At 45.2% G+C, this 70,578-nt stretch overlaps 2 protein-coding genes across 4 annotated transcripts; both read left to right on the plus strand.

Annotated features, from left to right (window-relative positions):
• The first annotated feature begins 24,074 nt into the window (after positions 1-24,074).
• ACBD4 (acyl-CoA binding domain containing 4) lies at positions 24,075-49,549 on the plus strand. Of its 2 annotated transcripts, XM_083407952.1 has the most exons (11): positions 24,075-24,197; positions 27,279-27,419; positions 29,451-29,571; positions 32,001-32,085; positions 32,697-32,817; positions 36,437-36,532; positions 39,133-39,218; positions 40,288-40,372; positions 45,761-45,903; positions 48,022-48,075; positions 48,519-49,549. In XM_083407952.1, the coding sequence occupies exons 2-11, from the start codon at positions 27,338-27,340 to the stop codon at positions 48,627-48,629; spliced, it is 984 nt and encodes a 327-aa protein (XP_083264078.1). In that variant the 5' UTR covers positions 24,075-24,197; positions 27,279-27,337; the 3' UTR covers positions 48,630-49,549. The 2 variants fall into 2 exon arrangements, with proteins under 2 accessions (XP_083264078.1, XP_083264079.1); XM_083407953.1 differs by lacking the exon at positions 36,437-36,532.
• A 6,467-nt stretch (positions 49,550-56,016) lies between these two features.
• Positions 56,017-58,594, plus strand: HEXIM1 (HEXIM P-TEFb complex subunit 1). 2 transcript variants are annotated; one of them, XM_083407926.1, is made up of 2 exons: positions 56,017-56,354; positions 56,561-58,594. In XM_083407926.1, exon 2 carries the CDS (start codon positions 56,963-56,965, stop codon positions 58,037-58,039), a length of 1,077 nt encoding a protein of 358 aa, XP_083264052.1. In that variant the 5' UTR covers positions 56,017-56,354; positions 56,561-56,962; the 3' UTR covers positions 58,040-58,594. The 2 variants fall into 2 exon arrangements, with proteins under 2 accessions (XP_083264052.1, XP_083264053.1); XM_083407927.1 differs by having other exon boundaries at positions 57,040-58,594.
• The last annotated feature ends 11,984 nt before the right edge of the window (positions 58,595-70,578 follow it).

Raw genomic sequence — 70,578 nt, forward strand, 5'->3', positions numbered from 1 at the left:
TGTTTCGACTGCCAAACCTTTCAGCGGAACATTTGCAAGCATTCGGCACCATTCTTGAGTGAATTGCCAAAACTCAGATTTTTGTTGAAATTGTGACCCCGGGGCTGAGGGATTTTTTCAAAAAAATATTTTCCGCCCGTTAAGTTGTCGAGGGCTGATTTCTTGTCCTGTGATAAAAAGCCTTCTGTTTCGATTGCCAAACCTTTCAGGGGAGCATTTGCAACCCTTCGGCACCATTTTTGAGTGAATTGCCAAAAGTCAGATTTTTGCTGAAATTGTGACCCCGGGGTTTAGGGATTTTTTCAAAAAAATATTTTCCACCCATTTAGTTGTCAAGGTTTGATTTCTTGTCCTGTGATAAAAAGCCTTCTCTTTCGACTTCCAAGGCTTTCAGGTGAGCATTTGCAAGCGTTTCGCACCATTTTTGAGTGAATTGCCAATAGTCAGATTTTTGCTGAAACTGTGATCGCGGGGCTTAGGGATTTTTTCAAAAAAATATTTTCCGCCGCTTAAGTTGTCGAGGGCTGATTTCTTGTCCTGTGATAAAAAGCCTTCTGTTTCGACTGCCAAACGTTTCAGGGGAGCATTTGCAACCCATCGGCACCATTTTTGAGTGAATTGCCAAAAGTCAGATTTTTGCTGAAATTGTGACCCCGGGGCTTAGGGATTTTTTCAAAAAAATATTTTCCGCCCGTTAAGTTGTCGAGGGTTGATTTCTTGTCCTGTGATAAAACGCCTTCTGTTTCGACTGCCAAACCTTTCAGCGGAACATTTGCAACCCTTTGGCACCATTTTTGAGTGAATTGCCAAAAGTCAGATTTTTGCTGAAATTGTGACCCCGGGGCTTAGGGATTTTTTCAAAAAAATATTTTCCGCGGGTTAAGTTGTCGAGGGTTGATTTCTTGTCCTGTGATAAAAAGACTTCTGTTTCGACTGCCAAACCTTTCAGGGGAGCATTTGCAACCCGTCGGCACCATTTTTGAGTGAATTGCCAAATGTCAGATTTTTGCTGAAATTTTGACCCCGGGGCTTAGGGATTTTATCAAAAAAATATTTTCCGCCCGTCAAGTTGTCGAGGGCTGATTTCTTGTCCTGTGATGAAAAGCCTTCTGTTTCGACTGCCAAACCTTTCAGGTGAGCATTTGCAAGCATTTGGCACCATTTTTGAGTGAATTGCCAATAGTCAAATTTTTGCTGAAACTGTGATCCCGGGGCTTAGGGATTTTTTCAAAAAAATATTTTCCGCCCGTTAAGTTGTTGAGGGTTGATTTCTTGTCCTGTGATAAAAAGCCTTCTGTTTCGACTCCGAAACCTTTCAGGGGAGCATTTGCAACCCGTCGGCACCATTTTTGAGTGAATTGCCAAAAGTCAGATCTTTGCTGACATTGTGACCCCGGGGCTTAGGGATTTTTTCAAAAAAATATTTTCTGCCCGTTAAGTTGTCGAGGGTTGATTTCTTGTCCTGTGATAAAAAGCCTTCTCTTTCGACTGCCAAACCTTTCAGCGGAACATTTGCAAGCGTTGGGCACCATTTTTGAGTGAATTGCCAAAAGTCAGATTTTTGCTGTAATTGTGACCCCGGGGCTGAGGGATTTTTTCAAAAAAATATTTTCCGCCCGTTAAGTTGTCGAGGGCTGATTTCTTGTCCTGTGATAAAAAGCCTTCTGTTTCGATTGCAAACCTTTCAGGGGAGCATTTGCAACCCTTTGGCACCATTTTTGAGTGAATTGCCAAAAGTCAGATTTTTGCTGAAATTGTGACCCCGGGGCTTAGGGATTTTTTCAAAAAAATATTTTCCGCCCATTCAGTTGTCAAGGGTTGATTTCTTGTACTGTGATAAAAAGCCTTCTCTTTCGACTGCCAAGCCTTTCAGGTGAGCATTTGCAACCCATCGGCACCATTTTTGAGTGAATTGCCAATAGTCAGATTTTTGCTGAAACTGTGATCCCGGGGCTTAGGGATTTTTTCAAAAAAATATTTTCCGCCGCTTAAGTTGTCGAGGGCTGATTTCTTGTCCTGTGATAAAAAGCCTTCTCTTTCGACTGCCAAACGTTTCAGTGGAGCATTTGCAACCCATCGGCACCATTTTTGAGTGAATTGCCAAAAGTCAGATTTTTGCTGAAATTGTGACCCCGGGGCTTAGGGATTTTTTCAAAAAAATATTTTCCGCCCGTTAAGTTGTCGAGGGTTGATTTGTTGTCCTGTGATAAAAAGCCTTCTGTTTCGACTGCCAAACATTTCAGCGGAACATTTGCAACCCTTTGGCACCATTTTTGAGTGAATTGCCAAAAGTCAGATTTTTGCTGAAATTGTGACCCCGGGGCTTAGGGATTTTTTCAAAAAAATATTTTCCGCGGGTTAAGTTGTCGAGGGTTGATTTCTTGTCCTGTGATAAAAAGCCTTCTGTTTCGACTGCCAAACCTTTCAGAGGAGCATTTGCAACCCGTCGGCACCATTTTTGAGTGAATTGCCAAATGTCAGATTTTTGCTGAAATTTTGACCCCGGGGCTTAGGGATTTTATCAAAAAAATATTTTCCGCCCGTCAAGTTGTCGAGGGCTGATTTCTTGTCCTGTGATGAAAAGCCTTCTGTTTCAACTGCCAAACCTTTCAGGTGAGCATTTGCAAGCATTTGGCACCATTTTTGAGTGAATTGCCAATAGTCAGATTTTTGCTGAAACTGTGATCCCGGGGCTTAGGGATTTTTTCAAAAAAATATTTTCCGCCCGTTAAGTTGTTGAGGGTTGATTTCTTGTCCTGTGATAAAAAGCCTTCTGTTTCGACTCCGAAACCTTTCAGGGGAGCATTTGCAACCCGTCGGCACCATTTTTGAGTGAATTGCCAAAAGTCAGATCTTTGCTGACATTGTGACCCCGGGGCTTAGGGATTTTTTCAAAAAAATATTTTCTGCCCATTAAGTTGTCGAGGGTTGATTTCTTGTCCTGTGATAAAAAGCCTTCTGTTTCGACTGCCAAACCTTTCAGCGGAACATTTGCAAGCGTTGGGCACCATTTTTGAGTGAATTGCCAAAAGTCAGATTTTTGCTGAAATTGTGACCCCGGGGCTTAGGGATTTTTTCAAAAAAATATTTTCCGGCGCTTAAGTTGTCGAGGGTTGATTTCTTGTCCTGTGATAAAAAGCCTTCTGTTTCGACTGCCAAACCTTTCAGGGGAGCATTTGCAACCCGTCGGCACCATTTTTGAGTGAATTGCCAAAAGTCAGATTTTTGCTGAAATTGTGACCCCGGGGCTTAGGGATTTTTTCAAAAAAATATTTTCCGCCGCTTAAGTTGTCGAGGGTTGATTTCGTGTCCTGTGATAAAAAGCGTTCTGTTTTGACTGCCAAACCTTTCAGGGGAGCATTTGCAACCCGTCGGCACCATTTTTGAGTGAATTGCCAAAAGTCAGATTTTTGCTGAAATTGTGACCCCGGGGCTAAGGGATTTTTTCAAAAAAATATTTTCTGCCGCTTAAGTTGTCGAGGGTTGATTTCTTGTCCTGTGATAAAAAGCCTTCTGTTTCGACTGCCAAACCTTTCAGGGGAGCATTTGCAACCCGTCGGCACCATTTTTGAGTGAATTGCCAAAAGTCAGATTTTTGCTGAAATTGTGACCCCGGGGCTTAGGGATTTTTTCAAAAAAATATTTTCCGCCGCTTAAGTTGTCGAGGGCTGATATCTTGTCCTGTGATAAAAAGCCTTCTGTTTCGACTGCCAAACCTTTCAGCGGAACATTTGCAAGCGTTTCGTACCATTTTTGATTGAATTGCCAAAAGTCAGATTTTTGCTGAAATTGTGGCTTAGGGATTTTTTCAAAAAAATATTTTCCGCCTGTTAAGTTGTCGAGGGCTGATTTCTTGTCCTGTGATAAAAAGCCTTTTGTTTTGACTGCCAATACTTTCCGGGGACATTTTCCAAGCGTTTGGCAGCATTTTTGAGTGAATTGCCAAAAGTCAGATTTTTGCTGAAATTGTGGCTTAGGGATTTTTTCAAAAAAATATTTTCCTCCCATTAAGTTGTTGAGGGCTGATTTCTTGTCCTGTGATAAGAAGCCTTCTGTTTCGACTGCCAAACATTTCAGCGAAACATTTGCAAGCGTTTGACACCATTTTTGAGTGAATTGCCAAAAGTCAGATTTTTGCTGTAATTGTGACCCCGGGGCTTAGGGATTTTTTCAAAAAAATATTTTCCGCCCGTTAAGTTGTCGAGGGCGGATTTCTTGTCCTGTGATATAAAGCCTTCTGTTTCAACTGCCAAACCTTTCAGGGGAGCATTTGAATTGCCAAAAGTCAGATTTTTGCTGAAATTGTGACCCCGGGGCTTAGGGATTTTTTCAAAAAAATATTTTCCGCCAATTAAGTTGTCGAGGGCAGATTTCTTGTCCTGTGATAAAAAGCCTTCTGTTTCGACTGCCAAATCTTTCAGGTGAGCATTTGCAAGCGTTTGGCACCTTCTTTGAGTGAATTGCCAAAAGTCAGATTTTTGCTGTAATTGTGACCCCGGGGCTGAGGGATTTTTTCAAAAAAATATTTTCCGCGGGTTAAGTTGTCGAAGGTTGATTTCTTGTCCTGTGATAAAAAGCCTTCTGTTTCGACTGCCAAACCTTTCAGCGGAACATTTGCAAGCATTCGGCACCATTCTTGAGTGAATTGCCAAAACTCAGATTTTTGTTGAAATTGTGACCCCGGGGCTGAGGGATTTTTTCAAAAAAATATTTTCCGCCCGTTAAGTTGTCGAGGGCTGATTTCTTGTCCTGTGATAAAAAGCCTTCTGTTTCGATTGCCAAACCTTTCAGGGGAGCATTTGCAACCCTTCGGCACCATTTTTGAGTGAATTGCCAAAAGTCAGATTTTTGCTGAAATTGTGACCCCGGGGTTTAGGGATTTTTTCAAAAAAATATTTTCCACCCATTTAGTTGTCAAGGTTTGATTTCTTGTCCTGTGATAAAAAGCCTTCTCTTTCGACTTCCAAGGCTTTCAGGTGAGCATTTGCAAGCGTTTCGCACCATTTTTGAGTGAATTGCCAATAGTCAGATTTTTGCTGAAACTGTGATCGCGGGGCTTAGGGATTTTTTCAAAAAAATATTTTCCGCCGCTTAAGTTGTCGAGGGCTGATTTCTTGTCCTGTGATAAAAAGCCTTCTGTTTCGACTGCCAAACGTTTCAGGGGAGCATTTGCAACCCATCGGCACCATTTTTGAGTGAATTGCCAAAAGTCAGATTTTTGCTGAAATTGTGACCCCGGGGCTTAGGGATTTTTTCAAAAAAATATTTTCCGCCCGTTAAGTTGTCGAGGGTTGATTTCTTGTCCTGTGATAAAACGCCTTCTGTTTCGACTGCCAAACCTTTCAGCGGAACATTTGCAACCCTTTGGCACCATTTTTGAGTGAATTGCCAAAAGTCAGATTTTTGCTGAAATTGTGACCCCGGGGCTTAGGGATTTTTTCAAAAAAATATTTTCCGCGGGTTAAGTTGTCGAGGGTTGATTTCTTGTCCTGTGATAAAAAGACTTCTGTTTCGACTGCCAAACCTTTCAGGGGAGCATTTGCAACCCGTCGGCACCATTTTTGAGTGAATTGCCAAATGTCAGATTTTTGCTGAAATTTTGACCCCGGGGCTTAGGGATTTTATCAAAAAAATATTTTCCGCCCGTCAAGTTGTCGAGGGCTGATTTCTTGTCCTGTGATGAAAAGCCTTCTGTTTCGACTGCCAAACCTTTCAGGTGAGCATTTGCAAGCATTTGGCACCATTTTTGAGTGAATTGCCAATAGTCAAATTTTTGCTGAAACTGTGATCCCGGGGCTTAGGGATTTTTTCAAAAAAATATTTTCCGCCCGTTAAGTTGTTGAGGGTTGATTTCTTGTCCTGTGATAAAAAGCCTTCTGTTTCGACTCCGAAACCTTTCAGGGGAGCATTTGCAACCCGTCGGCACCATTTTTGAGTGAATTGCCAAAAGTCAGATCTTTGCTGACATTGTGACCCCGGGGCTTAGGGATTTTTTCAAAAAAATATTTTCTGCCCGTTAAGTTGTCGAGGGTTGATTTCTTGTCCTGTGATAAAAAGCCTTCTCTTTCGACTGCCAAACCTTTCAGCGGAACATTTGCAAGCGTTGGGCACCATTTTTGAGTGAATTGCCAAAAGTCAGATTTTTGCTGTAATTGTGACCCCGGGGCTGAGGGATTTTTTCAAAAAAATATTTTCCGCCCGTTAAGTTGTCGAGGGCTGATTTCTTGTCCTGTGATAAAAAGCCTTCTCTTTCGACTGCCAAACGTTTCAGTGGAGCATTTGCAACCCATCGGCACCATTTTTGAGTGAATTGCCAAAAGTCAGATTTTTGCTGAAATTGTGACCCCGGGGCTTAGGGATTTTTTCAAAAAAATATTTTCCGCGGGTTAAGTTGTCGAGGGTTGATTTGTTGTCCTGTGATAAAAAGCCTTCTGTTTCGACTGCCAAACATTTCAGCGGAACATTTGCAACCCTTTGGCACCATTTTTGAGTGAATTGCCAAAAGTCAGATTTTTGCTGAAATTGTGACCCCGGGGCTTAGGGATTTTTTCAAAAAAATATTTTCCGCGGGTTAAGTTGTCGAGGGTTGATTTCTTGTCCTGTGATAAAAAGCCTTCTGTTTCGACTGCCAAACCTTTCAGAGGAGCATTTGCAACCCGTCGGCACCATTTTTGAGTGAATTGCCAAATGTCAGATTTTTGCTGAAATTTTGACCCCGGGGCTTAGGGATTTTATCAAAAAAATATTTTCCGCCCGTCAAGTTGTCGAGGGCTGATTTCTTGTCCTGTGATGAATAGCCTTCTGTTTCAACTGCCAAACCTTTCAGGTGAGCATTTGCAAGCATTTGGCACCATTTTTGAGTGAATTGCCAATAGTCAGATTTTTGCTGAAACTGTGATCCCGGGGCTTAGGGATTTTTTCAAAAAAATATTTTCCGCCCGTTAAGTTGTTGAGGGTTGATTTCTTGTCCTGTGATAAAAAGCCTTCTGTTTTGACTCCGAAACCTTTCAGGGGAGCATTTGCAACCCGTCGGCACCATTTTTGAGTGAATTGCCAAAAGTCAGATCTTTGCTGACATTGTGACCCCGGGGCTTAGGGATTTTTTCAAAAAAATATTTTCTGCCCATTAAGTTGTCGAGGGTTGATTTCTTGTCCTGTGATAAAAAGCCTTCTGTTTCGACTGCCAAACCTTTCAGCGGAACATTTGCAAGCGTTGGGCACCATTTTTGAGTGAATTGCCAAAAGTCAGATTTTTGCTGAAATTGTGACCCCGGGGCTTAGGGATTTTTTCAAAAAAATATTTTCCGGCGCTTAAGTTGTCGAGGGTTGATTTCTTGTCCTGTGATAAAAAGCCTTCTGTTTCGACTGCCAAACCTTTCAGGGGAGCATTTGCAACCCGTCGGCACCATTTTTGAGTGAATTGCCAAAAGTCAGATTTTTGCTGAAATTGTGACCCCGGGGCTTAGGGATTTTTTCAAAAAAATATTTTCCGCCGCTTAAGTTGTCGAGGGTTGATTTCGTGTCCTGTGATAAAAAGCGTTCTGTTTTGACTGCCAAACCTTTCAGGGGAGCATTTGCAACCCTTCGGCACCATTTTTGAGTGAATTGCCAAAAGTCAGATTTTTGCTGAAATTGTGACCCCGGGGCTTAGGGATTTTTTCAAAAAAATATTTTCTGCCGCTTAAGTTGTCGAGGGTTGATTTCTTGTCCTGTGATAAAAAGCCTTCTGTTTCGACTGCCAAACCTTTCAGGGGAGCATTTGCAACCCGTCGCCACCATTTTTGAGTGAATTGCCAAAAGTCAGATTTTTGCTGAAATTGTGACCCCGGCGCTTAGGGATTTTTTCAAAAAAATATTTTCCGCCGCTTAAGTTGTCGAGGGTTGATTTCGTGTCCTGTGATAAAAAGCGTTCTGTTTTGACTGCCAAACCTTTCAGGGGAGCATTTGCAACCCGTCGGCACCATTTTTGAGTGAATTGCCAAAAGTCAGATTTTTGCTGAAATTGTGACCCCGGGGCTTAGGGATTTTTTCAAAAAAATATTTTCCGCCTGTTAAGTTGTCGAGGGCTGATATCTTGTCCTGTGATAAAAAGCCTTCTGTTTCGACTGCCAAACCTTTCAGCGGAACATTTGCAAGCGTTTCGTACCATTTTTGATTGAATTGCCAAAAGTCAGATTTTTGCTGAAATTGTGGCTTAGGGATTTTTTCAAAAAAATATTTTCCGCCTGTTAAGTTGTCGAGGGCTGATTTCTTGTCCTGTGATAAAAAGCCTTTTGTTTTGACTGCCAATACTTTCCGGGGACATTTTCCAAGCGTTTGGCAGCATTTTTGAGTGAATTGCCAAAAGTCAGATTTTTGCTGAAATTGTGGCTTAGGGATTTTTTCAAAAAAATATTTTCCTCCCATTAAGTTGTTGAGGGCTGATTTCTTGTCCTGTGATAAGAAGCCTTCTGTTTCGACTGCCAAACATTTCAGCGAAACATTTGCAAGCGTTTGACACCATTTTTGAGTGAATTGCCAAAAGTCAGATTTTTGCTGTAATTGTGACCCCGGGGCTTAGGGATTTTTTCAAAAAAATATTTTCCGCCCGTTAAGTTGTCGAGGGCGGATTTCTTGTCCTGTGATATAAAGCCTTCTGTTTCAACTGCCAAACCTTTCAGGGGAGCATTTGAATTGCCAAAAGTCAGATTTTTGCTGAAATTGTGACCCCGGGGCTGAGGGATTTTTTCAAAAAAATATTTTCCGCGGGTTAAGTTGTCGAAGGTTGATTTCTTGTCCTGTGATAAAAAGCCTTCTGTTTCGACTGCCAAACCTTTCAGCGGAACATTTGCAAGCATTCGGCACCATTCTTGAGTGAATTGCCAAAACTCAGATTTTTGTTGAAATTGTGACCCCGGGGCTTAGGGATTTTTTCAAAAAAATATTTTCCGAGGATTAAGTTGTTGAGGGTTGTTTTCTTGTCCTGTAATAAAAAGACTTCTGTTTCGACTGCCAAACCTTTCAGGGGAGGATTTGCAACCCGTTGGCCCCTTTTTTGAGTGAATTGCCAAAAGTCAGATTTTTGCTGAAATTGTGACCCCGGGGCTTAGGGATTTTTTCAAAAAAATATTTTCCGCCGCTTAAGTTGTCGAGGGCTGATTTCTAGTCCTGTGATAAAAAGCATTCTGTTTCGACTGCCAAACCTTTCAGCGGAACATTTGCAAGCGTTTGGCACCATTTTTGATTGAATTGCCAAAAGTCATATTTTTGCTGAAATTGTGACCTTAGGGATTTTTTCAAAAAAAAAAAAATTCTGCCGCTTAAGTTATCGAGGGTTGATTTCTTGTCCTGTGATAAAAGGCCTTCTGTTTCGATTGCCAAAGCCTTCAGGGGAGCATTTGCAACCCGTCGGCACCATTTTTGAGTGAATTGCCAAAAGTCAGATTTTTCCTGAAATTGTGACCCCGGGGCTTAGGGATTATTTCAAAAAAAAAAATTCTGCCGCTTAAGTTGTCGAGGGTTGATTTCTTGTCCTTTGATAAAAAGCCTTTTGTTTCGACTGCCAAAGCTTTCAGGGGAGCATTTGCAACCCGTCGGCACCATTTTTGAGTGAATTGCCAAAAGTCAGATTTTTGCTGAAATTGTGACCCCGGGGCTTAGGGATTTTTTCAAAAAAATATTTTCCGCCGCTTAAGTTGTCGAGGGCTGATTTCTAGTCCTGTGATAAAAAGCATTCTGTTTCGACTGCCAAACCTTTCAGCGGAACATTTGCAAGCGTTTGGCACCATTTTTGATTGAATTGCCAAAAGTCAGATTTTTGCTGAAATTGTGACCTTAGGGATTTTTTCAAAAAAAAAAAATTCTGCCGCTTAAGTTATCGAGGGTTGATTTCTTGTCCTGTGATAAAAAGCCTTCTGTTTCGATTGCCAAAGCCTTCAGGGGAGCATTTGCAACCCGTCGGCACCATTTTTGAGTGAATTGCCAAAAGTCAGATTTTTGCTGAAATTGTGACCCCGGGGCTTAGGGATTATTTCAAAAAAATATTTTCCTCCCTGTTAAGTTGTTGAGGGCTGATTTCTTGTCCTGTGATAAAAAGCCTTCTGTTTCGACTGCCAAACATTTCAGCGGAACATTTGCAAGCGTTTGACACCATTTTTGAGTGAATTGCCAAAAGTCAGATTTTTCCTGAAATTCTGACCCCGGGGCTTAGGGATTATTTCAAAAAAATATTTTCCGCCCGTTAAGTTGTCGAGGGCGGAATTCTTGTCTTGTGATAAAAAGCCTTCTGTTTCAACTGCCAAACCTTTCAGCGGTACATTTGCAAGCGTTTGGCACCATTTTTTAGTGAATTGCCAAAAGTCAGATTTTTGCTGAAATTGTGACCCCAGGGCTTAGGGATTTTTTCAAAAAAATATTTTCCGCCCATTAAGTTGTCGAGTCTTGATTTCTTGTCCTTTGATAAAAAGCCTTCTGTTTCGACTGCCAAATCTTTCAGGTGAGAATTTGCAAGCGTTTGGCACCATTTTTGAGTGAATTGCCAAAAGTCAGATTTTTGCTGAAATTGTGACCCCGGGGCTTAGGGATTTTTTCAAAAAAATACTTTCTGCCTGTTAAGTTGTTGAGGGTTGATTTCTTGTCCTGTGATAAAAAGCCTTCTCTTTCGACTGCCAAACCTTTCAGCGGAACATTTGCAAGCGTTGGGCACCATTTTTGAGTGAATTGCCAAAAGTCAGATTTTTGCTGTAATTGTGACCCCGGGGCTGAAGGATTTTTTCAAAAAAATATTTTCCGCCCGTTAAGTTGTCGAGGGCTGATTTCTTGTCCTGTGATAAAAAGCCTTCTGTTTCGATTGCCAAACCTTTCAGGGGAGCATTTGCAACCCTTCGGCACCATTTTTGAGTGAATTGCCAAAAGTCAGATTTTTGCTGAAATTGTGACCCCGGGGCTTAGGGATTTTTTCAAAAAAATATTTTCCGCCCATTCAGTTGTCAAGGTTTGATTTCTTGTCCTGTGATAAAAAGCCTTCTCTTTCGACTGCCAAGCCTTTCAGGTGAGCATTTGCAAGCGTTTGGCACCATTTTTGAGTGAATTGCCAATAGTCAGATTTTTGCTGAAACTGTGACCTCGGGGCTTAGGGATTTTTTCAAAAAAAATATATTTCCGTCGGTTAAGTTGTCGAAGGCTGATTTCTTGTCCTGTGATAAAAATTCTTCTCTTTCGACCACCAAACCTTTCAGGGGAGCATTTGGAAGATTTTGGCATAATTTTTGAGTGGATTGTCAACAGTCAGATTTTTGCTGAAATTGTGACCCTGCGGCTTAGGGATTTTTTCAAAAAAATCTTTTTCCGCCGGTTAAGTTGTCGAGGGCTGATTTCTTGTCCTGTGATAAAAAGCCTTCTTTTTCGATTGCCAAGCCTTTCAGGGGAGATTGTGCAAGCGTTTGGCACCATTAGTGAGTGAATTGCCAAAAGTCAGATTTTTACTGAAATTGTGACCCTGCGGCTTAGGGATTTTTTCAAAAAAATCGTTTTCCGCCGGTTAAGTTGTCGAGGGCTAATTTCTTGTCCTGTGATAAAATGCGTTCTGTTTCGACTGCCAAACCTTTCAGGGGAGCATTTGCAAGCTTTTGGTACTATTTTTGAGTGAATTGCCAAAAGTCAGATTTTTGCTGTAATTGTGACCCCGGGGCTGAGGGATTTTTCAAAAAAATATTTTCCGCCCGTTAAGTTGTCGAGGGCTGATTTCTTGTCCTGTGATAAAAAGCCTTCTGTTTCGATTGCCAAACCTTTCAGGGGAGCATTTGCAACCCTTCGGCACCATTTTTGAGTGAATTGCCAAAAGTCAGATTTTTGCTGAAATTGTGACCCCGGGGTTTAGGGATTTTTTCAAAAAAATATTTTCCACCCATTTAGTTGTCAAGGTTTGATTTCTTGTCCTGTGATAAAAAGCCTTCTCTTTCGACTTCCAAGGCTTTCAGGTGAGCATTTGCAAGCGTTTCGCACCATTTTTGAGTGAATTGCCAATAGTCAGATTTTTGCTGAAACTGTGATCCCGGGGCTTAGGGATTTTTTCAAAAAAATATTTTCCGCCGCTTAAGTTGTCGAGGGCTGATTTCTTGTCCTGTGATAAAAAGCCTTCTGTTTCGACTGCCAAACGTTTCAGGGGAGCATTTGCAACCCATCGGCACCATTTTTGAGTGAATTGCCAAAAGTCAGATTTTTGCTGAAATTGTGACCCCGGGGCTTAGGGATTTTTTCAAAAAAATATTTTCCGCCCGTTAAGTTGTCGAGGGTTGATTTCTTGTCCTGTGATAAAAAGCCTTCTGTTTCGACTGCCAAACCTTTCAGCGGAACATTTGCAACCCTTTGGCACCATTTTTGAGTGAATTGCCAAAAGTCAGATTTTTGCTGAAATTGTGACCCCGGGGCTTAGGGATTTTTTCAAAAAAATATTTTCCGCGGGTTAAGTTGTCGAGGGTTGATTTCTTGTCCTGTGATAAAAAGACTTCTGTTTCGACTGCCAAACCTTTCAGGGGAGCATTTGCAACCCGTCGGCACCATTTTTGAGTGAATTGCCAAATGTCAGATTTTTGCTGAAATTTTGACCCCGGGGCTTAGGGATTTTATCAAAAAAATATTTTCCGCCTGTCAAGTTGTCGAGGGCTGATTTCTTGTCCTGTGATGAAAAGCCTTCTGTTTCGACTGCCAAACCTTTCAGGTGAGCATTTGCAAGCATTTGGCACCATTTTTGAGTGAATTCCCAATAGTCAGATTTTTGCTGAAACTGTGATCCCGGGGCTTAGGGATTTTTTCAAAAAAATATTTTCCGCCCGTTAAGTTGTTGAGGGTTGATTTCTTGTCCTGTGATAAAAAGCCTTCTGTTTCGACTCCGAAACCTTTCAGGGGAGCATTTGCAACCCGTCGGCACCATTTTTGAGTGAATTGCCAAAAGTCAGATCTTTGCTGACATTGTGACACCGGGGCTTAGGGATTTTTTCAAAAAAATATTTTCTGCCCGTTAAGTTGTCGAGGGTTGATTTCTTGTCCTGTGATAAAAAGCCTTCTCTTTCGACTGCCAAACCTTTCAGCGGAACATTTGCAAGCGTTGGGCACCATTTTTGAGTGAATTGCCAAAAGTCAGATTTTTGCTGAAATTGTGACCCCGGGGCTGAGGGATTTTTTCAAAAAAATATTTTCCGCCCGTTAAGTTGTCGAGGGCTGATTTCTTGTCCTGTGATAAAAAGCCTTCTGTTTCGATTGCCAAACCTTTCAGGGGAGCATTTGCAACCCTTCGGCACCATTTTTGAGTGAATTGCCAAAAGTCAGATTTTTGCTGAAATTGTGACCCCGGGGCTTAGGGATTTTTTCAAAAAAATATTTTCCGCCCATTCAGTTGTCAAGGGTTGATTTCTTGTACTGTGATAAAAAGCCTTCTCTTTCGACTGCCAAGCCTTTCAGGTGAGCATTTGCAACCCATCGGCACCATTTTTGAGTGAATTGCCAATAGTCAGATTTTTGCTGAAACTGTGATCCCGGGGCTTAGGGATTTTTTCAAAAAAATATTTTCCGCCGCTTAAGTTGTCGAGGGCTGATTTCTTGTCCTGTGATAAAAAGCCTTCTCTTTCGACTGCCAAACGTTTCAGTGGAGCATTTGCAACCCATCGGCACCATTTTTGAGTGAATTGCCAAAAGTCAGATTTTTGCTGAAATTGTGACCCCGGGGCTTAGGGATTTTTTCAAAAAAATATTTTCCGCGGGTTAAGTTGTCGAGGGTTGATTTCTTGTCCTGTGATAAAAAGCCTTCTGTTTCGACTGCCAAACCTTTCAGAGGAGCATTTGCAACCCGTCGGCACCATTTTTGAGTGAATTGCCAAATGTCAGATTTTTGCTGAAATTTTGACCCCGGGGCTTAGGGATTTTATCAAAAAAATATTTTCCGCCCGTCAAGTTGTCGAGGGCTGATTTCTTGTCCTGTGATAAAAAGCCTTCTCTTTCGACTGCCAAACGTTTCAGTGGAGCATTTGCAACCCATCGGCACCATTTTTGAGTGAATTGCCAAAAGTCAGATTTTTGCTGAAATTGTGACCCCGGGGCTTAGGGATTTTTTCAAAAAAATATTTTCCGCGGGTTAAGTTGTCGAGGGTTGATTTCTTGTCCTGTGATAAAAAGCCTTCTGTTTCGACTGCCAAACCTTTCAGAGGAGCATTTGCAACCCGTCGGCACCATTTTTGAGTGAATTGCCAAATGTCAGATTTTTGCTGAAATTTTGACCCCGGGGCTTAGGGATTTTATCAAAAAAATATTTTCCGCCCGTCAAGTTGTCGAGGGCTGATTTCTTGTCCTGTGATGAAAAGCCTTCTGTTTCAACTGCCAAACCTTTCAGGTGAGCATTTGCAAGCATTTGGCACCATTTTTGAGTGAATTGCCAATAGTCAGATTTTTGCTGAAACTGTGATCCCGGGGCTTAGGGATTTTTTCAAAAAAATATTTTCCGCCCGTTAAGTTGTTGAGGGTTGATTTCTTGTCCTGTGATAAAAAGCCTTCTGTTTCGACTCCGAAACCTTTCAGGGGAGCATTTGCAACCCGTCGGCACCATTTTTGAGTGAATTGCCAAAAGTCAGATCTTTGCTGACATTGTGACCGTGGGGCTTAGGGATTTTTTCAAAAAAATATTTTCTGCCCATTAAGTTGTCGAGGGTTGATTTCTTGTCCTGTGATAAAAAGCCTTCTCTTTCGACTGCCAAACCTTTCAGGTGAGCATTTGCAAGCATTTGGCACCATTTTTGAGTGAATTGCCAATAGTCAGATTTTTGCTGAAACTGTGATCCCGGGGCTTAGGGATTTTTTCAAAAAAATATTTTCCGCCCGTTAAGTTGTTGAGGGTTGATTTCTTGTCCTGTGATAAAAAGCCTTCTGTTTCGACTCCGAAACCTTTCAGGGGAGCATTTGCAACCCGTCGGCACCATTTTTGAGTGAATTGCCAAAAGTCAGATCTTTGCTGACATTGTGACCCTGGGGCTTAGGGATTTTTTCAAAAAAATATTTTCTGCCCATTAAGTTGTCGAGGGTTGATTTCTTGTCCTGTGATAAAAAGACTTCTGTTTCGACTGCCAAACCTTTCAGGGGAGCATTTGCAACCCGTCGGCACCATTTTTGAGTGAATTGCCAAATGTCAGATTTTTGCTGAAATTTTGACCCCGGGGCTTAGGGATTTTATCAAAAAAATATTTTCCGCCCGTCAAGTTGTCGAGGGCTGATTTCTTGTCCTGTGATGAAAAGCCTTCTGTTTCGACTGCCAAACCTTTCAGGTGAGCATTTGCAAGCATTTGGCACCATTTTTGAGTGAATTCCCAATAGTCAGATTTTTGCTGAAACTGTGATCCCGGGGCTTAGGGATTTTTTCAAAAAAATATTTTCCGCCCGTTAAGTTGTTGAGGGTTGATTTCTTGTCCTGTGATAAAAAGCCTTCTGTTTCGACTCCGAAACCTTTCAGGGGAGCATTTGCAACCCGTCGGCACCATTTTTGAGTGAATTGCCAAAAGTCAGATCTTTGCTGACATTGTGACACCGGGGCTTAGGGATTTTTTCAAAAAAATATTTTCTGCCCGTTAAGTTGTCGAGGGTTGATTTCTTGTCCTGTGATAAAAAGCCTTCTCTTTCGACTGCCAAACCTTTCAGCGGAACATTTGCAAGCGTTGGGCACCATTTTTGAGTGAATTGCCAAAAGTCAGATTTTTGCTGTAATTGTGACCCCGGGGCTGAGGGATTTTTTCAAAAAAATATTTTCCGCCCGTTAAGTTGTCGAGGGCTGATTTCTTGTCCTGTGATAAAAAGCCTTCTGTTTCGATTGCCAAACCTTTCAGGGGAGCATTTGCAACCCTTCGGCACCATTTTTGAGTGAATTGCCAAAAGTCAGATTTTTGCTGAAATTGTGACCCCGGGGCTTAGGGATTTTTTCAAAAAAATATTTTCCGCCCATTCAGTTGTCAAGGGTTGATTTCTTGTACTGTGATAAAAAGCCTTCTCTTTCGACTGCCAAGCCTTTCAGGTGAGCATTTGCAACCCATCGGCACCATTTTTGAGTGAATTGCCAATAGTCAGATTTTTGCTGAAACTGTGATCCCGGGGCTTAGGGATTTTTTCAAAAAAATATTTTCCGCCGCTTAAGTTGTCGAGGGCTGATTTCTTGTCCTGTGATAAAAAGCCTTCTCTTTCGACTGCCAAACGTTTCAGTGGAGCATTTGCAACCCATCGGCACCATTTTTGAGTGAATTGCCAAAAGTCAGATTTTTGCTGAAATTGTGACCCCGGGGCTTAGGGATTTTTTCAAAAAAATATTTTCCGCCCGTTAAGTTGTCGAGGGTTGATTTGTTGTCCTGTGATAAAAAGCCTTCTGTTTCGACTGCCAAACCTTTCAGCGGAACATTTGCAACCCTTTGGCACCATTTTTGAGTGAATTGCCAAAAGTCAGATTTTTGCTGAAATTGTGACCCCGGGGCTTAGGGATTTTTTCAAAAAAATATTTTCCGCGGGTTAAGTTGTCGAGGGTTGATTTCTTGTCCTGTGATAAAAAGCCTTCTGTTTCGACTGCCAAACCTTTCAGAGGAGCATTTGCAACCCGTCGGCACCATTTTTGAGTGAATTGCCAAATGTCAGATTTTTGCTGAAATTTTGACCCCGGGGCTTAGGGATTTTATCAAAAAAATATTTTCCGCCCGTCAAGTTGTCGAGGGCTGATTTCTTGTCCTGTGATAAAAAGCCTTCTCTTTCGACTGCCAAACGTTTCAGTGGAGCATTTGCAACCCATCGGCACCATTTTTGAGTGAATTGCCAAAAGTCAGATTTTTGCTGAAATTGTGACCCCGGGGCTTAGGGATTTTTTCAAAAAAATATTTTCCGCGGGTTAAGTTGTCGAGGGTTGATTTCTTGTCCTGTGATAAAAAGCCTTCTGTTTCGACTGCCAAACCTTTCAGAGGAGCATTTGCAACCCGTCGGCACCATTTTTGAGTGAATTGCCAAATGTCAGATTTTTGCTGAAATTTTGACCCCGGGGCTTAGGGATTTTATCAAAAAAATATTTTCCGCCCGTCAAGTTGTCGAGGGCTGATTTCTTGTCCTGTGATGAAAAGCCTTCTGTTTCAACTGCCAAACCTTTCAGGTGAGCATTTGCAAGCATTTGGCACCATTTTTGAGTGAATTGCCAATAGTCAGATTTTTGCTGAAACTGTGATCCCGGGGCTTAGGGATTTTTTCAAAAAAATATTTTCCGCCCGTTAAGTTGTTGAGGGTTGATTTCTTGTCCTGTGATAAAAAGCCTTCTGTTTCGACTCCGAAACCTTTCAGGGGAGCATTTGCAACCCGTCGGCACCATTTTTGAGTGAATTGCCAAAAGTCAGATCTTTGCTGACATTGTGACCCTGGGGCTTAGGGATTTTTTCCAAAAAATATTTTCTGCCCATTAAGTTGTCGAGGGTTGATTTCTTGTCCTGTGATAAAAAGCCTTCTCTTTCGACTGCCAAACCTTTCAGCGGAACATTTGCAAGCGTTGGGCACCATTTTTGAGTGAATTGCCAAAAGTCAGATTTTTGCTGTAATTGTGACCCCGGGGCTGAGGGATTTTTTCAAAAAAATATTTTCCGCCCGTTAAGTTCTCGAGGGCTGATTTCTTGTCCTGTGATAAAAAGCCTTCTGTTTCGATTGCCAAACCTTTCAGGGGAGCATTTGCAACCCTTCGGCACCATTTTTGAGTGAATTGCCAAAAGTCAGATTTTTGCTGAAATTGTGACCCCGGGGCTTAGGGATTTTTTCAAAAAAATATTTTCCGCCCATTCAGTTGTCAAGGGTTGATTTCTTGTCCTGTGATAAAAGGCCTTCTCTTTCGACTGCCAAACGTTTCAGGGGAGCATTTGCAACCCTTCGGCACCATTTTTGAGTGAATTGCCAAAAGTCAGATTTTTGCTGAAATTCTGACCCCGGGGCTTAGGGATTTTTTCAAAAAAATATTTTCCGCCCGTTAAGTTGTCGAGGGTTGATTTCTTGTCCTGTGATAAAAAGCGTTCTGTTTCGACTGCCAAACCTTTCAGCGGAACATTTGCAAGCGTTTGGCACCATTTTTGAGTGAATTGCCAAAAGTCAGATTTTTGTTGAAATTGTGACCCCGGGGCTTAGGGATTTTTTCAAAAAAATATTTTCCGCCCGTTAAGTTGTCGAGGGTTGATTTCTTGTCCTGTGATAAAAAGCCTTCTGTTTCGACTGCCAAACCTTTCAGGGGAGCATTTGCAACCCGTCGACACCATTTTTGAGTGAATTGCCAAAAGTCAGATTTTTACTGAAATTGTGACCCCGGGGCTTAGGGATTTTTTCAAAAAAATATTTTCCGAGGGTTAAGTTGTTGAGGGTTGATTTCTTGTCCTGTAATAAAAAGACTTCTGTTTCGACTGCCAAACCTTTCAGGTGAGCATTTGCAACCCGTCAGCACCATTTTTGAGTGAATAGCCAAAAGTCAGATTTTTGCTGAAATTTTGACCCTGGGGCTTAGGGATTTTTTCAAAAAAATATTTTCCGCCCGTTAAGTTGTCGAGGGTTGATTTCTTGTCCTGTGATAAAAAGCCTTCTGTTTCGACTGCCAAACCTTTCAGGGGAGCATTTGCAACCCTTCGGCACCATTTTTGAGTGAATTGCCAAAAGTCAGATTTTTGCTGAAAATGTGACCTCGGGGCTTAGGGATTTTTTCAAAAAAAATATATTTCCGTCGGTTAAGTTGTCGAAGGCTGATTTCTTGTCCTGTGATAAAAATTCTTCTCTTTCGACCGCCAAACCTTTCAGGGGAGCATTTGGAAGCTTTTGGCATAATTTTTGAGTGGATTGTCAACAGTAAGATTTTTGCTGAAATTGTGACCCTGCGGCTTAGGGATTTTTTCAAAAAAATCGTTTTCCGCCGGTTAAGTTGTCGAGGGCTAATTTCTTGTCCTGTGATAAAATGCGTTCTGTTTCGACTGCCAAACCTTTCAGGGGAGCATTTGCAAGCGTTTGGTACTATTTTTGAGTGAATTGCCTTAAGTCAGATTTTTGCTGAAATTGTGACCCCGGGGCTTAGGGATTTTTTCAAAAAAATATTTTCCGCCGCTTAAGTTGTCGAGGGCTGATTTCTTGCCCTGTGATAAAAAGTGTTCTGTTTCGACTGCCAAACCTTTCAGGGGGGCATTTGCAACCATTCGGCACCATTTTTGAGTGAATTGCCAAAAGTCAGATTTTTCCTGAAATTGTGACCCGGGGCTTAGGGATTTTTTTAAAAAAATATTTTCCACCGGTTAAGTTGTCGAGGGCTGATTTCTTGTCCTGTGGTAAAAAGCCTTCTGTTTCGACTGCCAAGCCTTTCAGGGGAGATTTTGCAAGCGTTTGGCACCATTAGTGAGTGAATTGCCAAAAGTCAGATTTTTACTGAAATTGTGACCCTGCGGCTTAGGGATTTTTTCAAAAAAATCGTTTTCCGCCGGTTAAGTTGTCGAGGGCTAATTTCTTGTCCTGTGATAAAATGCGTTCTGTTTCGACTGCCAAACCTTTCAGGGGAGCATTTGCAAGCGTTTGGTACTATTTTTGAGTGAATTGCCAAAAGTCAGATTTTTCCTGAAATTGTGATACCGGGGCTTAGGGATTTTTTCAAAAAAATATTTTCCACCGGTTAAGTTGTCGAGGGCTGATTTCTTGTCCTGTGATAAAAAGCCTTCTGTTTCGACTGCCAAGCCTTTCAGGGGAGATTTTGCCACCCGTCGGCACCATTTTTGAGTGAATTGCCAAAAGTCAGATTTTTACTGAAATTGTGACCCCGGGGCTTAGGGATTTTTTCAAAAAAATATTTTCCGCCCGTTAAGTTGTCGAGGGTTGATTTCTTGTCCTGTGATAAAAAGCCTTCTGTTTCGACTCCGAAACCTTTCAGGGGAGCATTTGCAACCCGTCGGCACCATTTTTGAGTGAATTGCCAAAAGTCAGGTTTTTGCTGAAAATGTGACCTCGGGGCTTAGGGATTTTTTCAAAAAAAATATATTTCCATCGGTTAAGTTGTCGAAGGCTGATTTCTTGTCCTGTGATAAAAATTCTTCTCTTTCGACCGCCAAACCTTTCAGGGGAGCATTTGGAAGCTTTTGGCATCATTTTTGAGTGAATTGTCAAAAGTCAGATTTTTGCTGAAATTGTGACCCCGGGGCTTAGGGATTTTTTGGAAGAAAAATATCTGACTCGATTTCCGAGGGATTTTTTCAAAAAACTTCCAACTCCTTCCAACTCCTGCCATAGGCCTGCCAGGCCTGCACACCTATTCTCGGGTTTTGGATTGTTGTTTTGTTAATTCCTTTGCCACTCTTTCACTCTCTTCCAGATTGTGCAAAGTTGGCCTGGGCAGGCCTTGTTGTCCAGTTTTATACCTGCTGGTGGGATTGACAAAGCTGCCTCTGATTGGTTGAAAAGGCATTCTGGGATTGACAAGGCATCTGATCCTCCCCTTCATTTCATTGCTGACCAATTAAGCAATTAACCAACTCTAGGCCAAACCCATCAGGAATGAGAACAGAAATCATCCTCCGGTGGTGCGACGGCAGCAGGAGGCCCCATTAGCTAAAGTGGTGCTTCAGGTTAAGAACAGTTTCAGGTTAAGAATGGACTTCCAGAACGAATTAAGTACGTAGCCAGAGGTACCACTGTAGAGGCATGGAACGGCCATAAGTTCAACCTTGTAAGAAACCAGATATTCACAACAGAAAATATAATCTGGGGACCACAGCTGAGGATCTGCCAAGCTTTCAGCATCTGTGGACAAGTCAAGCCAGGGAGCCAAGCCACATGCACCAGTGACAACAACAACAACAACAATAATAATAATAATAATAATAATAATAATAATAATAATAATTCTATGCCACTCATCTCCTCTGGGCCTCGGATCTCCTCCTACCTTCAGAGTTCCTTCTCATGGTCACTGATGGGCACACTTGATCCTACTACTAGACTTCCGATCCTGAAGAGCTGCCCAGCCCAGCTTCAGGTCCCCCACCAAGTGCCCCCCTTCTAGAACCCACCACTCTCAACCGACTCTAAACAGCCTCCCCCCAACATTCACTCTCCCTTTCTAAGCCTCTTCCAACCTTCCGTCTCCGCCAGAATTCCACTCCCTCTCTTCCCCCTCCCTCCTTGCTTGACATACACCTGGGAATTCTAATAGAATCACCTTAATTACCCTATTGCGAAAACAGAGGAAGAGGTTACAGATGGGAAATGTCCAGGGATCCCAAAATCTAAACTCACAGACCCTGACTTCTGTCTCGCAGGAGGACTCAGGATTCACCTTGGACCTCCACCTTTGCCTGTTCCCACCGTGTGTCAAATTTAAGATTGTAAGCCCCTCGGGGCAGGAACCTCTTTCTCAAGGGTCACACGCAGTGGTGGTGCAAACAAATAACACAAAATAAATCTCGCTACGCTCCTGCCCCATACAAGATGAAGCCCACAAGATGCCTTTCACTTAAAACCAAAGGATCCATTGGGGGCCCCTGCAGCATGAAAAGGGGCTAGGTCCACAGAGCTGCATCGCTGAGAGGCAGGGACCTGGCAAGCTATCTACAGCTGTCGACAAGTCAAGCCAGGGAGCCATGCCACATGCATCAGTGATGGGTGATGCTAATAATGATAATGATGATGAGAATAATAATAATAATAATAATAATAATAATAATAATAATAATTCTATGCCACTCCTCTCCTCTGGGCCTCGTGCTCCTCCTACCTTCACAGTTCCTATTCATGATCAGTGATGGGCAAGGATCTTGCCAAGTCTCTCACCATCATCTGACAGGCATCCCTGTTGCAGGGCACTATAAGGCTTGCTTGCAATACAGCTCTTTGTGACATCAGCCGGCACACGGGGCCAGGCAGATGGGTTGCCAGGCAGCTGAATTAATACAAATAAAACCAGGGGGGTCAAAGTGTGCTGGGATGAGGCCACCGTGGGTCTGGCCATAGGGTGCTGCTGCGGTGTGTGGTTGTGCCTCCCCTTGTTCTGCATCTTGCTCCCCTGCCCCTTCCTTTAGCTGCTGGATAGAATCATAGCATGGCAGAGTTGGAAGGTATCCCAAGGGTCATCTAGTCCAACCCCTGGCAATGCCAGGATCCTACCCACAGCCAGTCCTGACTGGGCTCCAAACTCCGACCTTCTTCTTACCAGCCAGATGCACTGACCCCTTGCCATTCTGCCAATACTTTTTATTGCTTTTTTGTAACAACAACAAATAAAACAAATACTCTTACATTCAAAAATTTATATGTCTTCTTATTTACCCTGCACCTTATTGCACCCAGACTTCCTTCCATCCCTTCAACAGTTTTCATGTCTCAAGTCTTTTCTTGCAGTTTCTTATTTACACTCCATCCACATCACAAGATTTACATTAATCCTGCTACAGTTTTTAAATTCTTACAATTACTCTGTATATATTCAACAAATTTACTCCAATCCTTTTCGAACTTTGCATCTTTTTGATTCCGAATCTTATAAGTCAATTTTGCCAATTCTATGTATTCAAACATTTTTGTCTGCCACTCCATTAAAGTTGGGATTGCAATTCTGCATGGGGTGGAGAAAGGGGAGAGAAAAACCTTTTGCTCTCTCTCTCAGGACATGGATATGAGAGCCACACCATGCAGCCCTGTTAATATCTCAAGGGCTGTCACTGGGAGGAGGGAAGAAGCTTGTTTTCTCCTGCTCCAGAGGCCCTCAGGACCTGAAGCCGTGGCTTCAAGTTACAGGAAAGGAGATTCCAACTCAACTTCAGGAAGAACTTTCTGACAGGAAGAACTGCTTGAGAATGGGAAGGAAACCCTCAGAAGGTGGTAGATTCTCGTTTCTGGGAGGTTTTTGAGCAGAGGTTGGATGGCCATCTGCCATGGATGCTTTAGCTGAGATTCCTGCATTGCAGAAATGACCCCACTGTGGAAGGACGTGTGTTTATGGAAGAATAATCTTACTCGGCTATGAGTGATCACCAAAGAAGAAGAAGATTTTATTCAAGTCGGAACCCCTGCAATGGGGTAAATTGGAATTTGCACTGAAGCCGAAGGCTATCAGTCTGCATCTTCCTGGCATAATTTAAATCCCTCTGATCTCTGAATTTAACCTCTGGAGCAAATAAATACAGTATGAATTTGTTGTTTAGTCGTGTCCGACTCTTCGTGACTCCATGGACCAGAACACGCCAGGCACTTCTGTCTCCCACTGTCTCCAGCAGTTTTGTCAAACTCACGCTAGTAGCTTCGAGAACACTGTCCAACCATCTAGTCCTCTGTCGTCCCCTTCTCCCTGTGCCCTCCATCTTTCCCAACATCAGGGTCTTTTCCAGGGAGTCTTCTCTTCTCATGAAGTATTGGAGCCTCAACTTCACGATCTGTCCTACCAGTGAGCACTCAGGGCTGATTTCCTTAAGAATGGGTAGATTTGATCTTCTTGCAGTCCATGGGACTCTCAAGAGTCTCCTCCAGCACCATAATTCAAAAGCATCAATTCTTCGGAGATCAGCCTTCTTTATGGTCCAGCTCTCACTTCCATACATCACCACTGGGAAAACCATAGCTTTAACTATACGGACCTTTGTTGACAAGGTGATGTCTCTGCTTTTTAAGATGCTGTCTAGCACCCTCGCAATGGGGTAAATTGGAATTTGGACTGAAGCCTAAGGCTATCGGTCTGCATCTTCCTGGCACAATTTAAATCCCTCTGGTCTCAGAATTTAACCTCTGGAGCAAATAAATACGTACAGTATGAATAACTGCACGGATAAAGGAATCAGCTTGCTATCTTCTCTTCCGCCCGACGATGGCGATATTAGACAATGAATATCGCATGAGTATTTGCTAGCCAAGGCCGTTTCCTTCTCCTGCGGGCGGCGCTGGCGTACAAACAGGAGAGGCTTTTCTACATCACAGCAAAAACACGAGCACAGTATTTCTCAAGCTGCAAGGCAGGGGGCGGCGGATGGCTGGGCTGCTGCCTATTGGCCGAGGCGCGAAGCGTGGAACGCGATGCAGCGCGGTGGTTGGCTGAGACGCGCTTCACCCTGAACCGGGCAGCCGTGGGCTGGCTTTAGGAGGTCAAAAGTAACAAGCAACCAAAAAACACAAGCTAGGCGCCGGGAAAGCGCAGTGCCCGGGCAAAGAGCGAAGTTGAGCGGAGCAAGGTGAGTCTGGAAGCGGACTCTTGTGCAAAGGGGGGTGGGCACTGGGGGCAAATGGTCGGATAGGCCTGGGATAGCTCAGTCGGTGGAGCATGAGACAGTTAATCTCAGGGTCGTGGGTTCGAGTTCTGCGGAGAGGCAGAAGATTCCTGCATTAGGGGGTTGGACTAGATGAGCCTCAGGGTCCTTTCCAACTCTGCAGTTTGATGGTTCTGTGATTCCCCAAAGGGGCACAAGGTGCTGGGTTGGGTTTGTGATCAAAAGTAGGAAGTTGGCAGGGCAGGGAAAGGTAAGGGGCAGCCACGTTATCGTACAAGAGGTGGAAGGAGGAGGTGTCAGAAAGCAAAAGCAGAGCGGCACCAGGGAACAAGGGGCTGTGGGCAAGGTGGTGGTGGACTGCGATTGGCACTGGGGTGAGTGGGCTCCAAGCCACAAGGACAAGCAAAAGGAGCAGGGTGGGAGCAATTTGTCGTCCGGCTGGCAGAAGATGGGTTGCACGGGGAGAATGACAGAATTGTAGGGTTGGAAAGGGACCCAACCCCAAGCAACAAAGGAGTCTTTTGCCCAGGGTGGGGCTCAAACCCACCACCCTGAGATTAAGAGCCCCGTGCTCTACTGACTGAGCTATGCAGGAGAGGAGAGTTAATGCTTCGTGCATTGTGGCAGCAAAAAGCAGGACACATGAGGGCCACTCTTGTGGTAGGTCTCAGCCTTAGCCTGTGTACACATCATATATATTTAAAGCGCGTTTCCTCCTCCCCAAGTATCCTGACAAGTGTAGTTTTTTGAGTATATCTGTGATGAGTAAACTACAGTTTCCTTGGGGGGGGGGGTTCAGGACGTGTTTTGAATATGCTTTAGATGTATAGGGTGTTCAACTCAAAGGACTCAGTTAGTTAGAGCAGGGGTAGGCAACCTAAGGCCTGGGGGCCGGATGCAGCCCAATCGCCTTCTCAATCCGGCCCGCGGACGGTCCGGGAATCAGCGTGTTTTTACATGAGTAGAATGTGTCCTTTTATTTAAAATGCATCTCTGGGTGACCTGGTGTTTTTACATAAGGAGAATGTGTGCTTTTATTTAAAATGCATCTCTGGGTTATCTGTGGGGCATAGGAGTTCGTTCTTATTTTTTTTCAAAATATAGTCCGGCCCACCACATGGTCTGAGGGACGGTGGACCGGCCTACAGCTGAAAAAGGCTGCTGACCCCTGGCTTAGAGCGTGGTGCTGATAACACTGAGGCTGCAAGTTTGATCCCCGTATGGGACAGCTGCATATTCCTGCATTACAGGGGTTGGACTTAGATGATCCTTCCAACTCTACAATTCTATGGTTCTATGATTCAATGAATTGGTCAAGGTAGGAAAGCAAGGTGCCCATTAGACACTTAGGTAGATTGATGGAAATCATGGACATTGGACCAGAAGAATGGGAGTTTCTTATCAGAAGAAGGCAGCAAAGTGTATTAGATACAGAGCGCCAGAGTGCTGTTTGCATGGGTAAGGCAAGCAGGCGGCATCAGCTTGGCATTGGCAACAGAAACCAGGTTTTTGGGATGTGATGTGTAGTTTGAAAAGTGCCAGTAAGGTAAGGAGGAGTAGCAGTTGCACGAGAGAGCTATACTCCAGGCAGCAGGCTGCCCAGAAGTGGGCCAATGCCACATTGAAGAGAAGACACTACAGGGTCCAGTCAAACCTCAGTTGTCAAACATAATCCTGTTTGGCTTCCGAAATTTTTGACAACCAAGGCGCAGCTTCCGATTGGTTGCAAGAACTTCTTGCACACAAGCCAGACGTTCAGCTTCCAAAAAACGTTTGAAAACCAGAACATTTACTTCCGGGTTTTCAGCATTCAGGAGCCGAAATGTTCCAAAACGGAGGCGTTCGGTAGTCGAGGTTTGAATGTATGAGGTAAAAAAAGTTAAAGGACCCCGGGACAGTTAAGTCCAGTCAAAGGCGACTATGGGGTTGCAGCACTCATCTCACTTTCAGCCTGAGGGAGCCGGCGTTTGTCAGCAGACAGCTTTGCGGGTAATGTGGCCAGCATGACTAAACCACTTTTGGTGCAATTGAACACTGTGATGGAAACCAGAGTGCACGGAAACGCCATTTACCTTCCCGCTGCAGTGGTACCTATTTATCTACTTGCACTGGCGTGCTTTCGAACTGCTAGGTTGGCAGGAGCTGGGACTGAGCAACAGGAGATCACTCTGTTGTGGGGATTCGAACTGCCGACCTTCTGATCAGCAAGGCCAAGAGGCTCAGTGGTTTAGACCACAGCGCCACCCGGTCCCCTTTGGAGTCTCCCCTTCTGGGATGCCCCTGAGGAACAAGGACCACTTGCACATGAGAGAGGCAGAGGGATGGCAGAAGTATCTTGACTGAGAGACAGGAAAGTGAAATTCTCCCAGAGTTCTCCAAACTGGAAGAGCAAAGGAAAACTTCCAGTGAGAGCTGGGAGAGTCTGTAATTCTCTGTGGAGGCGGGGATTAAGAAGATTGTACTTGGGCACTGTTTTCGTAGATAAGGGCTGGCGGGGGAGTTAGTAGAATTTGAAAGAACTACAGTGGTACCTCAGGTTAAGAACTTAATTCATTCCGGAGGTCCGTTCTTAACCTGAAACTGTTCTAATGGGGCCTCCCACTGCCGCACGATTTCTGTTCTCATCCTGAGGTAAAGTTCTTAACCCGAGGTACTATTTCTGGGTTAGCGGAGTCTGTAACCTGAAGCGTCTGTAACCTGAGGTACCACTGTATTTGGATTTCATCCAGAATGTTTAGGATATATATCCATAGATATATCTATAGATATCGATATATACACACACACACATGATTACAAAGCTGAAAGCTCCAGCTAAAATCAGGCTCGTGTCACAGCACCACAGGGGGAAAAAGTTGCTGTGTGCCAGCCTGTCAAAAGGTACAGACATCGGGCGTCATCCTGGCTCCCCGGTATCTTCACTTGGTTGCAAGTGGCGGATTGCCAGGTGCCAACCTGGCGAATTTCAAATGCTGGTTTCATCACCCTTGCGCTGTCCCTGTGAGAACCGGCAGCAAACGAATCTCTTTACCTTTCTCCCTCCAGAGCCTTTGGTTTTCCTCAGCACCTCTGCTTTTCTTCCAAGATTGGCAGTGGCGGAGACAATGGGGATGAAGGAAGAAGAACCCGATTACCAAAAGCAATTTGACGCTGCTGTCCGTGTCATTCAAGGCTTGCCCAAAAATGGTGAGAGCCCATTTGGGGATGCTCTACGGTTACTTGCTGTACGTGCTCCACAAACCTCTAACATTAGGGAAGTTTTTAATATGTGACATTTTAGTGTATTTTTCATCTTTGTTGGAAGCCGCCCAGAGTGGCTGGGAAAACCCAGCCAGATGGGCGGGGTACAAATAATAAATTATTATTATTATTGTTGCTGTTGTTGTTGTTGTTGTTGTTGTTGTTGTTGTTATAACATCAAGTTCTCCAAGCTTGTCTGTACAGCCATAAGGAGATAACAACAACAACAACAACAACAACAACTTTTGAAAACCCCAAAAAGAATCTGGGATTCTCAAGAGCTGGAACTTAGATTCTTAGTTTGAAGCTTGCATAGTACCCTTACTGGTGTGTTATACTCCCTGATTCCCTAGCCTCACCAGGATGGGTTATATTCCAATTTACTGTGTATGAAATGTTAATGTTCTGGAAGCTGCCCAAAGAGTGGCTGGGGGAACCCAGTTATATGAGTGGCATATAAATTGTTGTTGTTAGGTAGCATATAAATTTTTGTTGTTGTCAGATGGGTGGCATATAAATTGTTGTTGTTTGGCAGCATATAAATTATTATTATTATTATTATTATTATTATTATTATTATTATTATTATTTGGCATATAAATAAATTACTACTACTTACTACCACAGCTACATGCTGCTTACATGCCAGAACAGCTTCTAAGCAAGTTACAAGTATAAAATCAATTATAGAATCCATACACACAAACTATAACGATTCCATCCAAACGTTTTTGAAAGCCGTATTTAAAATGCACACTACTACCAAGCCCATTAAAAACATAATTAATTGAGAAATTAAAACAGATCAGGAAGTTCAAGCTCAGTCTTTTAATTCATAATTAATAATTAATAATACAGCCCGCTCTGCCCCGACTCCATTCCTTTTCATTACATTTTGGGGCTACTATCGGGTTTGGCGCTGTGCACGATGATGCGTCATTCGGACGCGCCTAAATAGGGAGTTGCATGTACTGAATTTGAACTTCCTGATCAATCTGTTTTAAATTAATTTAATTGTTTTGACTGTTTTGGTTTTTAACGGGCATGATTGATTGTGTGTTTTAAATGCGGGGTTTTGAATGCTTTGACGGAACTCTTTTAGTGAGCAGAGATTTTACAATTATAAAATTATAGTTGTAAGTGTAGGCCACTTAGAAGCTATTCTGGCATGTAAGCGTCTTATAAAGAAGAATGTTGTGAGTTTTATTTTAGGGGGAGGGGGTTAGGTTCATCTTCTAATTCCTGGATCCAGCACAGGTTCAATTACTGGAATCGGTAGGTGAGGCTGGGCAATGGGTCATTAAGAGAAACAAAGGCAGTGGCTCTGTGCCAGAGGACAAATGGGTGGGCCTCCCCCCCCCAAAAAAAAACCCCTGTCTGTTAGTTAGAAAGACAAAAGCCAGAGTTTAGGTCTGTGTGAGAGAGAGCTAGGTAGAAGCAGGCTGCAGGCAGAAGCCATAGAGCAGTAATGTCCAAACCTGGCCCTCCAGCTGTTTTTGGACTACAACTCCCATCATCCCTAGCTAACAGGACCAGTGGTCAGGGATGATGGGAAATGTAGTCCCAAAACAGCTGGAGGGCCAAGTTTGGCCATCACTGCCATAGAGGGAGAGACAACATCATTATTATTATTATTATTGAATTTATATACCGCCCTATACCCAGCGATCTCAGGGCAGTTCACAGACTAAAATCAAGATATAAAACCACAAAATACATAATAAAAATACAAACAACAACCCAATAGCTCCCCCCCAAAAAAAAAAAACATTTTAAAAGGGCATAGGATGTAAATCGGATCAGCCAAAGGCCTGGTTAAAAAGGAATGTTTTTGCCTGGCGCCTAAAGGTGTATAATGAAGGCGCCAGGCGAACCTCCCTGAGGAGAGCATTGCACAGATGGGGAGCCACTGCAGAGAAGGCCCTGTTCTTGTGTTGCCACCTTCCGGATGATTCTGACCTTCCCCACTTTTCTCAGGTGCCTACCGACCATCCTACGAAGAAATGCTACGCTTCTACAGCTACTACAAGCAAGCCACAGTGGGTCGGTGCCAGATCCCCAGGCCAGGATTTTGGGACCCTATTGGCAGATATAAATGGTAAGAAAGGCAAGGACCAACATTTCAGAACTTAGTGAGGCACTGACTTTGTTTGAACTTAGCCCTTGATCCTGTTCTGAACAAATGGACCCAGCCTTGCAATGCTGGTACAAAGTACTGCTGCTTATCTGATGGGCATGGGGATAAGCTAGCATTGCTCCAATTGCATGGGCAACTGTTGCAATTATGGGCTTAATTTTAGACGCTGGCTTTGATCCATAAAGGCTTACATCTCCCTGTATTTGGCCTGTGTCAAGTTGCATTCTTGTTGTTGTTTAGTCATTTAGTCGTGTCCGACTCTTCGTGACCCCATGGACCATAGCACGCCAGGCACTTCTGTCCTCCAATGCCTCCCACAGTTTGGTCAAACTCATGCTGGTAGCATCAAGAACACCATCCAACCATCTCATCCTCTGTCGTCCCCTTCTCCTTGTGCCCTCCATCTTTCCCAACATCAGGGTCTTTTCCAGGGAGTCTGCTCTTCTCATGAGGTGGCCCAAGTATTGGAGTCTCAGCTTCAGGATCTGTCCTTCCAGTGAGCACTCAGGGCTGATTTCTTTCAGAATGGAGAGGTTTGATCTTCTTGCAGTCCATGGGACTCTCAAGAGTCTCCTCCAGCACCATAATTCAAAAGCATCAATTCTTCGGCAATCAGCCTTCTTTATGGTCCAGCTCTCACTTCCATACATCACCACTGGGAAAACCATAGCTTTTAAAGGCAGTCTTGTACTGCCTTTAAAAGAAAAACAAAACAAAAACACCCTTATTGCAAGAGATTAAAACCTCTTGCAGGGCTTTCATTGCAGTGGCCCCCTACTTTTGGAATGCCCTGCCTTTTGTTCTGAGCAGGAGCTAATACCGAGCCGTTTCCCTTAAGAACTGCAAGCAAACGTTTGATTTGGTGGCCTCTCTTCTTACAATGGCCACCTGCCAGTTATTACTTATTAATCAAATAAAATAACCATACCATTTTTAAATAGAATGGCATTGAATTTTACTCAGTATTGATCCAGAGTAGATTCCAGTGTTTAGTTAGCAGAGTCAAAACTTAAAACACGTTGCAGGATTCCCAAAAAATAGACCAGAGGCAATTGTATTTCATCCAGCAGAGCTTTACTGCTACTGAAGGCAAATGAGCAGAATGGTCACAAATCCAATACATTCAGGATTGGCACTGTCTATAGGAAATCCAGTTGCAGCAGATTTAACTTAAACTTACAATAACTTATAGTAAGTCTAAACCTTAACACTAAGCGTATAGTCATACCTCCAGTTGCGAACTCTGCGGGTTGCACATTTTCGGGTTACGGGTGCGCTGAACCCGGAATTACCGGAACCGGTTACTTCTGGGTTTCGGCGCTCGCGCATGAGCAAAGACACTAAATCACACTTTGTGCATGCGCAGAAGCACCGAATCACATCCCACGCGTGCGTAGACGCGGCGCTGCAGGTTGCGAACGTGCCTCTCGCACGGATCACGTTCGCAACCCGAGGTTCCACTGTACTATGTACAGAGCACCACACCAGAAGGAAAAGACATAGAAAGAGAAAGTGAAACTCAGGCTTCTTCTGGACTTACTTTAAAGTCAGCATGACCTTCACAGAAAGAGATAAGAGAACCAGTTTAAATCAGCTGCAGTCAACTTCTCTGAAGGGATAACCCAAACATCATGAACCTTCTGCTTGCTTCTTTCACACAGGGAAGCTTCCAGAACCCTCTTGAATTAATTAGAATAGGGAAGATCTGTACACATCAGATCAATACTTTCGGCACTATGAAATGCAAACTGACATAGAATTCTTAGAATCATAGAGCTAAAAGGCACGCTGGGGGTCATCTAGTCCAACCCTCCTCCAATGCAGGAATCTTTCACCCAACATGGGGCTCGAACCCACAACCCTGAGATTAAGAGCCTCATGCTCTACTAACTGTGAGCTATCATGCTGTGTGTGTGCGCACGCGCGCGTGCGCTGTTTATGACATACAGTGGTACTTCAGGTTACATACGCTTCAGGTTACAGACGCTTCAGGTTACAGACTCCGCTAACCCAATAATAGTACCTCGGGTTAAGAACTTTGCTTCAGGATGAGAACAGAAATTGTGCTCCGGCGGTGTGGCGGCAGCAGGAGGCCCCATTAGCTAAAGCGGTACCTCAGGTTAAGAACAGTTTCAGGTTAAGAACGGATCTCCAGAACGAATTAACCCGAGGTACCACTGTATGGGAAAGTGAATGTTTACAATTAATCAAAACGAGAAGTAAAAATACTCTGAGTTATGCATAGACTTTGTCAATAATCGCAAGAATAATAGAGGGCTGCTAATTCAGAGGACCTGACTTTCAGGCAGGTGTGAACTCCTGGCATCGTTCTTTCCCAAAATTAAGCACCTGTCCCCCCAGGTAAGAAGTTATGTTTGGCTTTGTGGCAGGGATGCATGGAACAGCTTGGGGAAGATGACCAAAATGGAAGCCATGGCAGCTTATATCGCCGAGATGAAGAAGGCTGCTCAAAAGGTAGGAAATGGGGAACACCCTCCTCATTCAGGCCTGGTCTGCCTGGTTGGGTCGCCATGGAAACTCCTTACAATGAGATATGAGTAGGCTGCAGCTCAACCCTAACAGCGATTCAACGGCAGAAATGGCAAGGAAGGCACCTCAGGGTTTGGGCTTGAACAAATCTCTGTGGGTAGGGGATTTCGGAGAGCCTTTGGCTCTGAAATGAAGGAGTTCAGCATGAAGGAACCCAGCGGGTTTTTGAACAAAACCGAAGTTTTGTGCTGTTTTAAAACGTGTCAAATGTTTGTGAGATTCAAAGTGAAAGTACAGCTGAGATCCCCGAGAGATGTTTTAAAATGCACAAACCACCAGGCCTGATGTTTAGACTTCCTGATAAGACATTGGCTTTCAAATCATCTAAATGCAAGTGAGAAGGGGTCAAATTTACACTTCTGCAAGAAAATTTGCTTGAGAGTCTCTTGTGTGGGACTCTCGGTGGTCCTTGATCCGGGGGGAAAGTTAGGTCCAGACTTCAACATTGCTGCAGCATTTGGTTCAAACAGACCGGTCGCTGGATCCCAGGGAATGTTCTTGTACCACCCGGGATCCTCTCTAGGACTTTTTGGCAGGTCATCAACACCGTGCCGTTGGATGAGTCGTCGGAGGACATGTTTGCATACTTCGAACCCCTCTATGAAGTGATAAACGATATGCCCAGGCCTCCAGACTCCTTCTTCAAGAAGAGAGCAGGTACGTCCGTTAGCGGGGACAGAGGGGTGCGTGGGTTCTCCAGCTGTTATGATGTGTGCTTCAAGACCACAGTTTTTTAAAATAAGAATGTAGAAGTCACCAGCTCCTCTTGGAAACAGCCTATGGTAGCTTTGCAGGTGCTTCCATCTAATCTGGCCTCCATAAAGTGTGTCTTTTCTGTAGAAAGCTTGTTCAGCGTGTTTGAGAGTGGAGCTTGGCAGCGAGGGAGTCTTGGCTAGATGACCTGCTTTCAGGTCATCCTCCAGCCATGCAACTGTAGGAAAAGGGATCCCTAATCTCAGCTAATCCCCGTCCCTCCCTGAAATTTCTCAGGTGCCAATTTGCATTCATCAACTGGGAGTGAAGCAGTCCAACCTGTTTGGACCTGCTTAGGGTTTGGGCAGTATAGACAGCCCCCACCCCCAACTTTGCTGCAGGATTTTTGTCGGCAGGGAGAGGGGAAAAAGAAGACTTGTGATTCAGCGCATGATGGGTTTCCTTCTCTGAATAACTTCCCTCCTGGCCTTGTTTTTTTCCTCTCTAAGATGGTGAAATATACTCGGAGTCGAGAGTGGATTTCATGCTCTTTATTCAGCTCATAGTGGTGAGGAGGAATGAATGTTCCCCCAAAATATCTGCTTTACATACATTATTTACACAATGGGCTGCACGTGATTGGCTAATTCCGGGATTCTCCTGTAGGCCAATCAGGTTGTGGATTCACTTCCACCTGGAGCTGGATTGGGTGGCTCCTGCGGACCAATCATTCTGCTGCATTGTTCTAGGACCAATCAGCCTGCTGCATTTTGGATCCTATTGTTCTAGGACCAATCAGACTGCTGCATTTTGGGTCCTATTCAACTCAGTACATAACAGAGGGGAAGGGCAAAGCAGGGAAACTTGGGACAGTGGAAGGGGTTTGGATTTTAGTCAATATATTCTAAAATCTTGGCATGCGCAACTCTTCTGTAGAGCACTTTTGACTTCCCCACCCCCATCGAAAAGATCTGGCCCACCTCCCAGCTGTTATCACTCTTCTTACAGTGTAAACAGAAGCCCTGTTGCTGCCTGGGTCATCGGTGGAGATGACAGCACTGCCTCCGGGGTTAGCTCCACGCTCAAAAAGTGCCCATCGGCGCTCCCTCTACTATGTTGGCGGACCCTGGGCTGTGGGCTTACATGGAGCAGCAGACAGTTCAATGCCGTGGTTTAAAATTTCCCACAATGCCCCATAGTGTCACTTTACAGCAGGAGCATTGTGGGAAATTTAAATGGCGGCTTACAAACCCACCGGGTACAGGGAGCTTGAGACAGCCATCAGCGCCCTCATCTCTGGGACCACTGCAGCTGCCCAGGGATTCTGGTATCTGATGCTGGAACGGACGCCCATTTGTTTCAGCAAAGCTTGTGCAAGAGAACTTCCTAATGGACTGTGCTGTAAACATCAGCACCATCTACCTATTCACGGCACCCCAGACAGGCCATCTGAGCTAACAGTTTCATCTAGCTCTAGGTTTCCCAAATTTGGGTCTCCAGCTGTTTTTGGACTACAACTCCCATCATCAGGACCAGTGGTCAGGGATGATGGGAATTGTAGTCCAAAAGCAGTTGGAGGCCCAAGTTTGGGAAACCCTGATCTAGCCTCACAGAAAAACCAGTTTGCTCTTCCTGGGCCTTTTATATGGAGCCTGTCATTTGGTAGTAGATTAAATATTTTAGCCGGATTTGTAGCCAACACCCTCAAATCCGAGTTACGGTTTAGTTGACAAGCCTCCCAGGAATGCTAATCCAGTTTTTATTGAACTTCAGCTCCTTTATCTTAGGAGAAGTTGATCATATTCATTGACTGCAAAGTCCATTGTAATCAAGATGGTGGGAGAAACAGGCAGATTCCCTTTTTTATTGCCCTCCTGTTCCACCCCCACACCGAAGGCACTGGCAGCTCCTAGAGAAGGCCCTTGGAAACAACAAGGGTGTGTCCAGACCCACAGACTATGAAAGAGAAGTAGTTTTGTGGAATTATCCTGGTTCTCTTGTCAATGCTTATGGGGATATCCCTGGTGAGAGCTTGCCCCTGTTTGTGCAAAAGGTACGCTAGCCTGACTTCAGCAGGGGCCGGGCAAGCTCAAACAATGGCTAAAAGAACAGGCAATATTTCCAAAACTGTATGGCGCTGTGGGTTAAACCATAGAGCCTAGGACTTGCCGATCAGAAGGTCGGCGGTTCGAATCCCTGCAACGGGGTGAGCTCCCGTTGCTTGGTCCCTGCTCCTGCCAACCTAGCAGTTCGAAAGCACGTCAAAGTGCAAGTAGATAAATAGGTACTGCTCCGGCGGGAAGGTAAACGGCGTTTCCGTGCACTGCTCTGGTTCGCCAGAAGCGGCTTAGTCATGCTGGCCACATGACCCGGAAGCTGTACGCCGGCTCCCTCGGCCAATAAAGCGAGATGAGCGCCGCAACCCCCAGAGTTGGTCACGACTGGACCTAATGGTCAGGGGTCCCTTTACCTTTTATGTGTGCTTGTCATTGCTGGTTGTGCCATAGGAAATGAATGAATTTAAAGAATCAAAGGCTCCTATGAGCTCAAAATGATCTGCAGTAGAGACTGCTATATCTCCGAATGCTTCACTACTCCGGACTACAGCTCCTGATATTCCCGACTGTTGCCCATGTGGGCTGGGGCCGATGGGAGTTGAGTTCGAGACCATCTTGAGGGCTACAGGTTCTGCACCACTGCTGTAAATGGCTTTAATTCAAGGGTGGGTAGGTCTGCCGTATCAAGGTATTGTGACTCGTTCAGTCACAAACAAACATCACCTGTCCTGGTTGGAGTGGAAGCGGTTTGCCCTGGAGAGTAACTCATTCAGAAATGCAGAGGTCATCTCCTCTGAGGTCAGATGCTTCTTGGGGTCTGGACCTTAACCTAATCCGTCCTACCCCATAGGCCATTTTGACAGGTGGTTGTGGTTGGTGTTAGGTGACCCTAAAGGTAAAGGGACCCCTGACCATTAGGTCCAGTCGTGACCGACTCTGGGGTTGCGGTGCTCATCTCGCTTTATTGGCCGAGGGAGCCGGCGTACAGCTTGCGGGTCATGTGGCCAGCATGACTAAGGCGCTTCTGGCGAACCAGAGCAGTGCACAGAAACGCCGTTTACAGTACCTATTTGTCTACTTGCGGTACCTATTTATCTACTTGCACTTTGACGTGTTTTCGAACTGCTAGGTGGGCAGGAGCAGGGACTGAGCAATGGGAGCTCACCCCGTCGCGGGTATTCGAACCGCCGACCTTCCGATCGGCGAGTCCTAGGCTCTGTGGTTTAACCCACAGCGCCACCCACGTCCCCTAGGTGACCCTACTTTGATGGAAATAATTGGGTGGACACTCTATAAGCGGTCTGTTGTGGTCATCACCTTAAAATCTTGAGATGGCCTTGGGAATTTCTGAGGTCAGAAAACAGGGGTGCTGTTATTTGCGTTGTAGCCAGCGAAATTTAAGGTGCTGATGCTCTTTTGTTTAAATGAAAAGATGGCATCAGAGGTCTTGAAAAGGCCACTGAGGTTCGTAGGAGATAACCCAGACCTTATGGATGGATTTGGTGGACGTTCCCTTCTCTTGGTAGTGAAAACAGACTCAGAGTCTGCCCCGCTCCACAACGGCTCTTTAAGGGGACCGGCTGAGAGCATCCCACCAGAACACGGAGAGTGCAATCAAACAGGCAAGATTTACAGATATTCTAGCCAAATGCCTATCATGATGACAAGTGGGATGTGTGCAGAGAAAGGGTTTTAATCCTGCAGCAATTCCTGCAAGGTACCATGCATCTTTATGAACTCTGAGCAGACTGCAGCATCCCTGTAAGTGATGGCCAAGCTGTGCACCGTCAGAGCCAGCAGAGAGGGTTTGCAGGGACCTCAGGTGTCCCCGAAGCAGCCCCACTTTGTAATCCACTCTTATAGGGAAAAGTTATCCGTGGATATGGAAGCTAATAAAAGATGCACTCAGGCACACCGTTGGAGGTGAGAACTCACCTTCTGCCTGCTATTCATGGAATTAAGCCTGCTCTTTTTGGTTCAGTGGTATTGTCTTCCCCGGTCACATTAGAGTGGGACAGAAACGTTGGGAACTAATTTAATTAGGAAGGGGAGGCTCTCTTCTTTATTATTATTGTGGGTGTATTTCGACATAACCTGCGGCGGCGGTAAGAATCTCAATGTGCAAATTTGTAGCTCTGCTTTAAGAAAAGATAACAAACCCAGGTGTCTAGAGAAGCAATGTCGGTTAAACCAGTTTTAAAATCAGTTTAGGGTTCAAGTTTGGACAGAGCCCAAGCTGGTTCATATTCCCACTTTGAGAAACAAGTGGTTGATTTGGGAGTGGGAGCCCCCGCCATCCCTCCTCCCACAATGTGATATGCCAAAATCCAGCATCTCCCAGTCACCAACATCCTTGACCTTCTAGCTAGGGATGATGGTGACTGGGAGCGGCCGCCGAGACCACATAACACCGGTCCTGAAAGACCTTCATTGGCTCCCAGTACGTTTCTGAGCACAATTCAAAGTGTTGGTGCTGACCTTTAAAGCCCTAAACGGCCTCAGCCCAGTATAGTGGTACCTCGGGTTACATACGCTTCAGGTTACATACACTTCAGGTTACAGACTCCGGTAACCCAGAAATAGTGCTTCAGGTTAAGAACTTTGCTTCAGGATGAGAACAGAAATCGTGCTCCGGCGGCACGGCAGCAGCGGGAGGCCCCATTAGCTAAAGCGGTGCTTCAGGTTAAGAACAGTTTCAGGTTAAGTACAGACCTCCGGAACGAATTAAGTTCTTAACCTGAGGTACCACTGTATACCTGAAGGAACGTCTCCACCCCCATCGTTCAGCCCGGACACTGAGGTCCACCTCCGAGGGCCTTCTGGTGGTTCCCTCGCTGCGAGAAGTGAGGTTACAGGGAGCCAGGCAGAGGGCCTTCTCAGTAGTGGCACCCGCCCTGTGGAACACCCTCCCATCGGATGTCAAGGAAATAAACAACTATCTGACTTTTAGAAGACATCTGAAGGCAGCCCTCTTTAGGGAAGTTTTTAATGTGTGATGTTTTATCGTGTTTTAATATTCTGTTGGGAGCCGCCCAGAGTGGCTGGGGAAACCCAGGCAGATGGGCAGGGAATAAATAATAAATTATCATCATCATCATAGTCCAAAAACAGCTAGAGACCCAAGCTTGGGAAACCCAGATCTAGGTTTTGGTGCCATTTCCTTGGTTCACTGAAGGACAGCTTGTTTCTTGAGCCTTCATGAGCTGCGCATAGCCTAAGCAGTGGGATCAAAGCTAAGCTCTTTGTCCTTCTCTTTTGCAAATCAGATGCAATGTTGAATCCGAGTTGCTACGCAGCCCAGATCCAAAACCTTCTGCGACAGTGTTACAGAAGATACCCAGTTCATTGTGTGTGTGTGTGTGTGTGTGTGTGTGTGTGTGTGTGTGAAACCCACTATAGCATAAAAGAAATACAAAGCACCTTGTTTTTGCATTTAGCACACATTTGAGGATGTGATCAGAATATGCACACCTGGTTTTCTTGGCCTTTTATCTATCATGGGTCAGATATTGGGAACAAAGGATGGAAGCTCCCGAGCCACACTCTTTTCACATCTGGACATTGACTGGGAAGATTAGACACCAAGAGGACAATAAATGTAAAAAAGAATGAATTATCTTTATAGTAAACACTTAAAAATGTAAACACTTTAAAATGTTAGCAGGATTGGATTAGCACTTGTAATATAATTTGATAAAGGATATTAAAAAAGAGATTTAATAGATTGTATAAAAGTATTTAGACACAGAGAAGAGAAGAGATAATTACTGAAAACCAGGGAGAGGAGTGGGGGGAAGTCCAGGGGTCAGAAGAACCCCTATAAAGATACTGAATTTGTTTATAGATTAATGCAAATAATAATAATAGTGTGTGTAACATCTGGACATACAGATACAGTCATACCTCAGGATCAATACGCTTCAGGTTGAGCACGTTCAGGTTGCGCTCCGCAGCGACCCAGAAGTAACGGAGCGTGTTGCTTCCGCGTTTCGCTGCTCGCACATACGCAGTCAAAATGACGCCACGCGCATGCGCGGAAGTGGCAAAACGTGACCCGCAGACGCGCTGTCGCATTTTACGTTATGTTCAGGATGCGAACGGGGCTCCGGAACGGATCCCGTTCGCACCCCAAGGTACCACTGTACTGCAATATATGACGGCTTGCACAAACTCCTATCTGTACTTCCGTTTCTGAGCCATAACTTTTTATCTCGCTGGCTAGGCTATGCAGACAAAGAAAGCAAGAGCATCCATGTGCCCAGTGATTTGGAGAGCGAGGTCTTCTTTGACAGCCTGGAACCCGATGAGGTAATGATGACTAATGGGGTGGGAGGTAATTGTGAAGTTAACTATGAGCCTTCTCCTTACTTTTTGATAGATCTGATCTAGATTTTATTTTGCTATGAACATGCTCTTGTTAATTAATTGATTACATTAATTTGATAAAAATTATACACTGCACGGTTGTAAAAACAAAACACAACCCAGCCTCAAAGCAGTTTACCAAAGTTAAAACAGTAAAATCAAGAAGAATTTACAACTCTATTTTAAAACATACAACTTAAAATACTAAAAAAGAAAATGAGTTTCATCTCCTCATTGAGATGGGCAATCATGTACTGAGCTGCTAAATCAAACCAGAGCCGCTTTGAAGGAAGTAGCTATTTTTTTTATTAAAAAAAAATTATGGTAAGATTTGCCCGCCCCAAAAAAACTTTTATAAAATATACTGATTTATGTGTATTGAGGCAAAGTTTGCAGACTTGGGAATATTGATAAAACCGAAACGAAACTCCAGCAACAACAGCAATTTTATTATATATAACTGGCCCATCCGGCTTTGTGTAAATAGCTCGGTGGGTTAACTCACACACATATACATTCATTCACCTAAGGAAGGTCAAATCTGCAAAGAACAAGAGACAGCGCAATACTTTCCATTAGTCTTAAAATAATGGAACATGATGCATCATCTTAACGTCTGCCCTTTGGTATACTTTCCTAGCGAAGAATGAAATGGCTTTCATTTGCCAACGCTGTTAGGAAACAGGAACAGCCCTGCCCATTGAGCCTTCTTGCTTTGCCGTAATTCAAGACACAACAGCTCTAAAACTCATAATAGACATCCAGCTCAGAGCTATTACTGGAAACAGTCCCTCGGGGCACAATCCTTCCATCTCCCCAGGGAACCCTGGGAATTGTAGTTCTGCGGAAGGAAGGCTTGATAATTATGTTACAGTGAACAACCAGCACCTCCACTGTCCCAAGATCTGTTGGAGGAAGCCATGACGGTTAAAATGGAACGGAGCCAGGAATGGAAAAAAAGCAGTCTAGGCATGCCCATACAATTTCAATTCCTCTCTCGTTTCCCCCACAGGATAGGAGGCTATCAGCCATGCAAAACCTCCCCCTGAACAATATTCAGAGTGGAGAGAAGACTTCAGCATCTTCAACCAGGGAAGGTATAGACGTGAGACTAACGTTTTGACTTAAAAACACACAGGGGGAGACAGGTCCAATGCAGGTCCTTGAATAATGCAGTTTTCTTCTTCTTTCTTCTTCTTTGGCGATCGCTCATAGCCGAGTAAGATTGTCTCCCATAAACATGGTTTTAACAGTGAGTGCGAAAGTGACTGTGGAGGCCAATTCTGGATCCACACTCCCTTCCACAGTGGGGACACAGGTTTCCGGGCGGGAGTTGATCACAATGAGGGTTTGCCGAGCATGCCTTCCTCTTAGCGTGTTTCTCCCTTTTGACCTGAGTTTGAGCGTCTTCAAAGCCCACGACACCTTTGGTAAAGGCTGATCTCCAACTAGAGCACTCGCAGGCCAGTGTTTCCCAGTTGTCGGTGTTTATACTACATTTTTTTATATTTTACTTGAGTCTTTGAATCTCTATTGTCATGGGTAGGCAAACTGAGACCCGGGGGCCAGATCCGGCCCAATCGCTTTCTAAATCTGGCCCGTGGACGGTCTGGGAATCAGCGTGTTTTTACATGAGCAGAATGTGTCCTTTTATTTAAAATGCATCTCTGGGTTATTTGTGGGGCATAGGAATTCATTCATTTATTTATTTTTCAAAATACAGTCTGGCCCCCCACAAGGTGTGAGGGACAGTGGACCGGCCCCGTGCTGAAAAATTTGCTGACCCCTGCTCTATTGTTGACCACCAGCATTACGCTTTCCAATTTTAAGTTTGGAATAGAGTAGTTGCTTTGGAAGACGATAATCAGCCATCCGCACAACATGACCAGTCCAACGATGATGAAGAATCATTGCAGCTCTCTCTGTTGGCAAGGAAAGGCCATTTTCTGATCTGCGAGTGCAAACAAGTCCCAGCGTAATTAATTCAGTTTGATCCTGAGATAAGTCTGTGAGGCAATGTCCCGGATCTGGTAGAAAGCAGGAGTTTTTGCTATGAAGAAACGGCAGATGTGCCAGGAGATTTGGGGCTGTACAATTGCCACCATAACAGAAACAAACCTTTTGAGAGAAAGGCAAGCAATGGGAGCAGAAGGCAGGAAAAGGGCATCTCGTTCTCTGACCAGGAGGGCATTATAAAGGTAAAGGGACCCCTGACCATTAGGTCCAGTTGTGGCCGACTCTGGGGTTGTGGCGCTCATCTCGCTTTATTGGCCGAGGGAGCCGGCGTACAGCTTCCGGGTCATGTTGGCCAAGTCGCTTCTGGCGAACCAGAGCAGCGCACGGAAACGCTGTTTACCTTCCCGCTGGAGTGGTACCTATTTATCTACTTGCACTTTGACGTGCTTTTGAACTGCTAGGTTGGCAGGAGCAGGGATCGAGCAACAGGAGCTCACCCCGTCGCAGGGATTCGAACCGCCGACCTTCTGATCGGCAAGCCCTAGGCTCTGTGGTTTAACCCACAGCGCCATCCGCATCCCGCATATAGGGTTCTGTAAAACTGTTTAACCTAACTTTAATCCATTTGTCTACTACTGTGATACAAAGCCTGGTCACACACATCTTGGGTCTTCTATTGGCCCAGGAAGGAAGCCTCCATTTTGCGGGGCGGGGGGGGGAGGGGGTAGAGGAGAGACTTGATCTGGATTATGACAAAGGGTTAAAGCCACCTCACCCAGTGTTGTGCTTCCAATGGAGGCCAGCCCCTTCCCCCCGCCCATGGCAATTTTGTTAAAAAGAGTTTTATTGAGATTCCAAAAACGTAACCACGATAACAAACACAACTGAAAATGGCACTCATTCAGCAGGTTACGGAGTTGGGTGTACGTGGAGTCTACGTAATAGCAAACAAAATGTTATGGACACTCCCAAGTCACTTAAGATGCAATTGAATATATATCCACACCAATAGGGGCCTAGCCATAGTCTCATTACCGTAAGGTAAAAGGACCCCTGACCATTATGTCCAGTCGTGACTGACTCTGGGGTTGCGGCGCTCATCTTGCTTTATTGGCCGAGGGACCCGGTGTACAGCTTCCGGGTCATGTGCCCAGCATGACTAAGCCACTTCTGGCAAACCAGAGCAGCACACGAGAACGCCATTTACCTTCCCGCCGGAGCAGTACCTATTTATCTACTTGCACTTTGACGTGCTTTCGAACTGCTAGGTTGGCAGGAGCAGGGACCGAGCAACGGGAGCTCACCCCGTCGTGGGGATTCGAACCGCCGACCTTCCGATCGGCAAGTCCTAGGCTCTGTGGTTTAACCCACAGCGCCACCCACGTCCCTTTCTCATTACTGTAGGTCTAGCTAATAAAAGGGAACAAGAGTCGCATCAAATTTGCCATGTTTTGATACGCTTCCCGTGTTGCATTATGGCTGTTTCTTGGTAAAGGAAAACAAACCCGCAAGGGCCACTCACACGATTAATGCCATATAAAGTGACAATTTATCTGGCCTTTTAAAATAGAAAACAAAAAACGCCTGTAGTGACAAAAGGAACTATCTCCAAATAGTGACAGGCATACACATGGTATGGAGGGATCAAAGAGCTGTTCTAGGCCATTCACCACCTTGGGACAACGTGGTACAGTCAAACCTCAGTTGTCGAACGTAATCCGTTCCGGAAGCCCATTCGGGTTCCAAAACGTTCGACAACCGAGGCATGGCTTCCAGTGGGTTGCAGGAGCTTCCTGCACTCAAGCGGAAGCCATGTCGGATGTTCAGCTTCCGAAAAACATTCAAAAACCAGAGCATTTACTTCCAGGTTTTCAGCATTCGGGAGCCGAAACGTTCCAAAACGGAGCCGTTCAGGAACTGAGGTTTGACTGTACCACCCTAAAAAAAAATAACCGCTGAAGGAAATCTGCTTGGAGTGTTTGTACGCCTCTCTAAATGGCCCATCTTGGAGGTGCTTCTCCATGTTGCAAATGGCCGGATCTAGAAAGGTTGGTGCCCAGGAGCCAAGATTTGCTGCCCACGATAAAATTGCTTAAGACAGGCAGCATGGATTGTAGCCTCACCTCATGATCTTTTTTTCTGAGAGCGCTGAAATATCCTGTGTGCTTTCCCATCCACCCCCTCCATAGCAGCTCTCTACTATCTCGGAATAGTCTTCTCATCTGCTCAGAGGTTAATTAGTAACATACCTGTGAAGATAAGGCTACATAGCATGGATGGGTCATATGTCTTGCCTCCACCGATTCCCCAATCCCTCGTCTCCTTCTGTGTTCCTCACTGAAGTTTGGCCTAACTTTTCCAGTGGGGTTTTGTGCTGCCTGGCATGGGCCCTTTTTGCCCAGCCTTTGCATATGCTCAGAATAGATGTTGTCTTGTTTACAGAAACAAGAATTAGGGGAGAGCGGCAAGCGGTGCCAGCCTGACACCATTCACAGTTGTGTCTCTGATGAGACAATCCTTGATACCCCTGGTGAAAAATGAAAAAACGCTCCAGGAGATCTGGGGCAACGGAGAAAACCTAGCTTGATGAGTGGTCTCTGAGGAAGTGAATATGCAAACTAAGCACACACTGAGTCACACTGCTTCCTGCACTAACTGGTAGTGACTCTTCAGGGATGCTCTCATTCTTTTAACTAGAGGCGGCAGTACCAAACCTGAAATCTTCTGCATGCAACTGTTTCCATGCACAATTCAAAGTGTTGGTGCTGACCTTTAAAGCCCTAAACCAGGCATAGGCAAACTTGACCCTCCAGATGTTTTGAGGCTACAGTCCCCATCACCCCTGACCACTGGTCCTGTTAGCTAGGGATGGTGGGAGTTGTAGTCCCAAAACATCTGGAGGGCCAAGTTTGCCTATGCCTGCCCTAAAAAGCCTCGGCCCAGTATACCTGAAAGAGCATCTCCACCCCCATCATTCAGTGAGGTCCAGCTCCAAAGGCTTTCTGGAGTTTCCCTCCCTGTGAGAAGCGAGGTTACAGGGAACCAGGCAAAGGGCCTTCTCGGTGGTGGCGCCTGCCCCGTGGAACGCCTTCCCATCAGATGTCAAGGAAACAAACAACTATCTGACTTTTAGAAGACATCTGAAGGCAGCCCTGTTTAGGGAAGTTTTTAATGCTTGATGTTTTATCCTGGTTTTAATATTCTGTTGGGGAAACCAAGCCAGATGGGCGGGGTATAAATAATAAATTATTATTATTATTATTATTTGGTTTATCCCAAACATTTGGGACTGTGGGCAAGGGTCTTTTAAAACACAAGGAGCCATTTCCAGGTTGGCTTGAGCTCTACCACCTCGTATTTTAGAAACTAAGACTTGCTTGTCATCAGTTCTGATGCAATGGAAAGCCCTGGTGGCTTCCAGAGGAGGGAAGTGACTCTGATAAAAGAAAAAGACTACAATCAAGTGGATGCCCCCCAGTTATCTCATGTTCCTTCCTCTAATCTAGACACCACAACCATTAAGAATAGGGGTAGGCAACCTAAGGCCCAGGGGCCAGATGTGGCCCAATCGCCTTCTAAATCCGGCCCACGAATCAGCATGTTTTTACATGAGAAGAATGTGTCCTTTTATTTAAAATGCATCTCTGGGTTATTTGTGGAGCCTGCCTGGTGTTTTTACATGAGTGGAATGTGTGCTTTTATTTAAAATGCATCTCTGGGTGATATGTGGAGCATAGGAATTCGTTTTTTTTTCTTTCAAAATATAGTCCGGTCCACCACATGGCCTGAGGGATGGTGGACCGGCCCACAGCTGAAAAAGGTTGCTGACCCCTGATTAAGAACATAATAAGGAGAGCCTGCCGATCAGGCCAGTGGCCCATCTTACAAGTGGCCTTCCAGAAGCTCATGGGAAACCTGCAAGCAGGAGCAGAGCGCTTAAGCAATTCCTCATCCACAAGAGGATTTAATCCTTTGCCCGACCACCACCACCCACTCACAGGTGTAGATCTGGAATGGGTGTGACTTCTGAGGCCTGGGAGCTCTTGCTTTAGAAATCAACTCCCGCTTCTAGGATTATATCTGAGAGCTGCTGCCTTTTAAGGTTCCGCCCCTTTAAGTCAGGGACGCAGGTGGCCCTGTGGGTTAAACCACAGAGCCTAGGACTTGCCGATCAGAAGGTCGGCGGTTTGAATCCCCGCAATGGGGTGAGCTCCCGTTGCTCGGTCCCTGCTCCTGCCAACCTAGCAGTTCGAAAGCATGTCTAAGTGCAAGTAGATAAATAGGTACCACTCTGACGGGAAGGTAAACGCCATTTCTGTGCGCTGCTCCGGTTCGCCAGAAGCAGCTTAGTCATGCTGGCCACATGACCCGGAAGCTGTACGCCGGCTCCCTTGGCCAATAAAGCGAGATGAGCGCCGCAACCCCAGAGTCGGCCACGACTGGACCTAATGGTCAGAGGTCCCTATAGCTTTACCTTACCCTTTAAGTCGTATCTCTTCTGATCTCTTTCTCCCTGTCCCATGTTACAGAGAGGGGTCTCGGCAGCAGTGCGGGTGCCATCATCCAGCAAGACGTTGACCTGCACGTGATGAGCGCCATTCAAGCTTTGCAGCAGGACATGAAGAAAGTGATGGAGAGACTCGGCTACCTGGAATCCCAGGCAGCTTTCCAGGCACGTTGGGAGACACATTCATTTCTTTTATAAATAAATGCATTAATTTTTCAGCACAGCTGGGGGGGGGGACTTTCTGATATATTGCAAAGCATTGTGGATGCATTGTATAAAAACTTACAGTCCCTAGCTCTCATCAGGCAGTGCATCTTCCTACACATCTGGGAACAAGGAACTTCCTAAAACCAAAATCACTTTTGCCAATACAAGGGTGTCTGTGCATTATTATCTTTAGGAGAAATTCTCCTCTGTGCTGCGCTGGCATCCGAGGTGCATCTGTCAAGGACACAAGACAGGGCCTGCTCAGTGGCCAGAGAGCCAGTGTGGTGTAGTGGTTAAGAGCGGTAGTCTCGTAATCTGGGGAACCGGGTTCGCGTCTCCGCTCCTCCACATGCAGCTGCTGGGTGACCTTGGGGTAGTCACACTTCTTTGAAGTCTCTCAGCCCCACTCACCTCACAGAGTGTTTGTTGTGGGGGAGGAAGGGAAAGGAGAATGTTAGCCGCTTTGAGACTCCTTGAAGGTAGTGAAAGGCGGGGTATCAAATCCAAACTCTTCTTCTCTTCTTCTTCTTCTGCAGCTAGACTCTGAAACAGGGGTAGGCAAACTAAGGCCCGGGGGCCGGATCAGGCCCAATCGCTTTCTAAATCTGGCCCACAGATGGTCCGGGAATCAGTGTGTTTTTTACATGAGCAGAATGTGTCCTTTTATTTCAAATGCATCTCTGGGTTATTTGTGAAGCATAGGAATTCGTTCATTTCTCCCCCAAAAGATAGATAGATAGATAGATGATAGATAGATAGATAGATAGATAGATAGATAGATAGATAGATAGACAGTCCCGCCCACTACATGGTCTGAGGTATGGTGGACCAGCCCACGGCTGAAAAAGTTTGCTGACCCCTGCTCTGCAACCTCCTGCCTTTGTCCCCTTGCTGATGATCTTTGGCCGATAGGATCAATAACTGCTAATGATTCTCTCTTATTTGCAGCCGACTGCCCAGTTTTAGAAACTTCAAACAGCCCCCCTAGCGGAGAAGATCTGGGTTCTTTTATTAATGGAGAAACTTTCCCACCAATTAAAAGTTTCAGAATCTTTAGGCAAAGGTTTTCTGGCTATAAGGTTCCATGTTATGGAGATAGTAACTCAGGGAAGCGGTTATTTAACCCTGAGCGACACCCATATAGGTTTTGTGCTATAGCGGTTGTACTCAGTTAGAACCAATAAGAAGAGTTAAATATTTCGGTTGCAGGAAACAAGAGTTGTATTCATCCATTCTGAATTTTATGGTTTGTGACCTGTATCTGTTTAACCTCGTTGTGCAGCTGTTTCGTGAAGATGGCCTTAACTGTGTTCCACACAAATTCTTTGGGACAGTGTTAGCTGTGACACAGTCCAGAGGGGTTCAGCTGTGGGGTTGTTGTTTTTTGATGAATCTATTCCGAGTCTATTCGTTATACCCAGATTACCTTGCATTTTTGCTTGTCTCTTTTCATGGGGGGGGGGGGGCACAGTATAATCTTGTTGCTTTGCTGTTATCATTCTTGTAATGATCCTTTCCAGTGCTTTTTTTCTTAAAAAAAATACTCTCATTTTCCTACTCATATTGAAATACTGTACTGCCCCTCGACGCGGCCAAACTTAGATTCATAAAATGTTTAGGGGTATGTGTCCCCCTAGAAAAAAAGCACTGATCCTGTCAAACTTTTGTACAGCCACCTGTGTGTGTCCCCCTTCAACCCTGCTGAAATACGAGTATAAGAAAAGGAGGAGGAAACATTAGAAAAATATTCCCATAAGAAGCTGAAAAGACTAGTGGAAAATTAGAAAACAATTCAGAAAACCGCCACAAAAGCTCACAACGCAATGTATCCATTCACAACTTTTTTTATTTTGGTAAAATAAAAATGGACAATAATCCTGAGAAAGAACGGAGAGATTAATGGCAGGCAGCATGAGTTATGAAACTTTGTGCAAAACTGCCAAGGATCCTTTTATTTTTCATTTTAAAAATATTTACATAATACTCTTTTTGGCCTTAGAAAACCCCTTTAAAAGATCATAGATTGGAAAAGTGCACAGGCTTCTAGATTCTCATCGCGATTTTTCTGCCATTCAGGGTCACACGTCGATGCTGAATCCTTGTCGGCGAACCTCCTTGCACAATGGAAAGGTATGTGGCAAGTATTTCTTAAGTGCGGTCCCTGCCTTTTATCACTTTGATACAACCAGGCATCTGAGTGGGTTGGTTTAATTAAAGAACACCAACCAGAAACACAGGAAGCAATCGCAAAGAAGAGTGTGCCTCTGGGCATGTGTAAATTGCTTTTTCTGACCATCCGAAATAGCAGCCCACCTGCCTGGATCCGCTTGCCATCAACCTGTTAATCAGCAAGGAAATGCTGATCAATGAACAAAGCTTCGGTCGATCTCTCCCATTTATTAACCAACTCAAACTTGCATTCTCGCCTGACTGGTTAATTGGAATAATGTAAGCCAGAAAGCAGGACTCCTTATTGCGTCCTGGGAAGCAGCAGCAGGTGCCATTCCGCCCGCAGTGCTTTCCCTTCAATCCAGTCCAGGATTTTACCCCCACCCTCTTCTCTCCTTCCCCAGGAACCGCCAGCTTGGCCCGCACAGCTGTCTCCTCGCACCTGGTTTTTCCTGCTGGCTTGGCCTTTCATCATCCAATGGCTGCATTGGTATTTTCAGAGGAAGAAGAGGTGAATTGCGCAAAGACAACAAACCCCCTTGGAAAAAGCAAAAGAAGCCCTGGCACTTTTGAACTCTGAACATTCGACGCTTGCCAACTTTTCCAGCCTCACAGGGATGGGCATGCCTTGAAGGGTTTTTGCCTAACCCTAGTGCTGCAATCTTGGGGTGCTGCAATCTTGGGGTGTGGGTGGGTGGTCAGTGGATGGGGAAAGATATTTAATCAAATTTGGGTGGTGCTAACCAGTACGCTTTTTTGGGGGGGGGGACGCAGGTGGCGCTGTGGGTTAAACTACAGAGCCTAGGACTTGCCAATCAGAAGGTCGGTGGTTCGAATCCCCGCAATGGGCCGTCGCTCGGTCCCTGCTCCTGCCAACCTAGCAGTTCGAAAGCACGTCAAAGTGCAAGTAGATAAATAGGTACCGCTCCGGCGGGAAGGTAAACGGTGTTTCGGTGCGCTGCTCTGGTTCGCCAGAAGCAGCTTAGTCATGCTGGCCACATGACCCGGAAGCTGTACACCGGCTCCCTCGGCCGATAAAGTGAGATGAGCGCCACAACCCCAGAGTCAGCCACGACTTGACCTAATGCTCAGGGGTCACCTTTACCTTTAAATAAAGGAAGTGGGGGGGGGGGTCATCTGTGCAAAAAGAAACCGAGGGTCCCAGGGCTTGTTTAGTCGCACGCAAGGAGAAACCGAGGCTGGCACTGACAATTCGAGCAGGCGACATGCAATCATTCAAGACTTTGCAAGGCTCTGAACTGTGGGGTTTGTGGCAGGGGACAGGAGGGGTTGTATTAACTAATCCAGGGGGTGGGCCTTTTTTGCCGCAATTCCCCTACCTAGAGAGGAGGGGGGCGGATTTTTTGAACTCAGGGTACCTAAAGTATTCCCAGCTGCGGGAAATAGTCCGATGCTAATAAAAGATACTGCTGTCCTCTTCTCCTTTTTCTCAGCTCAAAAGGTGTGGGGGCTCCGATGAGAACTAAAGATTCCCCCCCCCCAAAAATGCTTTTGTGCCCCGTGCCCTTCCATTCTCAACCAAGTGAGATCAGAAAAAGGAACACTCTGGTCGTGGCCGTTCAGTTTCTATTCTGCCACCTGGAAATAAAATTTAAGGCTATCGCTGCCAGGCTCCCACAATCTGCTCCAGAAACTGGAGTCTGGCCTTTGACCGTGAGGAATCAACCCATATCATACATTTATCTGCAGAGCTAGTCAAGATAGGGCGGAAGGTAGAGGCCGGGTTGGGCAATAACTGGCCTTACTTTCCGACGGTATCCCCCCTATCAAAAGAGCCGGATTCTTTGCCACAACGTTTTTTCCTGTGGCAGGGAGTTCCACAGCTCAGCTTTCCTCAAGTTAAGCACAGACATTTGCTCTGGGGCCATTGTGACTCAGAATTTGCTGAGCCAGAGGCTCTAAATGGAGGAGACCTTTTCTAGTTTTCTCCTCCCACGCTTATATGCCTCTCAAAGTATTTTTTTTCCCTCATCTCCCGTGATTTCTTCTCCCATTCTCCTTTCATCCTCTACCTTGTTATGTCTCTCCCCCCCCCCCCGCAAAATGCCTACGTTTCTTTCCTCCCTTGTCCTTTTATGTTCACTTCTTCCTCCTAGAACAGCTTTCGCCTCGTCATCTTCCTTTCTATTCCCGGTTTGTTTTAAGTAACGATTAATTTGTATCTATTCTTATTATATTTTAACTTTCCGTCTCTTTCTAATTCCCTTCAACACCTCCTCCAGACCTTTTCCCTCAGAGGAAGGAAACCTTCCTTCTGGCCTCTTCAACGAACATCTCCATCTCCTGGCCACCTTTAACCAGCATGCAAGGAATTTTTGGCGCTGGCATTGGTCCAAGCAAGAGGCAGGGCAGACAAGCGAGGGGGCAACAGGCACTGAGACACACCTGAAAGTGGCCCAAGGCCCACCCGCGGGTCCTGATCCACTGCGTGAGAAACACCACGCTGAGAATCACCACCCGCCGGTATGCTTTTGGAGCAATAGGTGTGGCCTCCATAAAAATATAAAAAGCCAGCTTGCTGAAGCACATCAAAGGCCCAAGGAGCCCAGTGCACTGTCTCCAAGAGTGGGCAGCGAAAAACTCACAAGCCTGGCACGGGTGGAGGAAAAACTGCATAATACCACACTAATATACAGACATACAATGGTACCTCGGGTTAAGTACTTAATTCGTTCCGGAGGTCCGTTCTTAACCTGAAACTGTTCTTAACCTGAAGCACCACTTTAGCTAATGGGGCCTCCTGCTGCTGCTGCGCTGCTGGAGCACGATTTCTGTTCTCATCCGGAAGCAAAGTTCTTAACCTGAAGCACTATTTCTGGGTTAGCGGAGTCTGTAACCTGAAGCATCTGTAACCTGAAGCGTATGTAACCCAAGTTACCACTGTATACACACACACACACACACACACACACACCTGCCACTTTGAGGACAGTTGTTCATAAACTGGGATATAAATGGGAAAGTAACTTTAAAAGTAAATAAGTGAGATATCGAAAGAAATTGGAGAAAACCAGTGCTATTTTTCTAGGGGGGGGGGAGGTGCTGGAACTTATCATGACAAGGAAGTCCTTAATCCTCAGCAGTCATGATTATAATTGGCCCCAACAAACCTACTAAATAGGTGGCATGATCTGAGTTCAATAGCATATTCAAGGCAGGCAGAAAGAGTCAGGGTGCAGAGCTGGGCCTGTGAGAGCTACAGCCTGGGAACAATTCTGAGGGGCAGACCTCCAACATTTCCCCAATGAAAATAGGGATGTCCCTATTTATTTAATAATAATATTGGGATGTCCCAATGAAAATAGGGGTGTCCCTATTTATTTCATAATAGTAATAATAATAACAACAACAACAACAACAACAATAACAACAATAATGTAATATGTTTGTACCCCATCTATCTGGCTAGGTTCCCCCAGCCACTCTGGGTGGCTTCCAACATATATAAAAACAAAACATTAAAACATTTTTTTAAAAAAACTTCCTATACCGGGCTGCCTTCAGATGTCTTCTAAAGGTTGTCGATTTACTTATCTTACTGGGCTCAGGAACTGCATAACTCCATAGCCTCCAACATTTCTCCAATGAAAATAGGGACGTCCTAAGGAAAAGCGGGATATTCCGGGATCAAATCAGAAACCGGGATGGCATCTATAAGTCTGGGACTGTCCCTGGACAATAGGGACACTTGGAGGGGCTAAAAGAGGAGAGCCACATTTCAGAGATTTCAGGAAAAGATGAAACACACAACAAACATTAGGGAGAAGAATATCTATTATTCCCGTTTTACCATTCCATGCGAGACCTCGCTTCAAGGAACCCATGAGCACAGCAGAAGGATCCAGGTATCCAAAACCTGTATGCCATAAAGGGATCTGGAATTTTTCACCCTCTCCCGATTCAACAGGTCCATAGGCTGAATCCCATTTCTGCACATGGGTTGCTGTCACTGGACATGGATGCATAAACCTGACAGATCAAGGTTGCCAGCTTTTCGAAACAACCTCCGTAGTTGTGCTTTTAACAGCAGCTCGCTTAGCACCCAGTACAACTCATTATCTCCAAGCTATGCAAAAGTTTCGCAGGCGATTTCTGCACATATTCAAGGCACACCTAGGCGGTCTGTTGGTTCTCCCTGGGCAGTTTGTAACCCTAGATGAAGTTTTGTTTGCAGAGGTCCCAGATGCGAAACACTAAATTCTCCACCGTCGGCTCTGCCTGAATCTACCTAGACCATAGCTGGCAACCATCCCTTATTCGGCGGGAAAGTCCCTTATCCCAGCGCCGTGTCCCGCTGCTGTCCCTTATTGATGATGTCCCTTAAATTTCCCGGGTTTCAAAGGAAGCAGCTCCTCTCCCTCCCTGCCTGCCAGCCAGGGAGGAGGGAGGCTCCAACTGTGTTGCTTGGCTGCGTTGCTCACCTAATAAGGAGTCTAAGAACGACTGGGGGGTGGAGCTTGCAGGCTTTGTGCCGATCAAATCGGCTGCGTTGCCTGGGGACTCGCCTTTGCTCAGCGCTTCCCAGCAGAGAGGTGATGGTGGTTTCCCTTGCTGCATCCCCTTTGCCGGGTTGCTGCGCTGTGGGAACCACCGCTTGAGGTTTCGTTGGGCTGCTGGTTGGCTAAAATCCCTTATTTTGGCTGCTGATCCCTTATTTTCAAGGCTGCTGGTCCCTTATTTTCAAATCTGTAAGTTGACAGCTATGACCTAGACTGAGCTCCTACACACCAAGTTGGCTTTACTCTTGCTACAAACCAAGAAATCCTTGGCAAAGGATGGGCACATGGGATGCCAAACTAGTAGGGCCCTGGAAAAACCCAAAGACAGGTTCTTTGGAAGGCCCAGCAAGGCGGAGACCCCATGTTCCCTTTCAGGAACAAAAGACCTGAAAGCAAGCGGCAGGAGGGAGGGGAATGGTTCTCTAGAAGAGTTCAGCCGTCTGCTTGGCGTTCCTTCGCCCTGCAAAGAGGGAACAGCCTGTCCAAGCAGGAGCCAGGCCAAATTTCAGGGAGCCAAAAAGTAGCGGCCTATCAGGAAAAGACTTTCTGTTCTGCTGTCAGATACACCGATAGAACAGCCCCTTTGGAAAGCCAGAGTCCAGGAGCAAGTTTTGAAAAGGAGGAACTGTCTCTGAAAAATAAACTGGGCTGATTTTGCTTTGTAATTTATTTGGAACAATTGGAGAGGGGCAGTGCAGTGGATTTTAATAGCCTTCAATTGAAAAGGTTTACAGGGCAGTAACGTTTTTATTGCATCTCATGGCCCATAGGAGGCTGGTCACTGTTATTCCCATTTTACAGAAAGATAACCAAGGCTGCACAGCACTACAGAGCAGAGGGAAGTCTTCTCCCAGATCTAAATCCAACTACTGAGCCCCAGAAGGACCACTCTGTCTCTGTGCAGGATATGTCCTGGGCCAGCAAGGGTTGCCACAGCCACACAGAATAACTGCCAAAGGCCATTGGCGGGTTTGACAATGTTTTAGGCTGCAGTTCTGAACGTGCTGACAAGCCACTAAGTCCCACTGAGCTAGCTGAGACTTATTTCTGAGTAAGCATAGTTAGGACTGCACTATCAGTACATCTTACTTCCTTTAAAGTTACTCCAAGGCTGGTGGCTGACTGGACCTGGTGTGGGAAAACGCATGTGGTTCAATAACAAGAGAGCTGAAATCTGACCTGTACTGAAGCATTGCTTCTGCCGTGGCGCCATTGCCTTGGGCAAGCTGCAATTATCCGACCTCAGTTTCTCCGTCTGTAACATAGGCATTTAGGAAGCGTGACTTTCACAGGCTGATCAGCTGGTTTGGAATTTTATTTCCTGCCTACACCTTTGTCCTGGCGATCTTCAGTAAGGTTGCACATGGGATGTTTTGGGCAATCGGCAGAAGCTTGTGCAAGAGCACAAGTTTCAGAATACTTTGCATGCTCTCAGCTTTCCTGCAAATTAATTAAAACATGCCTTCTAAAAAAGCCTGGGTTTTTAAGCCGAAGAGGAGAAGCAAGCCTTCGGTTTTTAAAAGATCAAATATGCTGAATCTAACCTCCTACTCAGTTTATCCCTATTGTCTGATGCAAGTTCCTGTGGTGGAAAACCCAGCGGCTGATATTCTGTTGCATGGCCTCTCAAATTGGGTTTGATTATAACATCGCAGGCTCGCAGGACTGTTTTGCGATGATGGGGGAAAATAAAGAACGCTCAGCATGTTAAAACTGCATTTAAAATAACATTCAATCAAAAGGGGACTTTGGTTTTAGCAAGGTTTTGTTTCCTCTGCATTCGCATACCATTTTTGCCTGAGCAGCCGAGGTGCATAAAGGAAGGCCTCTACCCATAACACCCTTTCTTGAAGAACCCTCAGTCCAGATCTCACAGGAAGCTGTTTTATTCTGAGTCAGGCCATGGGTCCATCTACCTTAGTGATGTCTACTCGAGCTGGCAGCAGCACTCCAGGGTTCCAGCCTTTCCTAGCCCTACCTGAAAAATGCCTACGATTGAATAAAAACAAAACAACCCCAGGCCTTTTTGCATGCAAAGCAGGTACTCTGCTACCACAATCGTGCCTTGTGTGGAAGCAAGGGCTGGGCGGAGCCAGGGCTGCTGGCTTTCCAAGGTTTAGCTCAGTTGCAAATGCTGCCACTGTTGTTTAAATCCGAAGGCCCGCAGGATTTAGAAATGCACAAAGCAACGCGGAAGGTGAAGGGGCCTCTGACCATGTGCAGAGTGCAGCTGCCTCTTCCACCACCATCCCGACTTTCCCATGCTCCTAAACATCTGGGACATTAGGGGCGTGCTTCCACGTCATGCAATAAGGCAATAAAGTCTGAACCTTCCTGGATTAACCCCTCCCCATCTTCCCTTGCATCTCAGCTGTCAGAAACAGGAGGATCTGGCTAATAAATACCCTCTACTTTAATCTGCTGCAACTCACATAGATCTTCTACAGAGGAAGCAGCAGCAACAACAACAACAACATGAAGAAGAGCCCAGGCTGCCAAGTCTTTAACCACTAGTCCACACTGCCTTCCCAGGCCTCCTATTACATCATTTGATCTAACGGGAGAGCTGGCGTTGTCCCTTTAAGACGGAACTCGTTTCCGACTTCGGTTTGTTTACAACTCCCTCCACACGGCTCAGTCACCGTCATAGGTTAACGCAGCGTGTGTTTCTTTAAACAATGAAGTGTCCTTCCGCCTGCAGGAGCTTCCTACCAACCTCTCTCATCCAGATCCTTTTCGCCACCCGATGACATCTCTTCTCTTTCCAAATACTCGACCTGTTACTGAAATTCCGCGGTCTTAAACCGCTGAGCTGTTACGGAATCCTCTTAATCTTCAAAAATAGCCTCGAACTACTTTTTGGGCAGTACCATTTTTTTTCCTACGGGGAGAATCACCAATCTTTTTTCCACCATCCCCATTACGAAAGATAAATATTATAAGGTGACATTCCTCTTAATATGTGCTCCGTGAGGACCATTTGAAGCTGTTCGGCCCCCGGGGGAGATTTTAACCCCCGCGTAAACTGATGGTATATTCCATTTCCCACCGCCTCCACCGCCTCCTACTATCCACCTCTAATTGGCTAAGCCACGAATGAAAGGCGTCCAGTATAGCCATTCATGCCTTAGTTGTTTAGCAGTCCTATCAGAGAGCGTCTCGTTCTTCGTCCAACCCTACCCAATGGTTGATTGGCTGACGAACGCCGTCACGCCGCAGTTCTGGGAATCGTAGTCGTTGTGGCTAGAGCGAACTGTGCAATCGATCGGAAAGGGAAACCACAAATCCCGAGATACCTTGGGACAAGGGATCTGAGAGGCGGCTGCGCACTCAGACGTGGGGGCTGGCTCGTTTATATAAGGCGAGGCGGCGAGCGGGGAGTAGCAGTTGAGAGCAGAAGGCGCTCGAGTAAGGGAGGAAAGAGGCCTGGGGAGGGGCGGGGCCAACTGCGAGGGGGTGGGTGTTCGAACGTTGGGTGTGCGTGGAGAAGTTAACTCCTTCCCGGCTGACTTCGCAATTTGCTGTCTAAGGTGGAGCTCTCTTTTAACCCTTTCGATGCTGTACCGGGATAGTTTTTTTAATTGTTGAAAGCTTGGGCCGGATTTTCTTCTCCTCCTCGAGCTGACTATTTGGATCTGAACTGATGAGAGGAAGGAATAACACTTGGCATCGGGACAGCTCTTAACTCCTGCGGTGCTGGAACTGGATCCCCTTTAACCCGTAAGTGCCTGGACTGAGACAGTTTAACTCTTCGTTGCATGCAGCTTAACCCCCCAGTTTCCTTTTTCATCGCTAGGATTTTGTCCCCCCGCCCCAACTTATTATTATCATTTGCAAGTTGCTCTCAAGGGGGCATAGTTATTCTTGTTGCCTTGGGTCCTGTGCTAGCTCATATATCTCTCCACCCCCAACTTTTGTGTTTCCAGATGTGCAGAGTTGCCATGCAGCTGTTGATGTGAAGAGACAGGGTGCTAGCTGGTGGGGAGAACTGCTTCTTCAGCCCCTGGCCGACACTGCGAGGGTAATGCAGGCCTAAAGGCCTTCGGAGGACAAGACTGCTGCTGATCTCCTTCTGCAAGGGTTAACAGTGGCAACTTGTGAGATCCCGATCTGAAGTGGCCCTAGAGGACTGCAAAGGTTTATAAATGAAGGCCAGCTCGTGAAGGGTTAAGGGCCTTTGTTTCCTGCGAACTTTAAAAGCTGGCCGCCACAACAGCAGGACCTAAAGAGTTAAAGACAGTTGCAGGTTTGAAGGAGGAAGAGGAGGGAACCAGCCCCTTTGGACTGAGAACAACAGCACCCGAAATCCAAATCTTGGCTTGCCAACAATGGCTGACGCTGCCCTCTCTGCCAGCCAGCAGCAGCAGCAACCCAATGGCAAAACTTCTCCCTTCTCCCCCTGCAGGGATGCCAGTAGTGGAGAGGGGCCCTTTTTGGTGTCTCCACCCGCCAGCCGAGAAGTGCTCCAAGGAGAAGTGATGGACGGTAGGTGGCAGCCGAGAGAGACCAAGCAGCAGGATGGCAGCCCCATGAGCGGAGGCGAAGAAGCCTGCCGTGATGCAGAACATGTGGTTCCTCCGGTTGGGAGAAGTTTGGGTGCCCCAGAGGGAGCCGTCGGCGGTGAGGTTGAGGACCAGAACTGTGGCGCACCTGCGGACGTCCAAAAGCTATGTGATGGAGAGCAGCTCAGCTTGCAGTGCCAAGGCTATTCCGGGCCTGTTGGCCAGAGGTTCAGGCCCCAAGCTGAAGGCGAGGAGGAAGAGAAGCTAGTCAAGAAGAAGCACAGGAGACGTCCTTCCAAGAAGAAGAGGCACTGGAAACCTTACTACAAGCTCAGCTGGGAGGAGAAGAAGAAGTTTGATGAGAAGCAGAGCCAACGGGCCTCCAGGCTGCGGGCAGAGATGTTTGCCAAGGGGCAGCCCGTCGCCCCGTACAACACCACGCAGTTCTTGATGGAGGACCACGACCAGGAAGAACCAGACTTGAAGACCGGCCTGTTACCCAAGAAGACTGCCGCCAAGTCGGAGGACACCAGCGAGGAAGACTGCTTTGTGGAGGAGGAAGGCGGTGGCAGCGACGGGATGGGAGGCGACGGCAGCGAGTTTCTCCAGAAGGACTTCTCGGAGACCTACGAGAAGTACCACGTCGAAAGCCTCCAGAACATGAGCAAGCAGGAGTTGATCACAGAGTACCTGGAGCTGGAGAAGTGTCTCTCCAAGATGGAGGAAGAGAACAACCGCCTGCGGATGGAGAACAAGAAATTCTTGGGGGACCTGACGGAAGACCCCCGGGTAAGTCAGCTAGAGGAGGAACTGGGCAGGTTGAGAGCTGAGAACCAAAAACTCTTGAAAGAGAACGAACTCAGCAGACAACAAGAGAAAGCTTTTCCCAAATTGGGAGAGTGATGGAGCAGGGGAGATTTTTTTTCCCCCTAAGGACTTGTGGAATGGGACAGAAACCCCCAACCCCCCCGAAATCAGAATGCAAGAAGTTATTTCCATTTTGTGGGTGCGTGTGTGTGTGTATGTATATACATATATATATAGATTATGAATATATATATATATATATATATATATGACAATGGACCTTTTCTTTTCTTTTTTTGGTGATTTAATCAGAATAAATTCAAAACCTCATACTGTTTTTGAAGATAGCTCTAATGTAGTGTGTGCTCTTTCTTTAAATTATGTGTAATCAAAGGGGTCTCTGAGTGGGGTTCTTTTTTTAAAAAAAACAACGGAACAATATCCAGCATTCATGGGAGGACTTTTTTTTTTTCAAAACTGCATCTGACTTGTTAAAACTATTATTTTGAGTGTCTTCTAAAGGGAAGACTAGTTGTGGGTGGAGGGAGAAATGGCAAGGAGTTGTAAAAGGTAAACACAGTCACATTGTGACAGAAAGATATACAGATTCATGCTAAGAGTTCTAATAAACTGAAGGACATGTCAGTGTAATGATTCTGGTGTGGTTTCTAGAAAAATAATTCAAGATATTCTCCCTAGGTGGAGAATATTGTGAATCATTTTTCCAGGTGACATTTGGATGCCATTATTTAAAGTTTTAATGGGAAATTAATTGGGACAGGCCGCTTTAAGCCATTGTTTTGGCTTCCTAATATAGAAAACACGTTAGTTGTTAGATCACCCTTAACTTCTCCTTAGTAACTTACAATTGTTTCCTTTACCAGATGTGCTGTCAAAGCAAGCTGTTTCTTGCCTGTTTGGTTGGGTTACTATTGTTCAAATTTTTACAGTTGGGGAACATTGGTTTGGGCTAAGGGGAGGTGTGATTTGTCCAAGGCAATACAGAAGAAGTCCAAGATAGGAGGTGGAGCTCAGATCTGGCTGCCTGAACCAAATATTGAATCAAATGTTGAAGTGTTTATTATGAATGTTGTTTATGGAGATACAGCCAACATCCTTCCACTTTAATAGTAGTCATGGCATTATGAGCTGGAAGGAATGACATGTCGCCTTTTTAAAAAGGTCATATAGCCCATTCTGGGCTAAATCAAAAGCAGAAGATCACGCCTGTTTCTGGGGCCCGAGAGATCATAGGAGAATTTGGGTGTGGTCAGAGACGTTTCATTACAGAAGTGTTTTGGTTTGCTTTTCATGCTCAGCCACAAAAGGATTTTCCCCTCGAGCCAGGATTTGTGTGCATGCTCAGTTGTTTGCTCGCACTTGCTCATGTAAGTTGGCTCACTTGCTTGAGCCAGCTGCACAGTGCAGTTAAGCCTATGGACAGTAACTTGATTGCTGGATGTCCTGTTTGTTCCTCTCTCGCCCATAGCTAGAGGGCTGCATGCGGCCGATGTGATTGTACGCACACTTGCTTGGGGAGTACAGGTTGGGTGGAACACAGAGAGGATGCAAAGTCCCTTCTGTGGTTGTCACTACAGAGGTGGTGTTCGGGATTACAGTGGTACCTCGGGTTACAGACGCTTCAGGTTACAGATGCTTCAGGTTACAGACTCCGCTAACCCAGAAATAGTACCTCGGGTTAAGAACTTTGCTTCAGGATGAGAACAGAAATCGTGCTCCAGCGGCGCAGCAGAGCAGCAGGAGGAGGTCCCATTAGCTAAAGTGGTGCTTCAGCTTAATAACAGTTTCAGGTTAAGAACGGATCTCCAGAATGAATTAAGTACTTAACCCGAGGTACCACTGTATTTAGTTCTCCCATTTTATGCCAACACTGCTTTTCGAAAATGGGATTATTTCGTAGTAATTATTTCAATATAAAATGCATCTTGTTTTTGCAAGACTGTTCCGTTCTACTCCAATGCCAGTGGACTCCAGATCCCATTTGCTCCAGACAACTTGGAAAATGGTTGAGGATGATGAGGATTTAATCATCAAAACCCGGGAGGGCTACAGGTTCTCCATCTACCTCTACTTCGTTCTGGCCCTTGGCATGGCAGACATAAACCTGGCACGGACAAAACCCTGTTTAGTTTCCATACCACAGTTGGGCTGCTCTTCAGAATTGTGGCCCTTCCTTCCTGTATGTGAATTTTCACTCCCCTTGATTCTGGAAAGATAACTATACTTCTGGATTGCATCTGCGCCTGTTTGTTGACTCCAGATATCTGTTTGCAAAAGCAAACACTGGGAAGGGCACTGGTGACATCAGAATCGAGGCTTTTAGGAACCTGGGAAAGCCTAGGCAGTGTGTATGGGAATCCTGGGCTGCCCAGATGACCCCCTTCTTGGCCTCGCTGATGGGGGTCCAAAGGAAAACAGCAATAGGTTTGATACCAGCTTGGCTGCAGGAGATGCCGGAAGGAGACATACAAGGCGCCATCCAACCGCTTTAGGGACTCCACTCTGGATCTGTCTAGGGTTTGCTCCTGAGCCTTTTTCTTCTCCCAAAGATGTCCCTCAAGGCAGCAGTTTAGAATCAGTTCTCCTAGGTGGGCTACCTTCCTAGGGCGTCAAGCCCCATCTGCCCCTCACTGCCCTCAGTGGTGTGTAAAGGTAAAGGGACCCCTGACCATTAGGTCCAGTCGCAGACGACTCTGGGGTTGCGGCGCTAATCTTGCTCTATAGGCCGAGGGAGCTGGCGTTTGTCCGCAGACAGCTTCCAGGTCATGTGGCAGCATGACTAAGCTGCTTCTGGCGAACCAGAGCAGCGCACAGAAACGCCGTTTACCTTCCCGCCGGAGCAGTACCTATTTATCTACTTGCACTTTGACGTGCTTTGGAACTGCTAGGTTGGCAGGAGCAGGGACCGAGCAACGGGAGCTCACCCCGTTGCAGGGATTTGAACCGCCGACCTTCTGATCAGCAAGTCCTAGGCTCTGTGGTTTAACCCACAGTGCCACCCGCGTCCCTTTTCTGTGGTGTGTAGCTATTGCCTAATTAAAGAGTTGAGCAGAAGACTTGAGAGGTTGACACTTTAGCCTCTTTTGACAAGGGGCTGGGTAGATCTAGAGCAGGAGAAGCAATTGGCCGTCTAGATAGAGTTCAGCTCTCAATTTCCATCGGCCCTAGCTAGCATGGTCAACGGACAAAGGAGGATCAAGTCCAACATTGGAGTTGCCAAACTTTGGTCCACGGACCATCAGTGCTCTGCAAGTGTCTTTCAGGTGTTCTGTGGCAGGTCCACATGGAATATTCATATTGATTTTAAAATTGCATTTTCAGCCTTTATTTATTCCGTTGCACGCGATCACGAGTTCCCTAGAACTTAATTTTCAGTCCGAGAAAATGCAGTATAAGAAATACAAGAAGCAATAAGAATACGATTAAAATCATATGGAGCCTTGCACAGTGCATTGCAATTTCTACGACAGACAGCAAAATCATTTAAGTGGTCCAGCAAGACCTTCGGCAATTTTCAGGTGGTCAATAGTGGGCGAATGTTTGGGGTCATGGATAGAAAAGTACACACACACACACGCTAATCTCAAAATGGCACTTTAAACCTGGGTTACAAATTACCACAACAGTATGTCTAGGTGACATCGCCCACCCTCCGTGGAGTTGTTTCTTGTTTTAATTAATTATATTTCAGTGTTGCTTCATTTTAAAGAGGAAAAAAATCTCAAAACAGTTTACAACATATTAAAACAGCAGATAAAACAATACAGACTAAAACAAATTCAAGCTTCAAGGAAAATATTTAAGATCTTTTTCTAGGTGAACTTTTGCCTTCCCCATATTTATTTACCAACTTAATTTATATAGCTGTCTCATAGCAGAAGGGCTCTAAGAAGGCAGTATGGTGTAGTGGTTAGAGCAGGGGGGTCAGCAACCTTTTTCAGCCGTGTGCCGGACCACCATCCCTCAGACCATGTGGTGGGCAGGATTATATTTTGAAGGAAACAACGAATTCCTATGCCCCACAAATAACCCAGAGATGCATTTTAAATAAAAGCACACATTCTACTCATGTAAAAACACACTGATTCCCGGACCGTCCGTGGGCTGGATTTAGAAGGCAACTGGGCCTGATCCGGCCCCCGGGCCTTAGGTTGCCTACTCCTGAGCTAGAGTGTCAGACCAGGACCTGGGAGATCAGGGTTCAAATCGCCACTCAGCCATGAAGCGGACTGGGGGACCTTGGAGTCAGTCACAGCCTCTTCGCCTACCTCGCAGGATCGTCGTAGAGATGAACTAAGGGGGGGGGGCTGAACCCAAACACTCCTTGGAGAAAAAGGTGGGGATATAAAGGCACCACTGTATAAATTATTCAGACAATAGAGCCCATTGCAACTGAATGCTTTCTGCATTCTCTTTTCCACCCTCTTCTTGAATTGTGATAGTTTTTGTAAGTTTAAAACCATTTTGCAGTGCCAGGGTGTACAGCTCGGACTGCCAAAGCGCAACTGAGGCACCTTGTGGGAAGAGTGATCCTGTTGTTGACATGATTGGTGATGCGTACACCATTCTTTTTAAAAAAAAATTACAGAAGGAAGAGGGAGCGTAGCCCCAGAGACCCCTGAGCCTGCATTTTGGAGGAACTGAAAAAGAGAGGGAGGGTGGGAAGCCCTGAAGAAGACTCAATTTGACCACCTACCATCAGCAGGAGAAAGAAAACCAGTCTCTCCTCAGCTGCTACTAGCTGAGATTCTATTTTTTATATATCTTTATATCTATATCTATATATATATATGTGTGTCTATATTGATATAGATATATATGGTTTTACATACAGTGGTACCTCGGGTTACAAATGCTTCAGGTTACAGACACTTCAGGTTACAGACTCCGCTAACCCAGAAATAGTACCTCAGGTTAAGAACTTTGCTTCAGGATGAGAACAGAAATCGGGCTCCAGCGGCCCGGCGGCAGCAGGAGGCCCCATTAGCTAAAGTGGTGCTTCAGGTTAAGAACAGTTTCGGGTTAAGAATGACCCTCCGGAACGAATTAAGTTCTTAACCCGAGGTACCACTGTGTGTATAGTAGCAGCTGCAGTAATTATTGTTATTATTAGGCCACCCATCTGACTGGGTTGCCCCAACAAGTTTAAAAAAACAACCCATCAGGCCCGTCCATTTTAATTTCTTGCTGGTTGAAGCAAATGGGGAACTGGAGACCCCAGAAATAATAATCTGGAGGGTTTGTGGGTTCTTCACCCTTGTTCTACTGCCTGCCAAAGGAAGGGAAGATTCCAGGTTGGAGAAGTGGCTGTCGTGATGGGAAGAGGAAGGTGTTTCTCTAAGCAGAAGCTGGTCACAATTCCCAGGCTGCAAAACTCCCCGCTTAACTAGGAGGGAGCCTCATGAAGCTCCGTGGAACTGGGGGAATGCTGTGGATAGTGGGAGAGGATATATTGACTCAATATTATCCTTCCTCACGCTAGTGAGCCAGTAGCAAAGTACATTCCCTAGTATATAACAGGAAGCTAGTTGGTAGATTCGTCGGAATCTCTTTAACTTACTGGTTTTGTCCTGGTTGGGTTTTGTTCCTGGTAAACTCCCCTTTGATCCCTCCCAAAAAGAATAAAGACACAACAGTCTTCCTTAAAAGCATTTAGACGTTTACTCACATTCAGTTCAGCCTGAAGGCAGGCTTTAGCTTGGAGTTACAGAATAGAGTTTGAGTTCATCCCATTTGGGGATTGAGCTCATGTGCTGCTGGCCGAGAGCCAGCAGACAGCAAAATGCATCAAGATGGAATAAAACAAAGAAGGAAGATGGCTGCGTGACCAGCCCTTTTATGGGGTCTCACAGGTCATGCGTGCCCATCTACCTGGTCACACGCAGGGGGAGAAGTGTTGTACTTTACTGCTTATGTTACATTCCACAGGAACAACCTCTGAATAGATAGGTATTAGGAGTGCAGTGTCAGTATGTTAAGAAGCAGGCAAAATTATTATTTGGAGGGGGTGGAATAGAAGTTGGCAGAGGCCTTCGTGTGTGTGTGTGTGAGAGAGAGAGAGAGAGAGAGAGAATCACCAAAGGCTAAAGAGGGTGGTGCTGCAGCTGCGACTGCCATAGAAAGAGGTTCATTAAACTACCACTTGTGCGCATCGTAAAAATACATCTGGAAAGAGATGCCAAGAGTACCTCTGTGCTTCTAGAGCAATAGAATATGGGGCTCATCGGTAAGGAAAGCCTTGTGTGGTCGGTGTTTTAGCTCACCGGGTAAGTGCCTAGCAAACCCGTCAGCTTTTCCCTTTTTTAAAGGGAAATCCCCTTATTCCGAATAGGATTCCTTGCAAGAAAAGGGAAAAGTGGACAGCTATGGTGCCTAGGCAAAACTGATAAACAGGGCCAGGCAGAGGCCTGGGCCAGGTAGATAATGTGCCCCCCCCTTTTTTTTTTACCCTGGGGATAACTGAAGTCTTATAAATAAATAAGTATATAAATAATTTTCACAAAAGTTATGCTGACAAATAATTTTATTTCAAGGCTTGAGCTGTACCTGCATATAAAGACAAAATGGAAAATATAGATATACAATAGTGGTTTTGGCGAGGCCCCCTTTGGAATCAGAAACCCAGGCTAAGTGCCCCCCCCCCCCCCCCGGTCTGGACCTGCTGAGAAAATAAACCCCCAGCAGAAGCTGTTGGGTTGTCCAAATCCCAAATTAATTCCTTCTTTTATACACCTGTGGGTATCAGGAGTCGCATAAGCTAAAGCAATTATATTCCATTCTTACGCTCCCCATCTTTTTCGGATGGAGGCTGTGTGAGCCTGTTTTTGAGCTGGAAGAGTTCTGTGTCACCCAAAATACTGTTTCCAAGCCAGCAGAAAATGGGGTTCACTTTCTAAGACTTTGACTGCAGCTCTCGCTCTGTCTGGTTCTTGAGTCTGCCTTGATCTGTTTTCTCTGCCTTTTAGCCGGGGAAGGTTTTTTAGAATAAACAAAAACAAAAACAGACAAAGCATTGTCCTCTTCTGCAGCGGGGAGGGAGCGAATGTTTCAGAGCCGGCAGCGAGGGAAAACAACAAGCAGTGAAGGGAGTCGCAAGGTTTTGAGCTACACAGAACGCTTTCACATTTCTGATTTGTAGGTTAATTCGCATCTACTTTTCTCTCAGGTGGGGAGGAGACAGGAGAAATTGGAGAGTTGGGCATGTTAAACGCTGGTGAGATAACCTCCTCATGCCTTTCTGGGTTGGGGAAATGAAACAAGTTGCACCTATTTCCCCCCACAACCATATGTTCTTGCTTTTTATTCTTCACCCCCATGGAAATAGGTTCATTGCTTCCTTCGTGCAGGCCTTTCTCCCTTCAGAGTGCTGCTGTTTATGGGGTAGACCCCATTCTAGGTGAAGGTAAAGGACGACTCTGGGGTTGTGGTGCTCGTCTCGCTTTATTGGCCGAGGGAGCTGGCGTACAGCTTCCAGGTCATGTGGCCAGCATGACTAAGTCGCTTCTGGCGAACCAGAGCAGCGCACGGAAACACTGTTTACCTTCCCGCCAGAGAGGTACCTATTTATCTAGTTGTGCACTTTGACGTGCTTTCGAACTGCTTGGTTGGCAGGAGCAGGGACTGAGCAACAGGAGCTCACCCCGTCACAGGGATTCGAACCACTGACCTTCTGATCGGCAAGTCCTAGGCTCTGTGGTTTAACCCACTGCGTCACCCACGTTCCTAGAACCCATTCTACCTATGCCCCAAAATTTCCTCCAGCCTCCCTCAAGTGATAGCATCTGCCATCCCCTTCATCGTATATGTATACAGTGGTACCTCGGGTTACATACGCTTCAGGTTACAGACTCTGCTAACCCAGAAATAGTGTTTCAGGTTAAGAACTTTGCTTCAGGATAAGAGCAGAAATCATGCTCCGGAGGCACGGCGGCAGCAGGAGGCCCCATTAGCTAAAGTGGTGCTTCAGGTTAAGAACAGTTTCAGGTTACGAACAGACCTCCGGAACGAATTAAGTACTTAACCCGAGGTACCACTGTACCTTTGAAGCACAGGTTGAAACATGCACCCGCTTCTAAAAATGTAGCAAATGGTACAGTTGTTAATATTTACCCCAGTGTTTGCTTCCTCGTCTGCCCCTGAATTAGCTCACAATAAAATGAAGAAGGGTGATGGAATAGATCTTGAGCTGCTCTAGCTAAGGACTCGGCCTTGTCACTCTCTCACCTTCCTTGTGCTGCCGTTGTGACATAATTGGTATAATTGACCTATAAAACCTTAAAACAATTCGGGACCACAATACCTCAAGGACTGCCTCTCCCCATATGAACCAACCCAGACCCTGCGATCATCATCTGAGGCCCTTCCTTATGTGCCTCCTCCATGAGAGGTCCGGAGGGTGGCAACACGAGAGCGGGGCCTTTTCGGTGGTGGCTCCACATTTCCAGAGTGCTCTCTGCAGCAAGGCTCGCCTGGCGTCTTTGTTACATACCTTTAGGCGCCAGGCAAAAGCATTCCTCCTCTCCCAGGTTTTTGACTATGTCAACAAATGATGGCCCTTTAAACTGGGGGCAAAGTTATTGTTTTTGGTGGTTACTATGTTACACATTTTTGCGCTTTTATATTGCAAACAGCCCTGTGATCCCCGGATGAAGCGTGGTATAGAAAGTAAGTAAATAAAGGGTGAGACTCTTAAGCTCAGGGTTGTGTGTTTGAGTCCCATGTTGGGTAAAAAGTTCGCTGCCTGCAACAAAGCCTTTAGATGAAAACAAAGTTAATTATAAACAGGATGGGTTTGATTTAAATCAAATCAATTTAAATCACGATTTAAATCAAGTAAGACTTGATTTAAATCTGTCTTTTTTACAGAAAGACTCATTCTTGCTAGTATAATCTTAATATTTACAACCAGATGAAGGTTTCATTTTTGGAATAATAAAGTATTTTTTACAGTTATATCAAAAATTACTGATTTGGTTATATTATTAGAAATACACATACCAATAATTATGAAATTACTTTGAGGTTTAATAAGTTAACTGTTTATGTTTGGACAACTTTTCTGCTGTACTTTATTCGAAGGAGAAAAATAATCATTTCCTTAATAACTAAACAATTTATTTAACTGAAACAATGACATTATAGCATATGCATCCATGTTTGTTAACTGATGTGGTTAAACAATTAAAAAAACAAAAACCTTAGACTGAGTTTTAGCACGTATGAAAAACTTAAAGCAAATCCTTATTTCTCAATGAATAGCCTTTGGACTGTAATGTAACTTAAATAGAAAGCTATCTTTAGAAAGATTTTTCCTCCAAAAGCATTTTATTTTAAAAATCCAATTTAATTTTTTTTAAAAAAATCCAATTTAAACAAAAAATTTCCGATTAAATAATCTGGGTTTTTTTTAAAAAAATAAAAATTGATTTTTATCCACCCTGATTATAACTGTAAAAACTTAACTGTGGGAAATGGCCGCAGCAGCCCACAGCCAGCTCTAACATCCAGAGAGCAGTAAAAAGAAACTTGATATTTGCCTGTGTCACCTGAAAGTGTGGACCCTGATGGGGTCTCCATGGGGGAAAGAGGAATTTCGTAAGGAAGTGCCATGGAAGAAGCAGAGCTCATTGGATCTGGGCCTATTTTGGAAAGGATCCCAGATTTCAGAGAGCCTTCTCGGGATTCAGTTTACCACCTCTCTCTTAAAATTGCAATAAACTTTGAGAAGTTGCAGCTCTGCAAAAGTCTTTGAAAATATGAACTCAAGACAGTTTGTGGGTTTTATTTTAAAAAAATTATTATTCCTTAAAAAAATTTAATGTGACCAGCTAATCCTTTGCTGAAACGGGAAGAGGAAAGACATCCTTGCAACAAGGTTTCTCAAACTGCACAATGTTTTATCTCTTAATAAGAGGATGCATTTAGCGTGGGGGTACTTTATCTCTTAATCCCTTTTTCGGAGAAGCTTGGGAAGGAACAGGGTCAATGCCTCTAGAGATATACCGATGGAGCTGTTCTGCGCACAGTGCAAAAGGAGGGGGGTAGAATTCTGTATCGTGGTTGGAGGAGAGTCTTCTGCTGTGGCCTTGACTATGGATGGCAACGAGCAATCTGTCACAAACAGGTGTCTTTTTACAAACTCTGTGGTGCCAGCTGTGTCCTTCGGGCGAAAAGAAAACACTTGACACAGTTGTCCACACACTGGCAATGGCTAGGTTATTAAAAGGAGATTTATCTTTGCCTTCTTCATAGGAGCCAGCTTTTGATCATGGGTAGGCAAGCTAAGGCCCGGGGGCCGGATCCGGCCCAATCGCCTTCTAAATCCGGCCTGCAGACGGTCCGGGAATCAGCGTGTTTTTACATGAGTAGAATGTATCCTTTTATTTAAAATGCATTTCTGGGTTATTTGTGGGGCCTGCCTGGTGTTTTTACATGAGTAGAATGTGTCCTTTTATTTAAAATGCATCTCTGGGTTATTAGTGGGGCATAGGAATTCGGGTTTTTTCTCTCTTTCAAAATATAGTCTGGCCCCCCACAAGGTCTGAGGGACAGTGGACCGGCGCCCTGCTGAAAAGGTTTGCTGACCCCTGCTTTTGATGAATGACTTCGTCATCTTAAGTTATCAGAGATGACGAGAGTTCGGTTTTTTGTTTTGTTTTTAATTATCAGTTGGTGATAAGCTCTTCCTCATAAGTTGTCTAGAATGTATTCTGCAGAAAGGTGAATTTAAAAGCATTTCCGAAAGTTCCAGTATGTTTTAGAAAAATCCACATGTACAACTCCCTGCATGTAGTAAACTAGCTCTTAAGGGAAGAAACATCTTCCTGATCTGGTTTAGTAAATACAGGCAATATATATATATTTTCCATGCAGGGGGTGCAATTCTGGTTCTAAACGCAGCATAAGGGGTCTCTATAGTATAGTGTATTTTAAAATGGGGTTTCAGAGTTTTTAGGGGTTTTTTAATGTTTTATGTAGTTTTTATGTAGTTTTTCAATTCATTGTTCTGCATGGGACAATGACAATAAAGATATTGTATATATCGTGTATAAAAAATAAGGTTACCGCTCCCTACCAGAAGTTTGAAGTGGTGCAGTACAGAGTAGCTCTTACAACAATTCTGAAGTTGGCAACAGGTCAATAATGGCAGAATCCAGCACAAACAAATATTGCGCAAACCGATCCCTGGTTTTGCAGTACCTGGGCGAGCTAGATTCTTCAGGCAACAGCGCTTCTATAAACCTGGCAGAAATCCTTTCAAGTAACATGCATTTTTAAATGTTGGGCAAGCTAAGACAATAAAAGATTACATCATGACACAAGCAACAGAAAGCGCACATTCTGGTTTTGTTGTATTACAAGTGCCGATAAATGGATAACTCACCATTAAGAGCTAGAATTCACAGGGTAGGGGGTTTTTTTGGGCGGGGGGGAATCCAGGCACTCCAGGGATTTAAAACTCTTCTCTCCATTCTATGAGAACCACACCAAAACGTTTCATGATAGTGTAAATCTGGCAGCTGCTTGGATGAAGCAGTCAAAGGGCCATACAGTCCAGTACAGTGGTACCTCGGGTTAAGAACTTAATTCGTTCCGGGGGTCCGTTCTTAACCTGAAACTGTTCTTAACCTGAAGCACCACTTTGGCTAATGTGGCCTCCTGCCCCCGCCGCGCCGCCGGAGCTCGATTTCTGTTCTTATCCTGAAGCAAAGTTCTTAACCTGAAGCACTATTTCTGGGTTAGTGGAGTCTGTAACCTGAAGCGTATGTAACCTGAAGCGTATGTAACCCAAGGTACCACTGTATTTCCCTCCTGAGAATCTTACAAGGAAGGCATGAAAATGATAGTCATTCCTGCTTATCGTAGAATTGTCAAGTTGGAAGGGACCCCAAGAGTCATCTAGTCTAAGCCCTTGCAATGCAGGAATCTTAACGAAACTATCAATGACAGAGGGTCATCCAACCAATGTGGAAAATAACCACCTAAGCAGGAGAATCCACCGCCTTCAGAGGGAGCGTTTTCCATTGTCAAACAGCTCTTATTGTCAAAAATGGTCTTCCTGATGTTTTGTCAGAACCTCCTATCTTGTAACTTGAGCCGTTGGGTTGGGTCCTACCCTCCGATGCAGCAGTGGCGTAGCGTGGGTTGTCAGCACCCGGGGCAAGTAATTTGTGCCCCCTAACCCGTGGATTTTAGCACTCAGAGAGCTGCGAGTGCGAGCGCGCCCCCCCCCCAGATGTTGCGCCCAGTGCGGCCAGCCCCCCTGCACCCCCCACGCTACGCCACTGCGACGCAGGAGAAAACGAGCTTGCTCCATGTGACAGCCCTTTAGATAGGGTTGTACCTTGGAAGTCAAACGGAATCCGTTCTGGGAGTCTGTTCGACTTCCAAAACGTTCAGAAACCAAATTGCGGCTTCTGATTGGCTGCAGGAAGCTCCTGCAAGCCAATCAGAAGCCGCAGAAGCCCCGTCGGATGTTCGGGTTCCAAGAGAACATTCGCAAACTGGAACAATCACTTCAGGGTTTGCGGCATTCAGGAGACCAAATGTCCGAGTTCCAAGCCGTTTGGGATCCAAGGTACAACTGTATTTGAAGATGGCTATCATATCTCCTC

Source organism: Podarcis tiliguerta (assembly GCF_965153285.1).
Source record: "Podarcis tiliguerta genome assembly, chromosome: 13".
NCBI classification, from domain to species: Eukaryota; Metazoa; Chordata; class Lepidosauria; order Squamata; family Lacertidae; genus Podarcis; species Podarcis tiliguerta.

Excerpts from the sequence above, each read along its gene's own strand:
- ACBD4 (XM_083407952.1), top strand. The coding sequence starts at position 27,338 with ATGGGGATGAAGGAAGAAGAACCCGATTACCAAAAGCAATTTGACGCT. Across the intron at positions 27,420-29,450 it reads TCAAGGCTTGCCCAAAAATG|GTGCCTACCGACCATCCTAC; the intron begins GTGAGAGCCCAT and ends CACTTTTCTCAG. Across the intron at positions 32,818-36,436 it reads CTTCTTCAAGAAGAGAGCAG|TGAAAACAGACTCAGAGTCT; the intron begins GTACGTCCGTTA and ends TTCTCTTGGTAG.
- HEXIM1 (XM_083407926.1), top strand. The coding sequence starts at position 56,963 with ATGGCTGACGCTGCCCTCTCTGCCAGCCAGCAGCAGCAGCAACCCAAT.